Source organism: Silene latifolia, chromosome X, assembly GCF_048544455.1.
Source record: "Silene latifolia isolate original U9 population chromosome X, ASM4854445v1, whole genome shotgun sequence".
Taxonomy (NCBI): Eukaryota; Viridiplantae; Streptophyta; class Magnoliopsida; order Caryophyllales; family Caryophyllaceae; genus Silene; species Silene latifolia.
In genome coordinates, this window is record NC_133537.1 from 303,146,249 (window position 1) to 303,218,337 (window position 72,089).

The 72,089-nt window shown below is 36.6% G+C and overlaps 1 protein-coding gene, 2 long non-coding RNA genes and 1 other non-coding gene across 4 annotated transcripts; 1 reads left to right on the top strand and 3 right to left on the bottom strand.

The window, feature by feature from the left end:
* Window positions 1-4,112: 4,112 nt before the first annotated feature.
* LOC141624931 (small nucleolar RNA R71) lies at window positions 4,113-4,221 on the bottom strand. The gene has a single exon (XR_012534734.1). It is a non-coding gene; the product is annotated as a small nucleolar RNA R71 (small nucleolar RNA).
* Window positions 4,222-31,308: 27,087 nt separating this feature from the next.
* On the bottom strand, window positions 31,309-31,940 carry LOC141621912 (uncharacterized). Its single transcript, XR_012532776.1, has 3 exons — window positions 31,850-31,940; window positions 31,676-31,753; window positions 31,309-31,413 (listed from the first exon to the last, which is right to left on the bottom strand). It is a non-coding gene; the product is annotated as an uncharacterized LOC141621912 (long non-coding RNA).
* A 5,368-nt stretch (window positions 31,941-37,308) lies between these two features.
* On the top strand, window positions 37,309-39,581 carry LOC141617256 (uncharacterized). Its single transcript, XR_012531097.1, has 2 exons — window positions 37,309-37,869; window positions 38,861-39,581. It is a non-coding gene; the product is annotated as an uncharacterized LOC141617256 (long non-coding RNA).
* A 17,028-nt stretch (window positions 39,582-56,609) lies between these two features.
* On the bottom strand, window positions 56,610-57,646 carry LOC141620419 (secreted RxLR effector protein 161-like). Its single transcript, XM_074437294.1, has 2 exons — window positions 57,494-57,646; window positions 56,610-57,146 (listed from the first exon to the last, which is right to left on the bottom strand). The coding sequence occupies exons 1-2, from the start codon at window positions 57,644-57,646 to the stop codon at window positions 56,610-56,612; spliced, it is 690 nt and encodes a 229-aa protein (XP_074293395.1).
* Window positions 57,647-72,089: the final 14,443 nt, after the last annotated feature.

Sequence of the window (72,089 nt, forward strand, 5' to 3'; positions counted from 1 at the left end):
AGAAAGGAGAAATTGGAGTGCACTTGACACGCAACCCCATGCAATAACCCCGTTCGGGGACGTGGTTTTCAAGAAACAAGAAGGGAATTAAATCAATGCGGAAAAAAAGCAAAACTCGAAGAGGAGGTCAACCCCGATCGGGGTTGGGTGGCCCCGATCGGGGTCGTGGTTCTGTGAAATTTTGGCCTTTCTTCCTTATGCGGGTAAAGAGTGAATCGTTTTTATCATTCTTATAGAAACCCGATGGTACCTCCAATCTCTTTCTCTACCATTTTTCTTCGCTATTTTTCACTTTAATCACAAAGAAGCATTCTCCATCCCCCGAATTCATGCTAGCTTGGGGGAGATTAGCTAGTCGAGTATGTTTTTCATTGCTTTGCATATTAGTTTAGATCTTGCATCCCATTAAACATAACCTCTAGTCCTTCTTGTTTTGTGCTTTGAGCCATTTTTATAGTTTGATTGGGTGATTTGGATAGTTGACACATTGAGGACAATGTGATGTTTAGCTTGGGGGAAGATATTGCATTTGCATATAGCATAGTTTGCATGTAGTGTAGAAATTTTGAAAATTTTTGAGAGAAATTTTTGCTTTGTGCTAGCTTGTAACCTACTTTCCTCTTTACTTATCCTATTAATAGCTTGTTGCTAATGATTTATTCTTTAATGAGGGATATTAGCTACATGGGGATGTCTTGACATAGTAGGTGGGAGATGAAGAATGAACCGAATAGGCTTGATCTGACTATTGGCAAGCTACAAAAATGGTAAGGTAGAGCCTCTTTTGACCGATGCATCCATATCCGGTCTCTCTTAGATTGGTGTAGGTCTCCTTATGATGTATGTTTTATCAAAACGCACAAGTATGGTTCTCATGTCTTCTCTTGGTAAGCATGCATTCATTTGTTATAGCATTTTGGAGCCATTCACATGATATATTTGCCTTCTTGACCCCTTCACAAACAAATTTTTCCTAGCTACATTATAACTTGCCTACCTTGTTGAGCTAGTAGCTTGTTTTGGTCTTGTTTGGGTGCTCAATTGGGATTTATTTCAAAGTTTGAATATCATGTGAGCTTGGTCTTAATGCTCAAGAAAGACAAAAAAAAAAGAGAAAAAAGAAATGAGAAAAAAATTGAAAAATTGGAAAATGAAAGAAAATGAAAAAAATGAAGATAGAAAAAAATGAATGAATGAGAAAAAGCATGAAAAAAGAAGTATGCATTGAAAAGAAAGAAAAAAAAAAAAGAGAAGAAGAAGTTGATGTAGGAAGCTCTCATGCATTATTCATATATTTTGGGGAGTTTTCTCATGATTTGAATTGTAAAATTGGTTTAGAATTGGGATTGAGCACCTTTACAATTTGGTAGTTGCTAGCTTGACTTAGCTCCACATTACCATAATTCATTTGTTCCCCCTTCTTACCCATGTTTATTTGCCTTCTTCCTACTCATTTGGCTTCTTTATCATGCTTACATTTGATTGTTTTGGCTTACTAGTTTTGATTGATTACCATACTAGATTGCGGGCACGTTATTATAAGTCGAGGATAGTTAAGTGATTATTCACAAAAATTGTCCTTTCACATAAAAAAGAGTGTGAGTGCCCCGTGAGAGTCCATAAGTCGAAAGATCATGCAAGAGCTCAAAGGTTCATTCAAAGTTTTCTATGCTACGCCGTCATGTAAATCTCAGCCATGCTTTGCTTTATTCCTTGCCCATGTTGTTTCGGGTTTTTAAATCATTATGCTTAGCTTGTTTGGATATTGCAATTGATGGAATTTGGTTTCTTGCTTGAGGACAAGCAAGGGTTTAGCTTGGGGGAGTTTGATAAGTGAATATTTTATATACTTTCATCCCCTATATTAGCTCCATTTTATTTGGTATTTAGCACTTATCATAGTGTCATGAGCTAATATTTGTTGTTCTAGTGTATTTGCTTGTCTTAACATGTTTTTGTAGGAATCTAAGCATTTAGAGGCTTTTTCCTATCATTTTATACACTAAGTTCATTAAGCTAATCAAGACCAAGTGTTGGACTAAACATGGAGCATTGGATTGGGTTTTGCATGAAGAAATTGATGGATTAGTATGAGTAATGCAAATGTTGCCAACAAACAAAGTCAAAGCCCAAATGTTCAAGTCCAAGTCAAGGTGGAAAGCATAAGATTCCAACATGCTTAGGATGCCTTTTGGGAGCTCTAAAGATGTTAGATGGAGCATTTACCCGGGTGCATTAAGGGTCATTAATCACGCACTTAGGATTCCTCAAGCAATTAAGAGAGGAATTAAGAGTAATCATCCGGAAACACCCGACCCCGATCGGGGCCACCTAACCCCGATCGGGGCCGCATGCATCTCAAATGTTTACGTTTCTCCTTCCTCTCCTATAAATAGGAGAGGTGTTCCGAGGTCTTAGTATCCAATCTTTACGTCCCATTTCCACTTTACAATAGCATTAAGCTTCATATTTCTCTCATTAGTTTACTCATTTTAGTTTACAAGTTGTTAAGCTTTCCTTAATTTAATCATTCAACACTTTGTATTCAAGTTATTGTTCAAGCATTTCTTATTCAAGCATTTTGGTTATTATTTGTTCTTCCATACAAGTTCATTTCTTTAAGGTATTTCATTTTATAGTTTATGTTTCTATTTAGTTTATAATCAAGCACTCCATTTAGATTACTTTAGTTTAATTTCTTTTATATGTTAAAAAATTTAGTTCATATAAATCACTCAACCATGTTTGTCATTTCTCTTTATTTAGTTTGCAATTTACACCTTAACATGAGTAGCTAATTTCCTTAGTCTAAGGGTTAGGGGAGCCATGCAATAATCAAATATGTAACATGACAAAATAGATTAATAATAATATTGTTCATATTGCTTCTATCACATGCTTGTGCCACAATGTTTAATCTTTGTTTAGGGCCCTATTCATTTGATTAAGTTTGTTTATTCATTCTATAAGTCGAGAGGCACGGAATTGAATTAGACTAAACATGTATAGTAGGACGACCTAGTCATGGACGAGAGTTTCTCTAGGACCCGGTCTATGGTTGATGCTAATATCGTAAGATGGGTATCTTTAAGCCTAAGCAATTGACAATGTTATTAGTACCAAGTTTATCATGATTATATGTTTACCTTTGCATGCGTGACCCGAACCCCTTAGACTCCCTTTTATTATATAATTTACATCATAATTCTTATTAATCATCAAACAACCAAACCAAACCAAACCAAATCGTAATCGACCTTGATAAAAATCTACCCATAGCAATTCACGAAGTAATTCCCGTTTCCTTGTGTTCGACCCCTATTGCTACATTAACTTGTTGTTTAGGGAATTTATCTTTGCATAGGTACGCGATAAGCCTATCAAATTTTGGCGCCGTTGCCGGGGAAACGGTTTTATTGCTTATTGAATTGTCGATTTTTATCTTGTTTTTTTTGTCTTGGGGAACACTTGTTCCTTAAGACCGTTACTTATCCTTTTCCTAGAAATTGTTGTCTTATGCCCAGGTCCTCTCGTAGTGGAAAATTGCTTTCACCGGATTCCGAGCCCGAGAAAACCTTTAGGAGAAGACGACGATTTTGGAAGGAAGTGAAAGAAGCCACTTCTCCCATACAAGTTGAAAGTGCTAGAAAGTCTTACTTAGACGATCTAGAGGTTCTTGAAGAGGAGGAGGTTTCTTGTTCATCATCTCCACCACCACCACCACCATCTACTACCAAAAAGATGGTGAAGCTTTCCGATCACTCAAAGCCCACCGTGGCCATGTTTCCGGCCGGAATCACAACCACTCAAATCACCACGCCGGAATTCGAGATCAAACCGGCTCTCATTAGCCTTGTGGAGAGGAAGCAATTTGGAGGAAGTCCTTTGGAGGATCCCAATTTGCATGTGCAAAATTTTTGTGACTATTGCTCCATGATCCGTCAAACGGGCGTCACTCAAGCCCAAATAAGGGAGATACATTTCCCTTTCTCTTTGAAAGACAAGGCTAAGCTTTGGATCAATAGCCTTGATCGCACTGCCTTGGCAATCACCAATTGGGAGACTTTGGCTCTAGCCTTCTATCAAAAGTTTTTTCCACCGGAGAAAACTCAAACTTTAAAGGAGCCAAATCACAGGATTCCGTCAACAAGCTCTTGAGAGCTTATATGAAGCTTAGTAGAGGTACAAAGAGCTTCAAAGACAATGTCCACATCATGGGCTAGATGATTGGTTTCTTGCAATAACATTCTACAATGGATGTTGTGCCGAGTCCCGAAGGATTCTTGATTCCGCCAACAATGGGCGGTTTGATCAAATTGACACCGATCTTGCTCATTCCACAATCGAATCTATGGCGATTCATGATGCCCAATATGTCAATTCCCGAGTTGTGCCATCCAAAGGTAAAGAAGAATCCTCTAACAACTCCGTTTTGCTAGCTCAAATTGCTTTGCTCCAACAACAATTGGCGGAAAGAGATGCTAAGGATTCCATTCAACAACTCAATGTTGTGTCTTCAACAAGCCAAATCGTTGTGTGTGACGGTTGTGGAGGTGCGGGTCATTATGTCGCACATTGCCGAGCCCCCATTGAAGAGGTAAATGCTTTTCAAGCTTTTAGACAAAGTTCATATCCACCGGGTACCTTTTCCAACACATATAACCCGAATTCAAAATTCCATCCGAACTTGTCTTACAATAGCAACAATGTGCTTAACCCTCAACCCCCACCACAACAAAATGCCTATGTCCCTCAACAACAAAAATATATCCCTCCACCGGGGTATCAAAATCAACAAAGGCCCCACAAAACAATTACCAACAAAATCCACCACAAAATGCCCAACAAAACAATCAAGGAGTTGGTAAGCTCGAGGGCGTGATAATCCAAATGCAAAGGGAATTGTTGGCTCAAATTCAAAATAATGATCAAGCTCATAGCGCCGCGGTCAAGATATTGGAACAACAAGTGGCTCAACTAGCCGCTTCTAGCTCTCAAAGGAAGAATGGTCAACTACCTCCCCAAGGTGAGCAACCACATGAAACTGCTAATTCTATTTCCTTGAGAAGTGGTTCAAGCTATGATGGGCCATCCATGACTTTGGATGATGAGGTGGTTGTCAAAAAGGCTAAGCTTGGGGGAAATGACAAAAAGAAGGCTAGTGAAGAGCCTGTTGTTAAAGATCGTGTGCCATTTCCTCATCGATTGTTGATGCTAAAGAGGAGGAGCAAGCTTGATGCCAAAGATGTTGGGTCTCCTATGCCAAATGAAAGTGATGAGGTGGTTGTTGAAGAAATCTCTCCTAATGCTAAGGAGAGTGATGCCGTTTCAAAGGAAGTGGATTCTCCTAAGGAGAATGAGAAAGAGATAGTGAAAGATGTGGAGGATGCTTCTCCCAAAGAAGTTGTTCAAATACCATTTCCTCATCGTCTAGCAAAGCACAAGGAGGAAGGTAAGTTTGCTAAATTTTTGGAAGTTTGTAAAAATTTACAAGTCACCGTCCCATTTTTAGAATTGCTTACCCAAGTCCCCTCCTTCGCAAAGTTTATGAAGGAAATTCTCTCAAAGAAGCGATCCTTCAATGAGGTTGAGACCATTGCTTTCATCGGAGAGTGTAGTGCACTCTTACAAAACAAGTCTCCCCCGAAACTTAAGGACCCCGGTAGCTATTCTATTCCTTGCACTATAGGCACATATACCATTGATAAGGCCCTTTGCGACCTAGGTGCTAGTGTAAGTGTCATGCCCTATTCCCTTTGTGAAAAACTTAACATGGGTGCTTTAAAATGCACAAGTACAACATTGCAAATGGCGGACCGTTCTTTAAAGCGACCTTTAGGTGTCTTAGAAGACGTACCCGTCAAAGTTGGCAAGTTTTTTATACCCGTTGACTTCCTCATACTCGATATGGCCGAGGACTCACAAACCCCAATTATATTGGGTAGGCCATTTTTACGCACCGCGGGTGCGCTAATTGATGTGAAAAATGGGAGGTTGACATTGGAAGTGGGTGATGACCTGGTTTCCTTTAGCAAAAACAATACCATTAGAAGCCCAATATTACAAGAGACTTGTTATTTATTTAGCACTGTGGACTCTTCTTATGCCTCTACTACGCTTGGATCCTCACTAATGAATCCGTTGGAGGACGACGTGGGTGTTTTTTGCCTTGTAGGTGATGATGCTAAGGACGCTATTGCTAAAAGTGGAAAAAGGAAGAAAGGGAAATTTTATTTGAAGAATTTCAAATGGTTGCGGAATGCAAAGATAGCTATGAAATGGAGCTTGGTTGGTGGCAAGCTCAAGAACAAAACTTGAATCGAATAGCTTCTTACGTCGTGCGGGACGTTAAACCAGCGCTTCTTGGGAGGCAACCCAAGCTTTTTATTGCTTTTATTTATTTTTCTGCAATTTATTGTTTTTCGTAGATTAGTAATAAAAATACTCGACTTAACGATATTTCATTTGTGATTCCTAGGTAAAAATGAAGAAAGGAGAAATTGGAGTGCACTTGACACGCAACCCCATGCAATAACCCCGTTCGGGGACGTGGTTTTCAAGAAACAAGAAGGGAATTAAATCAATGCGGAAAAAAAGCAAAACTCGAAGAGGAGGTCAACCCCGATCGGGGTTGGGTGGCCCCGATCGGGGTCGTGGTTCTGTGAAATTTTGGCCTTTCTTCCTTATGCGGGTAAAGAGTGAATCGTTTTTATCATTCTTATAGAAACCCGATGGTACCTCCATTCTCTTTCTCTACCATTTTTCTTCGCTATTTTTCACTTTAATCACAAAGAAGCATTCTCCATCCCCCGAATTCATGCTAGCTTGGGGGAGATTAGCTAGTCGAGTATGTTTTTCATTGCTTTGCATATTAGTTTAGATCTTGCATCCCATTAAACATAACCTCTAGTCCTTCTTGTTTTGTGCTTTGAGCCATTTTTATGGTTTGATTGGGTGATTTGGATAGTTGGCACATTGAGGACAATGTGATGTTTAGCTTGGGGGAAGATATTGCATTTGCATATAGCATAGTTTGCATGTAGTGTAGAAATTTTGAAAAATTTTGAGAGAAATTTTTGCTTTGTGCTAGCTTGTAACCTACTTTCCTCTTTACTTATCCTATTAATAGCTTGTTGCTAATGATTTATTCTTTAATGAGGGATATTAGCTACATGGGGATGTCTTGACATAGTAGGTGGGAGATGAAGAATGAACCGAATAGGCTTGATCTTGACTATTGGCAAGCTACAAAAATGGTAAGGTAGAGCCTCTTTTGACCGATGCATCCATATCCGGTCTCTCTTAGATGAGTGTAGGTCTCCTTATGATGTATGTTTTATCAAAACGCACAAGTATGGTTCTCATGTCATCTCTTGGTAAGCATGCATTCATTTGTTATAGCATTTTGGAGCCATTCACATGATATATTTGCCTTCTTGACCCCTTCACAAACAAATTTTTTCTAGCTACATTATAACTTGCCTACCTTGTTGAGCTAGTAGCTTGTTTTGGTCTTGTTTGGGTGCTCAATTGGGATTTATTTCAAAGTTTGAATATCGTGTGAGCTTGGTCTTAATGCTCAAGAAAGACAAAAAAAAGAGAAAAAAGAAATGAGAAAAAAATTGAAAATTTGGAAAATGAAAGAAAATGAAAAAAATGAAGATAGAAAAAAATGAATGAATGAGAAAAAGCATGAAAAAAGAAGTATGCATTGAAAAGAAAGAAAAAAAAAAAAGAGAAGAAGAAGTTGATGTAGGAAGCTCTCATGCATTATTCATATATTTTGGGGAGTTTTCTCATGATTTGAATTGTAAAATTGGTTTAGAATTGGGATTGAGCACCTTTACAATTTGGTAGTTGCTAGCTTGACTTAGCTCCACATTACCATAATTCATTTGTTCCCCCTTCTTACCCATGTTTATTTGCCTTCTTCCTACTCATTTGGCTTCTTTATCATGCTTACATTTGATTGTTTTGGCTTACTAGTTTTGATTGATTACCATACTAGATTGCGGGCACATTATTATAAGTCGAGGATAGTTAAGTGCTTATTCACAAAAATTGTCCTTTCACATAAAAAAGAGTGTGAGTGCCCCGTGAGAGTCCATAAGTCGAAAGATCATGCAAGAGCTCAAAGGTTCATTCAAAGTTTTCTATGCTACGCCGTCATGTAAATCTCAACCATGCTTTGCTTTATTCCTTGCCCATGTTGTTTCGGGTTTTTAAATCATTATGCTTAGCTTGTTTGGATATTGCAATTGATGGAATTTGGTTTCTTGCTTGAGGACAAGCAAGGGTTTAGCTTGGGGGAGTTTGATAAGTGAATATTTTATATACTTTCATCCCCTATATTAGCTCCATTTTATTTGGTATTTAGCACTTATCATAGTGTCATGAGCTAATATTTGTTGTTCTAGTGTATTTGCTTGTCTTAACATGTTTTTGTAGGAATCTAAGCATTTAGAGGCTTTTTCCTATCATTTTATACACTAAGTTCATTAAGCTAATCAAGACCAAGTGTTGGACTAAGCATGGAGCATTGGATTGGGTTTTGCATGAAGAAATTGATGGATTAGTATGAGTAATGCAAATGTTGCCAACAAACAAAGTCAAAGCCCAAATGTTCAAGTCCAAGTCAAGGTGGAAAGCATAAGATTCCAACATGCTTAGGATGCCTTTTGGGAGCTCTAAAGATGTTAGATGGAGCATTTACCCGGGTGCATTAAGGGTCATTAATCACCCACTTAGGATTCCTCAAGCAATTAAGAGAGGAATTAAGAGTAATCATCCGGAAACACACGACCCCGATCGGGGCCGCATGCATCTCAAATGTTTACGTTTCTCCTTCCTCTCCTATAAATAGGAGAGGTGTTCCGAGGTCTTAGTATCCAATCTTTACGTCCCATTTCCACTTTACAATAGCATTAAGCTTCATATTTCTCTCATTAGTTTACTCATTTTAGTTTACAAGTTGTTAAGGTTTCCTTAGTTTAATCATTCAACACTTTGTATTCAAGTTATTGTTCAAGCATTTCTTATTCAAGCATTTTGGTTATTATTTGTTCTTCCATACAAGTTCATTTCTTTAAGGTATTTCATTTTATAGTTTATGTTTCTATTTAGTTTATAATCAAGCACTCCATTTAGATTACTTTAGTTTAATTTCTTTTATATGTTAAAACATTTAGTTCATATAAATCACTCAACCATGTTTGTCATTTCTCTTTATTTAGTTTGCAATTTACACCTTAACATGAGTAGCTAATTTCCTTAGTCTAAGGGTTAGGGGAGCCATGCAATAATCAAATATGTAACATGACAAAATAGATTAATAATAATATTGTTCATATTGCTTCTATCACATGCTTGTGCCACAATGTTTAATCTTTGTTTAGGGCCCTATTCATTTGATTAAGTTTGTTTATTCGTTCTATAAGTCGAGAGACACGGAATTGAATTAGACTAAGCATGTATAGTAGGACGACCTAGTCATGGACGAGAGTTTCTCTAGGACCCGGTCTATGGTTGATTCTAATATCGTAAGATGGGTATCTTTAAGCCTAAGCAATTGACAATGTTATTAGTACCAAGTTTATCATGATTATATGTTTACCTTTGCATGCGTGACCCGAACCCTTTAAACTCCCTTTTATTATATAATTTACATCATAATTCTTATTAATCATCAAACAACCAAACCAAACCAAACCAAATCGTAATCGACCTTGATAAAAATCTACCCATACCAATTCACGAAGTAATTCCCGTTTCCTTGTTTTCGACCCCTATTGCTACATTAACTTGTTGTTTAGGGAATTTATCTTCGCATAGGTACGCGATAAGCCTATCAAATTTTGGCGCCGTTGCCGGGGAGACGGTTTTGTTTGGTAATTAGTTGTTGAATTTTATCTTATTTTATTTTGTCTCGAGGAACACTTGTTCCTTGGGATCTTTCTCATGGTTTTCTTGTAGTTTTAGTGCCTTTTTCAGGTGGTAAAACTATCTCAAGGGGATTCTCATATTCGTGCAATGGGTGTATTTCCTTTCTTGCAACAACAAAACCAACCTTTCCATGATTATTTGTCCCAATTTGACGAATTCATTAATCATATTGCTTCTCTTGGATTCATTTACAATGAATATGAATTGGGTCAGGTTGTACTTAAAGGAATGAATTCCGAGTCCCGTGATTTGGCTCTTTACATGAGTTGGGAGAGTCTTTACTACAAGAGTGCGGAGGAGTTTTGGGTATTCCTAAGGTTCATGGCCGAACAATGTCGGGAAGTAGCTCGCCAAGAAAATTTAAGGCGTGTCGTAAAAGAGTTCACAATGCTTACTCAAGTTTATTGGGAGCAACAAGCTTCTAAAGTCCGTTCCTTAAAAAGGCTCGGAGACATGCTCACAGAAATGTGAGAAGAAAATGAGCGATGTATCGAAACTTCTACCCTTCCACCTTCCCAATGTGAGTCTTTTGCCCCTAATAACTTAGATTTATTGGAAGACGATGATGATGGTCCGGATGTTTCTTTTGAAATTCCCCTTAACATCACTCCAATTGACCATTTAGAGACTCATGTTAATGACATTGACCTTGTAGTAGATGACACCCATGACATGGGTATTGTTGGGCCGGATTCTAATGACACGGATAAGGTTACACCCGAACCTTTGGAAACACTTGAAATTCCTTTCACGGAGGATATAGTCGACCCAATTGTGGTTGATGCGGGACTTCGTGATGAGCCTATCAAGAATAAGTGGGAAGAACCAATCATTTTCAAAGAGACTCGCCCCCTTGATTTTTCATGTCACCAATTTAAGACCATTTATGATGATATGTTATGCACTAACAATTTGTTTCATGGTCTTAAGCATGATGCTCCATCTCTTGCCGACGAGTGGAGTGGTACGGTGGTATTATTTGAAGTCTCTCATGCGCCAATTGATAAGATATCCTATTTCTTACCTTTGATCATTCATGCTAATATCTTATCAATTGCATATATATGCTTCCATGTTGCTCATGCGCAGGTATATGATAAACTTCTAAGGGCTTTGACGAGCTTTTTAAGCAACAAAAGTCCTATGTTCCGAAGCCCCTTCTCAAGCTAGCTTGGGGGAAGCTTCTAAAAATTAGTATACATTTATTTTTCTTTATTTTCCGCATGTGTCATTTCCATTTCTTCTTGTTGGCTTTACTTGTCTTTCTTTGTGGTTTTTTGCGGTTAACCCCGTTTTCACATTGAGGACAATGTGATGTTCTAGCTTGGGGGAGGGATTTAGTGTGTCTAGTTATTTTATTGCTTTCAAATAAATTGAAAAATTGTTTTGGTTTTCATTTAGTTAGTGTAGATTTATTGAGAATTTTCGAAAAAATTGTGTTGTTTTTGCTTCTAATTCTTTGCTTGTCCTACTTATGCCCTCTTATTTGTCCTATTTTTGGCTTGATAGCTCTTGATTCGCTACTTTTGACGGGATATAGCATGCATGGGGATGTCTTGACATAGTAGGTGGAAGTTGAAATTTGAACCAAATAGGCTTGATCTTGACTTTTGGCAAGCCACAAAATGGTAAGGTAGAGCCTCTTTGGACCGATGAATCCATATCCGGTCTCTCTTAGGTGAGTGTAGGTCTCCTTATGGTGTGTGTTACATCAAATATGCACAAGTATGGTTTTTATTTCATCTTTATGAGCATTACTTTCATTTTATGCTTGCATTTGAAGCCATTCACATAGACTTTGTTGCCCATTTTTAGCCCCTTCTCACACAATGTTTTACATCTTATATAGCTACATCATAATTTCCTACCTTGTTAAGCTAGTAGCTATGTCTTTGGTGTTAGGGTGCTCATTTGGGATTTGCTTAATTTTTGGTCTTTGTGAGCTTGGTTATGCTGGATTTGCTAGTTTCCGGAATTGGTTAATGAAAGAAAAGAAGTGAAAAAAAGGGAGTTGTGAAAAAGAAAAAAAGAGAAAAATGAAGAAAGAAAAATGAAAAGAAATCGCATGAATGAAAAAGAAGAAAAAGAAGCATGAATTGAATTGAAAAACAAGAAGAAGTGGAAATTAAGAGAATTCTCATATCTTATTATCATCTTTTGGAGAATGGTCTTATGATTTGTATTGAAATATTGGGTTTAGTTTTGGGATTGAGCATCCTTTCACTTGGTTGTTGCTAGCTTGACTTAGCTCCACAAACCATAATTCATATGTTCCCCTTTCTTACCCATTATATATTGCCTTCTTCTACCCATTGGCTTCTTTTATATGCTTGCATTTTGATTGTTTTTGACTTGTGATTTGAAATGACTACCATATTAGATTGCGGGCACATTCTCATGAGTTGAGGATAGGTGAGTGCTACTCATATAAATATCCTTTCACATATAAAAGAGCTTGTGTGTACCGTGAGAGTCCAAAGTCAAAAGATCATGCAAGGGCCGAAAAGTTCATTTGAAGTCTTCTACGCTACGCCGCCATATAAATCTCATCCATGATTTTGCTTATCCTTATGCCCATGTTGTTTCGGGATTTGAATCAATTGCTTGTTAGCTACTTGGGATTTGCAATGTTGGGATATGGTTTCTTGCTTGGGGACAAGCAAGGACTTAGCTTGGGGGAGTTTGATAAGTGCATATTTTATACATTTCAACCCCTTATATTAGTTTAATTTTACATATCATTTAGCACTTATCAAAGTGTTTTTAAGCTAATATTGTGTTTCTAGTGCAATTGTGTGTTCAAGTGTGTTTTGTAGGAAAATGAGCTAAGATACTACAAATTATGCAAATACTAGAAGCATGGCTACGTGAGAGCAAACAATGGACTTTGTACTTCAAGTTGCATGGGTTTTAGCATGGGAATTTGTTGGATTAATTAGCAAAATGCAATTGTGATCAAATATCCAAGTCAAGCCCAAATTACAAGTCAAAAGTCAAGGGTAAAGCATGGGATTCCAAAGTTCTTAAGATGCCAAATGAAAGCCTTAACCGGGTGATTAATCGCATCATTAAGCACAAACATTGGATGCCATTTGCAATTAAGGGGAGAATTAAGACAAACAAGCAAGAAACACACGACCCCGATCGGGGTTGGCAGCCCTGATCGGGGTTGAACAGTCTACGGGTGTGTTCAATGCTCCGTCAAATGCATTCGTTTCCCTTATGATCTCCTATAAATAGAAGCCTCTAGGGACGACTTGGGGACACCTCTTACACACTCTTACACATATTTTTCGTCCTAAATTCTCCCTAAATATTAGTAGGTAGTTTAGTTTAGTTTAGTTTAGTTTTAGTTTATATTAGTTTGTTACAACATTTCTATTATCAAGTTCAAGTTATATTCAAGCTTCTTTTCAAGTTATTTCCATTTGCATTTGTTCTTCATTTCCATTTTCTACTTCAAGGTAATTCTATTTCTTATTTGCACTATGTTATCTATCATTCTAATTAACATTAGTTTAGTTTACAACTCCAACATGTTAGAGTAATTTCCTTTGTCTAAGGAGTAAGGGAAACCATGCATGACTAAGTAAATTGTAAATGTTAAAACGAGGCTAAGTTAAATTGATAAATTGTTTCTATCACATGTTTGCGCCACAACGTTTAATCTTTGGTTATTGGCCGTAATCGTTGATTAAGTTTGTTAATTCGTTCTATAAGTCGAGAGGCACGGAATCGGATTAGACTAAGCATGTGTAGTAGGACGACCTAGTCATAAACGAGAGTTTCTCTAGGACCCGGTCTATGGTTGACGCTAAGATTGAGAGGTGGGTGTCTTTAAGCCTAAACATTTATCGAGTAATCAACTTCCTAAATTGACATGAGTATTTAGATAGTTTGCGTGTGTGACCCGACCTCCCTAGACATTTTCTTTATTATTGTTTTATCATCACATCAAACCAAACCAATCAATCAACCGTAAACCTACCGAGGTAAAATTCACTCCATAACAACTAAATTATAAACTCCGGTCTCTCTGTGGTTCGACCCCTACGTACTACATTCATTTGTTTTCCTAGGGTATAAATATTATCTTTGCATAGGTACGCGATAAGCCTATCAAACTTTGGCGCCGTTGCCGGGGAGACGGTTTTGTTTGGTAATTAGTTGTTGAATTTTATCTTATTTTATTTTGTCTCGAGGAACACTTGTTCCTTGGGATCTTTCTCACGGTTTTCTTGTAGTTTTAGTGCCTTTTTCAGGTGGTAAAACTATCTCAAGGGGATCCTCATATTCGTGCAATGGGTGTATTTCCTTTCTTGCAACAACAAAACCAACCTTTCCATGACTATTTGTCCTAATTTGACGAATACGTTAATCATATTGCTTCTCTTGGATTCATTTACAATGAATATGAATTGGGTCAGGTTGTACTTGAAGGAATGAATTCCGAGTCCCGTGATTTGGCTCTTTACATGAGTTGGGAGAGTCTTTACTACAAGAGTGCGGAGGAGCTTTGGGTATTCCTAAGGTTCATGGCCGAACAATGTCGGGAAGTAGCTCGCCAAGAAAATTTAAGGCGTGTCGTAGAAGAGTTCACAATGCTTACTCAAGTTTATTGGGAGCAAAAATCTTCTAAAGTCCGTTCCTTAAAAAGGCTCGGAGACATGCTCACAGAAATGCGAGAAGAAAATGAGCGATGTAACGAAACTACTACCCTTCCACCTTCCCAATGTGAGTCTTTTGCCCCTAATAACTTAGATTTATTGGAAGACGATGATGATGGTCCGAATGTTTCTTTTGAAATTCCCCTTAAGATCACTCCAATTGACCATTTAGAGACTCATGTTAATGACATTGACCTTGTAGTAGATGACACCCATGACATGGGTATTGTTGGGCCGGATTCTAATGACACGGATAAGGTTACACCCGAACCTTTGGAAACACTTGAAATTCCTTTCACGGAGGATATAGTCGACCCAATTGTGGTTGATGCGGGACTTCGTGATGAGCCTATCAAGAATAAGTGGGAAGAACCAATCATTTTCAAAGAGACTCGCCCCCTTGATTTTTCATGTCACCAATTTAAGACCATTTATGATGATATGTTATGCACTAACAATTTGTTTCATGGTCTTAAGCATGATGCTCCATCTCTTGTTGACGAGTGGAGTGGTACGGTGGTATTATTTGAAGTCTCTCATGCGCCAATTGATAAGATATCCTATTTCTTACCTTTGATCATTCATGCTAATATCTTATCAATTGCGTATATATGCTTCCATGTTACTCATGCGCAGGTATATGATAGACTTCTAAGGGCTTTGACGAGCTTTTTAAGCAACAAAAGTCCTATGTTCCGAAGCCCCTTCTCAAGCTAGCTTGGGGGAAGCTTCTAAAAATTAGTATGCATTTATTTTTCTTTATTTTCCGCATGTGTCATTTCCATTTCTTCTTGTTGGCTTTACTTGTCTTTCTTTGTGGTTTTTTGCGGTTAACCCCGTTTTCACATTGAGGACAATGTGATGTTCTAGCTTGGGGGAGGGATTTAGTGTGTCTAGTTATTTTATTGCTTTCAAATAAATTGAAAAATTGTTTTGGTTTTCATTTAGTTACTGTAGATTTATTGAGAATTTTCGAAAAAATTGTGTTGTTTTTGCTTCTAATTCTTTGCTTGTCCTACTTATGCCCTCTTGTTTGTCCTATTTTTGGCTTGATAGCTCTTGATTCGCTACTTTTGACGGGATATAGCATGCATGGGGATGTCTTGACATAGTAGGTGGAAGTTGAAATTTGAACCAAATAGGCTTGATCTTGACTTTTGGCAAGCCACAAAATGGTAAGGTAGAGCCTCTTTGGACCGATGAATCCATATCCGGTCTCTCTTAGGTGAGTGTAGGTCTCCTTATGGTGTGTGTTACATCAAATATGCACAAGTATGGTTTTTATTTCATCTTTATGAGCATTACTTTCATTTTATGCTTGCATTTGAAGCCATTCACATAGACTTTGTTGCCCATTTTTAGCCCCTTCTCACACAATGTTTTACATCTTATATAGCTACATCATACTTGCCTACCTTGTTAAGCTAGTAGCTATGTCTTTGGTGTTAGGGTGCTCATTTGGGATTTGCTTAATTTTTGGTCTTTGTGAGCTTGGTTATGCTGGATTTGCTAGTTTCCGGAATTGGTTAATGAAAGAAAAGAAGTGAAAAAAAGGGAGTTGTGAAAAAGAAAAAAAGAGAAAAATGAAGAAAGAAAAATGAAAAGAAATCGCATGAATGAAAAAGAAGAAAAAGAAGCATGAATTGAATTGAAAAACAAGAAGAAGTGGAAATTAAGAGAATTCTCATATCTTATTATCATCTTTTGGAGAATGGTCTTATGATTTTTATTGAAATATTGGGTTTAGTTTTGGGATTGAGCATCCTTTCACTTGGTTGTTGCTAGCTTGACTTAGCTCCACAAACCATAATTCATATGTTCCCCTTTCTTACCCATTATATATTGTCTTCTTCTACCCATTGGCTTCTTTTATATGCTTGCATTTTGATTGTTTTTGACTTGTGATTTGAAATGACTACCATATTAGATTGCGGGCACATTCTCATGAGTTGAGGATAGGTGAGTGCTACTCATATAAATATCCTTTCATATATAAAAGAGCTTGTGTGTACCGTGAGAGTACAAAGTCAAAAGATCATGCAAGGGCCGAAAGGTTCATTTGAAGTCTTCTATGCTACGCCGCCATGTAAATCTCATCCATGATTTTGCTTATCCTTATGCCCATGTTGTTTTGGGATTTGAATAAATTGCTTGTTAGCTACTTGGGATTTGCAATGTTGGGATATGGTTTCTTGCTTGGGGACAAGCAAGGACTTAGCTTGGTGGAGTTTGATAAGTGCATATTTTATACATTTCAACCCCTTATATTAGTTTGATTTTACATATCATTTAGCACTTATCTAAGTGTTTTTAAGCTAATATTGTGTTTCTAGTGCAATTGTGTGTTCAAGTGTGTTTTGTAGGAAAATGAGCTAAGATACTACAAATTATGCAAATACTAGAAGCATGGCTACGTGAGAGCAAACAATGGACTTTGTACTTCAAGTTGCATGGGTTTTAGCATGTGAATTTGTTGGATTAATTAGCAAAATGCAATTGTGATCAAATATCCAAGTCAAGCCCAAATTACAAGTCAAAAGTCAAGGGTAAAGCATGGGATTCCAAAGTTCTTAAGATGCCAAATGAAAGCCTTAACCGGGTGATTAATCGCATCATTAATCACAAACATTGGATGCCATTTGCAATTAAGTGGAGAATTAAGACAAACAAGCAAGAAACACACGACCCCGATCGGGGTTGAACAGTCTACGGGTGTGTTCAATGCTCCGTCAAATGCATATGTTTCCCTTATGATCTCCTATAAATAGAAGCCTCTAGGGACGACTTGGGGACATCTCTTACACACTCTTACACATATTTTTCTTCCTAAATTCTCCCTAAGTATTAGTAGGTAGTTTAGTTTAGTTTAGTTTAGTTTTAGTTTATATTAGTTTGTTACAACATGTCTATTATCAAGTTCAAGTTATATTCAAGCTTCTTTTCAAGTTATTTCCATTTGCATTTGTTCTTCATTTCCATTTCCTACTTCAAGGTAATTCTACTTCTTATTTGCACTATGTTATCTATCATTCTAATTAACATTAGTTTAGTTTACAACTGCAACATGTTAGAGTAATTTCCTTTGTTTAAAGAGTAAGAGAAACCATGCATGACTAAGTAAATTGTAAATGTTAAAACGAGGCTAAGTTAAATTGATAAATTGTTTCTATCACATGTTTGCGCCACAACGTTTAATCTTTGGTTATTGGCCGTAATCGTTGATTAAGTTTGTTAATTCGTTCTATAAGTCGAGAGGCACGGAATCGGATTAGACTAAGCATGTGTAGTAGGACGACCTAGTCATAAACGAGAGTTTCTCTAGGACCCAGTCTATGGTTGACGCTAAGATCGAGAGGCGGGTGTCTTTAAGCCTAAACATTTATCGAGTAATTAACTTCCTAAATTGACATGAGTATTTAGATAGTTTGCGTGTGTGACCCGACCTCCCTAGACATTTTCTTTATTATTGATTCAAATATGCACTACATGCAAACTACGCTACTTGAAGTCTTCTACGCTACGCCGCCATGTAAATCTCATCCATGATTTTGCATATCCTTATGCCCATGTTGTTTCGGGATTTGAATCAATTGCTTGTTAGCTACTTGGGATTTGCAATGTTGAGATGATCTTGCTTGAGGACAAGCAAGGGTTTAGCTTGGGGGAGTTTGATAGGTCCATTTTATATACATTTTAACCCCTTATTTTAGCTCTATTTTACATGTCATTTGCACTAATGTTAGTGTTTGTGAGCTAATTCTGTGTTCTAGTTGTGCTTGCTTGTTTTCTATTGTGTTTTGTAGGAAATTAAGCTTTTAGTAGCTTTTTCCCGTCAAAGTAGCAAGTACAAGAGTTCACGAGGCTAATGAGAGCAAGTCTTGATCATGCAAAGGAGTTTCGGGAAGCATAGGGGCATTTTGGGAAGAAATTGGAAAACCCGAGCAAGAGGAAACCAATCTTAGTTGGTGGATATGTAAAGAAATTAAATCCAAATTAAAGCCCATGATAAGAGTTTGCATTGGATGCCAAAGGATGCTTAAGATACCTTAGACGGACGCATTAAGACATAAGCATCGGATTCCGCATCAACATTAAGTGCAAAGTTAAGACGGAATTAAGAGAAATTTGAGAAATACCACGACCCCGATCGGGGTTGGGTGGCCCCGATCGGGGTTAGCCCCCTGTAGCTTATTTCCGTTACTCCCTTCACTCCTATAAATAGAAGCTTTGGTCGACACATCTTGGACACCTCTTACACCATCTTTCTACATATTTTTCCATCTAAATTCTCTCTAAATTTTTGTAGTTAGTTTAGGTTAGCTTAGTTTAGTTTAGTTTGTTTACATTTCATTTTAGCAATTACATTACAATTCCATTTCAAGTTTGATTCCAAGTTATATTTCAAGTTTGTTCTAGTTTCATTGTTCTTCTATTTCTATTTCCATTCCCATTTCAAGGTAATTCTAACTTGTTGTTTAGGGAATTTACACTTTATTATAAAATGTATAAGACATTTTCTTTATTGTTGTTTAGGGACTTTATCTTTGCAACGGCGCCAAAATTTGATAGGCTTATCGCGTACCTATGCAAAGATAAAATTCCCTAAACACAAATTAATGTAGTAATAGGGGTCGAACCACAAGGAAACGGGAATTACTTCATGAATTGCTATTGGTAGATTCTTATCAAGGTCGAATACGATTTGGTATTGGTTTGGTTGTTTCATGATTAATAGCAATAATGGTGTAAATTATATAATAAAAGAGAGTCTAAGGGGTTCGGGTCACACATGCAAAAGTAAACATATGATTATGATAAATTCAGTACTAATAACATTGTCAATTGTTTAGGCTTAGAGACACCCACGTTACGATATTAGTGTCAACCATAGACCGGGTCCTAGAGAAACTCTCGTCCATGACTAGGTCGTCCTACTATACATGCTTAGTCTAATTCAATTCCGTGCCTCTCGACTTATAGAACGAATGAACAAACTTAATCATTTGAATAAGGCCTTCAACAAAGATTAAACAATATGGCACAAGCATGTGATAGAAGCAATTTAGACAATATTATTTTTAACCTATCTTATCATGTTATATATTTGATTTATGTATGGCTCCCATAGCCCTTAGACTAAGAGATTTAGCTACTCATGTTAAAGTGTAAATTGTAAGTTATATTAAGAGAAATGATAAACATGATTAAATGATTTATAACAACTAGATGATATAACATGTATAAGAAATAATGCTAATGTAATCTAAATTAAGTACTTTAATTATAAACTATGTGTAAGCTAAGATAGAAATGTAAATTTGCAAACTAGAAATAAGAATATCTCAATAAGGAAGAACTTGTAAAGGAGAAATGTATAATAACCAAATGCTTGAATAACAAAATGCTTGAACAATAACTTGAGTACCAAATGTTGAAAGATTAAACTAAAGAAAGCTTAACAACTTGTAAACTAAAATGAGAAGACTAATGTGATAAATATAAAGCTTAAGGCTATTGTAAAGTGAAAATGAGACGTAAAGATTGGATGCCAAAAGCTTTGGAACACCTCTTCTATTTATAGGAGAGGAGAGCATAACGTAAAAGCCAAGAGGCATGCAACCCCGATCGGGGCCACCCCACCCCGATCGGGGTCGTGTGTTTCCAGCTCCTTTGCCTTAATTCTCCTCTTAATTGCTTGGAGAATCCTATGTTGGTGATTAATTGTGCGATTAATCACCCGGTTAAGACCTTAATTCTTGGCATCCTAGGTAGCTTGGAATCCTATCTTTTCCACCTTGACTTGGACTTTAAAGTTGGGCTTGACTTTGATTGTTGGCAACATTTGCAATTCTCACTTCAATCCAACAAATCTTCATGCAAACACCCAATCCAATGCTCTATGCTTAGTCCAACACTTGGTCTTGTTTAGCTTAATAAACTTAGTGTATGGAATGATAGGAAAAAGCCTCTAAATGCTTAGATTCCTACAAAAACATGTTAAGACAAGCAAATACACTAGAACAACAAATATTAGCTTAAGACACTATGATAAGTGCTAAATAACTATTAAAATGAAGCTAACATAGGGGATGAAAGTATATAAAATATGCACTTATCAAACTCCCCTAAGCTAAACCCTTGCTTGTCCCCAAGCAAGAAACCAAATCCCATCAATTGCAATATCCAAACAAGCTAAGCATAATGATTTAAAAACCCGAAACAACATGGGCAAGGAATAAAGCAAAGCATGGTTGAGATTTACATGACGGCGTAGCATAGAAAACTTTGAATGAACCTTTAAGCTCTTGCATGATCTTTTGACTTATGGACTCTCACGGGGCACTCGAATTCTTTTTATGTGAAAGGACAATTTTATGAATAAACACTCAACTATCCTCAACTTATAACAATGTGCCCGCAATCTAATATGGTAAATATGTCAAAACTAGCAAGCAAAGGTAATCACATGTAAGCATGATAGAGAAGCCAAATGGGTAGGAAGAAGGCAAATAAACATGGGTAAGAAGGGGGAACAAATGAATTATGGATTGTGGAGCTAATGTCGAGCTAGCAACTACCAAATTCTAAGGATGCTCAATCCCAATTCTAACCCAATTTTGCAATTCAAACCATGAGAAAATCCTCAAAAATATATGAATAATGCTTGAGAATTTCTCGCATCTTTACTTCTTCTCTTTTCTTTCTTTTCCAAATCATATTTCTTTTTTCCATGCTTTTTTCATTACTTTTTTTCATTTTTCTTTTCATTCTCATTTTTTCATCATTTTTCATTTTCATTTTTCTTTTCTTTCATTTTTTCCTTGTTTTCTCATTTCTTCTTCAAGAGCATTAAGACCAAGCTCACATGATATTCAAACTTTGAAACAAATCTCAATTGAGCACCCAAACAAAACAAAACAAAGCTACCAGCTCAAGAAGGTAGGCAAGTTATAATGTAGCTAGGCAAAATTGTTTGTGAAGGGGTCAAGAAGGCAATTATATTCATGTGAATGGCTCCAAAATGCTATAACAAGTGAATGCATGCTTACCAAGAGATGACATGAGAACCACACTTGTGCGTTTTGATGAAACACACATTATAAGGAGACACCTACACTCACCTAAGAGAGACCGGATATGGATGCATCGGTCAAAGAGAGGCTCTACCTTATCAATTTTGTAGCTTGCCACAAGTCAAGATCAAGCCCATTCGGTTCATTCTTCATCTCCCACCTACTATGTCAAGACATCCCCATGTAGCTAATATCCCAACATGAAAGAATAAATCATTAGCAATAAGCCAATATTAGGATAAGCAAAGAGGAAAGTAGGTAACAAGCAAGCACAAAGCAAAAAATTCTCTCAAAAATTTTCAAAATTTCTACACTACATGCAAACTACGCTATATGCAAATGCAATATCTCCCCCCAAGCTAAACATCACATTGTCCTCAATGTGCCAACTATCCAAATCACCCAATCAAACCATAATAATGGCTCAAAGCACAAAACAGGAAGGACTAGAGGTTATGTTTAATGGGTTGCAAGATCTAAACTAATATGCAAAGCAATGAAAAACTTACTCAACTTGCTAATCTCCCCCAAGCTAGCATGAATCCGGGGGATGAAAATGTTTCTTTGTGATTAAGGTAAAGAACTTGCAGAAATATGGAAAAGAAAAGAAGAGAAAATACCATCGGGTGTGAAAATAATCGAAAGAATTTGATCACTATTTTTTTCACCCGTATAAAAAGAAGGTCGGGAAATCACAGAACCACGACCCCGATCGGGGCCACCAACCCCGATCGGGGTTGACCTCCTCTTCATGCTTTGACCCTTTTCCGCAATTGATTCAATTTCCTTCTCTTTTTCGTAAACCACATCCCCGAACGGGGTTGTTGCATGGGGAAGCGTGTCAAATTTACTTCTAATTCTTCTTCCTTCATTTTCACCTAAAAATCACAAAAAGAAACATCATCAAGTCGAACATTTTATTACTAATCTACAAAAACAATAAATTTGATAGGCTAATTGAATCAATTTGATAGGCTTATCGCGTACCTATGCAAAGATAAATTCCCTAAACAACAAGTTAATGTAGCAATAGGGGTCGAACACAAGGAAACGGGAATTACTTCGTGAATTGCTATGGGTAGATTTTTATCAAGGTCGATTACGATTTGGTTTGGTTTGGTTTGGTTGTTTGATGATTAATAAGAATTATGATGTAAATTATATAATAAAAGGGAGTCTAAGGGGTTCGGGTCACGCATGCAAAGGTAAACATATAATCATGATAAACTTGGTACTAATAACATTGTCAATTGCTTAGGCTTAAAGATACCCATCTTACGATATTAGCATCAACCATAGACCGGGTCCTAGAGAAACTCTCGTCCATGACTAGGTCGTCCTACTATACATGCTTAGTCTAATTCAATTCCGTGTCTCTCGACTTATAGAACGAATAAACAAACTTAATCAAATGAATAGGGCCCTAAACAAAGATTAAACATTGTGGCACAAGCATGTGATAGAAGCAATATGAACAATATTATTATTAATCTATTTTGTCATGTTACATATTTGATTATTGCATGGCTCCCCTAACCCTTAGACTAAGGAAATTAGCTACTCATGTTAAGGTGTAAATTGCAAACTAAATAAAGAGAAATGACAAACATGGTTGAGTGATTTATATGAACTAAATGTTTTAACATATAAAAGAAATTAAACTAAAGTAATCTAAATGGAGTGCTTGATTATAAACTAAATAGAAACTAAATAGAAACATAAACTATAAAATGAAATACCTTAAAGAAATGAACTTGTATGGAAGAACAAATAATAACCAAAATGCTTGAATAAGAAATGCTTGAACAATAACTTGAATACAAAGTGTTGAATGATTAAACTAAGGAAACCTTAACAACTTGTAAACTAAAATGAGTAAACTAATGAGAGAAATATGAAGCTTAATGCTATTGTAAAGTGGAAATGGGACGTAAAGATTGGATACTAAGACCTCGGAACACCTCTCCTATTTATAGGAGAGGAAGGAGAAACGTAAACATTTGAGATGCATGCGGCCCCGATCGGGGTCGTGTGTTTCCGGATGATTACTCTTAATTCCTCTCTTAATTGCTTGAGGAATCCTAAGTGCGTGATTAATGACCCTTAATGCACCCGGGTAAATGCTCCATCTAACATCTTTAGAGCTCCCAAAAGGCATCCTAAGCATGTTGGAATCTTATGCTTTCCACCTTGACTTGGACTTGAACATTTGGGCTTTGACTTTGTTTGTTGGCAACATTTGCATTACTCATACTAATCCATCAATTTCTTCATGCAAAACCCAATCCAATGCTCCATGCTTAGTCCAACACTTGGTCTTGATTAGCTTAATGAACTTAGTGTATAAAATGATAGGAAAAAGCCTCTAAATGCTTAGATTCCTACAAAAACATGTTAAGACAAGCAAATACACTAGAACAACAAATATTAGCTCATGACACTATGATAAGTGCTAAATACCAAATAAAATGGAGCTAATATAGGGGATGAAAGTATATAAAATATGCACTTATCAAACTCCCCCAAGCTAAACCCTTGCTTGTCCTCAAGCAAGAAACCAAATTCCATCAATTGCAATATCCAAACAAGCTAAGCATAATGATTTAAAAACCCGAAACAACATGGGCAAGGAATAAAGCAACGCATGGTTGAGATTTACATGACGGCGTAGCATAGAAAACTTTGAATGAACCTTTGAGCTCTGGCATGATCTTTCGACTTATGGACTCTCACGGGGCACTCACACTCTTTTTTATGTGAAAGGACAATTTTTGTGAATAAACACTTAACTATCCTCGACTTATAATAATGTGCCCGCAATCTAATATGGTAAATATGTCAAAACTAGCAAGCAAAGGTAATCACATGTAAGCATGATAAAGAAGCCAAATGGGTAGGAAGAAGGCAAATAAACATGGGTAAGAAGGAGGAACAAATGAATTATGGTAATGTGAAGCTAAGTCAAGTTAGCAACTACCAAATTGTAAAGGTGCTCAATCCCAATTCTAAACCAATTTTACAATTCAAATCATGAGAAAAATCCCCAAAATATATGAATAATGCATGAGAGCTTTCTACATCAACTTCTTCTTCTCTTTTTTTTTTTCTTTCTTTTCAATGCATACTTCTTTTTTCATGCTTTTTCTCATTCATTCATTTTTTTCTATCTTCATTTTTTTCATTTGCTTTGCTTTATTCCTTGCCCATGTTGTTTCGGGTTTTTAAATCATTATGCTTAGCTTGTTTGGATATTGCAATTGATGGAATTTGGTTTCTTGCTTTAGGACAAGCAAGGGTTAAGCTTGGGGGAGTTTGATAAGTGCATATTTTATATACTTTCATCCCCTATATTAGCTCCATTTTATTTGGTATTTAGCACTTATCATAGTGTCATGAGCTAATATTTGTTGTTCTAGTGTATTTGCTTGTCTTAACATGTTTTTGTAGGAATCTAAGCATTTAGAGGCTTTTTCCTATCATTTTATACACTAAGTTCATTAAGCTAATCAAGACCAAGTGTTGGACTAAGCATGGAGCATTGGATTGGGTTTTGCATGAAGAAATTGATGGATTAGTATGAGTAATGCAAATGTTGCCAACAAACAAAGTCAAAGCCCAAATGTTCAAGTCCAAGTCAAGGTGGAAAGCATAAGATTCCAACATGCTTAGGATGCCTTTTGGGAGCTCTAAAGATGTTAGATGGAGCATTTACCCGGGTGCATTAAGGGTCATTAATCACGCGCTTAGGATTCCTCAAGCAATTAAGAGAGGAATTAAGAGTAATCATCCGGAAACACACGACCCCGATCGGGGCCACCTAACCCCGATCGGGGCCGCATGCATCTCAAATGTTTACGTTTCTTCTTCCTCTCCTATAAATAGGAGAGGTGTTCTGAGGTCTTAGTATCCAATCTTTACGTCCCATTTCCACTTTACAATAGCATTAAGCTTCATATTTCTCTTATTAGTTTACTCATTTTAGTTTACAAGTTGTTAAGGTTTCCTTAGTTTAATCATTCAACACTTTGTATTCAAGTTATTGTTCAAGCATTTCTTATTCAAGCATTTTGGTTATTATTTGTTCTTCCATACAAGTTCATTTCTTTAAGGTATTTCATTTTATAGTTTATGTTTCTATTTAGTTTCTATTTAGTTTATAATCAAGCACTCCATTTAGATTACTTTAGTTTAATTTCTTTTATATGTTAAAACATTTAGTTCATATAAATCACTCAACCATGTTTGTCATTTCTCTTTATTTAGTTTGCAATTTACACCTTAACATGAGTAGCTAATTTCCTTAGTCTAAGGGTTAGGGGAGCCATGCAATAATCAAATATGTAACATGACAAAATAGATTAATAATAATATTGTTCATATTGCTTCTATCACATGCTTGTGCCACAATGTTTAATCTTTGTTTAGGGCCCTATTCATTTGATTAAGTTTGTTTATTCGTTCTATAAGTCGAGAGGCACGGAATTGAATTAGACTAAGCATGTATAATAGGACGACCTAGTCATGGACGAGAGTTTCTCTAGGACCCGGTCTATGGTTGATGCTAATATCGTAAGATGGGTATCTTTAAGCCTAAGCAATTGACAATGTTATTAGTACCAAGTTTATCATGATTATATGTTTACCTTTGCATGCGTGACCCGAACCCCTTAGACTCCCTTTTATTATATAATTTACATCATAATTCTTATTAATCATCAAACAACCAAACCAAACCAAACCAAATCGTAATCGACCTTGATAAAAATCTACCCATAGCAATTCACGAAGTAATTCCCGTTTCCTTGTGTTCGACCCCTATTGCTACATTAACTTGTTGTTTAGGGAATTTATCTTTGCATAGGTACGCGATAAGCCTATCATAAATGGTTAAAATAAATGGTTGAAATTATCTATTTTGCTCTTGTTCTTATTTTGTGAAGCCTAGACCTTGTTTTGTGAATCTTAGATCTTATATTGTGAAACTAAAAGACAATATAGTGAAACGTGGTCATAAATGGTTGAAATTATCTATTTTGCTCTTGTTCTTATTTTGTGAAGCCTAGACCTTGTTTTGTGAATCTTACGGCTTGTTTTGTGAAATTAGAAGGTAATATTGTGAAACTTGGTCATAATTGGTTGAAATCACCTATTTTGCTCTTGTTCTTATTTTGTGAATCCTAGAGCCTGTTTTGTGAATCGTAGACCTTGTTTTGGGAATCTTAGAGCTTATATTGTGAAACTAAAAGGTAATATTGTGAAACGTGGTCATAAATGGTTGAAATTATCTATTTTGCTCTTGTTCTTATTTTGTGAAGCCTAGACCTTGTTTTGTGAATCTTAGAGCTTATATTGTGAAACTAAAAGACAATATTATGAAACGTGGTCATAAATGGTTGAAATTATCTATTTTGCTCTTGTTCTTATTTTGTGAAGCCTAGACCTTGTTTTGTGAATCCTACGGCTTGTTTTGTGAAATTAGAAGGTAATATTGTGAAACTTGGTCATAATTGGTTTAAATTACCTATTTTGCTCTTGTTCTTATTTTGTGAATCCTAGAGCATGTTTTGTGAATCTTAGACCTTGTTTTGTGAATCTTAGAGCTTATATTGTGAAATTAAAAGGTAATATTGTGAAACGTGGTCATAAATGTTTGAAATTATCGATTTTGCTCTCGTTCTTATTTTGTGAATCCTACGGCTTGTTTTGTGAAATTAGAAGGTAATATTGTGAAACTTGGTCATAATTGGTTGAAATCACCTATCCTAGAGCCTGTTTTGTGAAGCCTAGACCTTTTTTTGTGAATCTTAGAGCTTATATTGTGAAACTAAAAGACAATATTGTGAAATGTGGTCATAAATGGTTGAAATTATCTATTTTGCTCTTGTTCTTATTTTGTGAAGCCTAGATCTTGTTTTGTGAATCATAGGGCTTGTTTTGTGAAATTAGAAGGTAATATTGTGAAACTTGGTAATAATTGGTTGAAATCACCTATTTTGCTCTTGTTCTTATTTTGTGAATCATAGAGCCTGTTTTGTGAATCTTAGACCTTGTTTTGTGAATCTTAGAGCTTATATTGTGAAACTAAAAGGTAATATTGTGAAACTAAAAGACAATATTGTGAAATGTGGTCATAAATGGTTGAAATTATCTATTTTGCTCTTGTTCTTATTTTGTGAAGCCTAGATCTTGTTTTGTGAATCCTAGGGCTTGTTTTGTGAAATTAGAAGGTAATATTGTGAAACTTGGTAATAATTGGTTGAAATCACCTATTTTGCTCTTGTTCTTATTTTGTGAATCATAGAGCCTGTTTTGTGAATCTTAGACCTTGTTTTGTGAATCTTAGAGCTTATATTGTGAAACTAAAAGGTAATATTGTGAAATGTGGTCATAAATGTTTGAAATTATCTATTTTGCTCTTGTTATTATTTTGTGAATCCTACGGCTTGTTTTGTGAAATTAGAAGGTAATTTTGTGAAACTTGGTCGTTTTGCTCTTGTTCTTATTTTGTGAATCCTAGAGCCTGTTTTGTGAAGCCTAGACCTTGTTTTGTGTATCTTAGAGCTTATATTTTGAAACTAAAAGACAATATTGTGAAACGTGGTCATAAAATGGTTGAAATTATGTTCTTATTTTGTGAAGCCTAGACATTGTTTTGTGAATCCTACGGCTTGTTTTGTTAAATTAGAAGGTAATATTGTGAAACTTGGTCATAATTGGTTGAAATCACCTATTTTGCTTTTGTTTATATTTTGTGAATCCTAGAGCCTGTTTTGTGAATATTAGACCTTGTTTTGTGAATCTTAGAGCTTATATTGTGAAACTAAAAGGTAATTTTGTGAAATGTGGTCATAAATGTTTGAAATTATCTATTTTGCTCTTGTTCTTATTTTGTGAATCCTACGGCTTGTTTTGTGAAATTAGATGGTAATATTGTGAAACTTGGTCATAATTGGTTGAAATCGCCTATTTTGCTCTTGTTCTTATTTTGTGAATCCTATAGCCTGTTTTCTGAAGCCTGGACCTTGTTTTGTGAATCTTAGAGCTTATATTGTAAAACTAAAAGACAATATTGTAAAACGTGGTCATAAATGGTTGAAATTATCTATTTTGCTCTTGTTCTTATTTTGTGAAGCCTAGACCTTTGTGAATCCTACGGCTTGTTTTATGAAATTAGAAGGTAATATTGTGAAACTTGGTCATAAAGTGGTTGAAATCACCTATTTTGCTCTTGTTCTCATTTTGTGAATCCTAGAGTCTGTTTTGTGAATCCTAAAGCTTGTTTTGTGAAACTTGGTCATAAGTGGGTGGCATGAAGCTTATTTTTCCTATTTTGTGAAACTTGGCCCTTATTGTGTGAAACTTGAACCTCAATTTGTTCGAGGTGTTCACCCTCATTGAGTCTATACCTGATTTAGTGAAACACTAAATCAATGACGGAGATATCAAACTGAAATCATTCAGGGACCAGGTTGAGTAATGAGGATTAGTAATGAATCTGTAAGTGCTTAATACTTGGTTTGAAAAGAATGTTCAGAGTAGCGAGTAGCGGCATCTCGTATTTCTTATTTTGTGAATCCTAGATCTTGTTTTGTGAATCCTTGAGCTTATATTGTAAAACTAGAAGTTGATTTTGTGAAACTTGTTTATAAATGGTTGAAGTCAGGTAGGGCGTTGTTAATTATGGCGAAGAGTCCTCCTCACCTGAGTTTAGACCTGATTTGTGAAACTTGGACCTTATTTTGTGAAACTTAGACCTTATTTTGTGAACCTTAACTTTATTTTGTAAATCTAAGAACTTATTGAGTGGCTGTTGACGTATATTAGCATTAACAAAGTAAATAAAAATCCTATATTTATATTTGTTCATCTATATGAGACTCGAACTCACATCTTGTGCTATAGCACAATGCTCTACCTTTTGAGCTAATAGATGATATTAGTCAAAAAATTATTTATGTATTAACAAATAACAAACCTATCAAAACACTAGTGATTTGATGTACATTTGAAAACATCTTTGTAAACATTTACAATAACACAAGAAACAAAAATAATCACAAATAAAGTTGAACCTGCCAATCAGGAAATTTAAGTTCGAGTATGTTTAATTGCTCACGTAGTTGCTCATATCGTGTGAATGTGTGATCAACCTCTCTTTCTTTTCTTCATACTTGGAAAAGGTATCTGTAAAAAACAAGCAGGTCTATAGATCAGTACACTTTATCCACATAACATATAGAGCTTTTTAGGTAGAACTTAATTGGTGCCGTTAACATCAGAACAACAACCAATGTTCTCTATATCCTGCGAGGTTTCTGAAATCTTATTTAGAACCTTATGAAGATACATTACAAGGAGTTACATTGCCTATAAAAAAGAATCGGCTAAAGATTAACGAAGAACAACACATTATGCTCAATTGCTCGTACCAGTAGTTTATAAACAAAATCGACTTCGAGATTCACTCGTATTAGAGAGGCTCTTTTGTTATAAACTACTGGTACGAGCCTCTTATTATAATTCCTAACTTCACAAAATCTTAACCTATGGTCGATACAACTATTTCTTACTATGAAACTAACCCATTTAATTCCTAACTTCACAAAATTAGGTCCGGGTTTCATAAAAACAAGTTTCACAAAATTAGGTTTAGAGTTCACATAATCATGTCAAGTTTTCCAAAATCAGATCTAGGTTTCACAAAATGAAATCCAGGTTTCACAAAATCAAGCTTCACAAATCAAGTAGATATTTCACATAAGCAAGTACAACGTTCACAAAACTAGCTCCAAGGTTCACAATATTAGCTCCAACATTCACAAAATCTTACACCACCCAATCTCACTTTTGACAATTATAATTCGAAAAATGACAAAAAATAGAATGATTAAAAATAGGCCTAAGGTGACAGAAAATATACCTAAAGTGACTGAAATTGATACTAAAATAACAAAATATCGTGACTAATCACTGCAGAAATGTGAACTAATCAACTTGTCTGAACACAAGTTGATCAGAATCTAACATGAGACTTTTTGTGCAGGTGATGATTGTATTTCATACAAACTGGATGGTAATACAAACAAGAGACATTTTATTTACAATTTACATATGTGAGGTTCATGTTAAGAGATCTCAATTCAAACCTAACTCTTAACATATTGAAGTCGGGTTCTTTGTTGACCCAGTCATTTAAATGATTTAAAGCCGTAAAGCTAACCGGGGAACTTCATATCAAGTAAGTCTAAATGTCTCATGTTTCCATATTGGATGAATATTTGACGACTCATCTTAAATTTGACCTCTTATACTGCAATACGTAGGAACTGTTGAGGCACTTATCACTGGATTAATGTTGTAAGATTCCAAAAGAGTGTTTTAGACGGAAACCTGAATTAGGATTAGGTAATTCAGTTGGCTCTGCATGACTCCAGGTATGTCCCTGGTCTAGAGATTCTGACATACAGACTCGTCCGATAACTGATCGCAGTAAAACTCGTAGATTCCCATTCTCTGTTTTTTTTTTTTGGTTCAACGAAGCGCGCACTTAGTCGCATTACAATAGAGGGGAGGGGGAATCGAACCTGAGACCTATTGTCCAGGATACCTCAATCTTAACCACTAGACCCATTCTCTGTCTTGTAAGGTACCGGCTGAATCACACTCATATCCTCATTAGGAATGTATATTGGACCATATTTTCTCCAAGTTTCACCTAAATTTGAGGTTACCTGAACAAAGGTTCAAGAAAAAAGTTGACAAAAAACAAAAAAAGGCAGAACGATTTTTATTATTTATGACAACTAGCAAGAGTCTCAAAAATCAAAGAGCTCAAGTTCCAATCCTCGGAAATGCTGCAGTGTAAAAAACTCTGAAGGAAGTGCCTTGTGGTCTTAAGTTTTACCAAATGTCCTGACTAGAACTAGGTTTAAACAGATGGTGAAAATAAAAGTTTCTGTAAAAATGCAAGTGGTTTCAGAATGTTGGACTGACCTCAACCCAAGCACCCCACGCGTTCCAGCTTTCTACAGAAAAGCCACAAATGATGCGGTCGTCATCCAACAAAATAGGCTGATATGATGACAGATTAAAAATTCAAGTTACCTTCTGGATGGAAGATGAATACTCACAAATTTATGCAATATTAGGGTAGGAATATATCTAAACCTTATTTTTAATAGGTCCTAATATACCAGCTGGAAGTTGTTCTCTCTCTGTCCAAGTTCGACCTCCATAAAATGAACGCCTTAGACACCCAGTCTAACTGCAAAGAACATACTGTATTATTAGGCAGAATTGTAAATAGATGAACAAAATATCAAGCAGAAGAATATTAGGCAGTCAAAGATAGGGTACGACAAGTTGGCTAATAAGCAACACAGGTCATTATGCAAGGAACATTCAGCTTGACACCAACAACATTACCCTATTACCTTGAGAGCTCCTACAATTGGCGTGGTATTATTGGATCGGGTGCACGCAACCGTATCCTTGCCACAGATGATGACCCATAATGAAAATAGTGTCGCAAATTGCATAGAATGATTGCTATTATCTCAGAAAAAGAAGAGCAGTAAGAATATGTTCAAATGTGTATGTCCACAATGTGAAATGTGGACCCGGACATGGCAGCAGCATTGGCTGTCTAGGGAGGTTCAGCACTAAAGCATGTGTCTCTAATGTCACCGTCAGAGACATTAGTATGCAAGGCACGATGATAAGAGTCCACATAAAGACATGGCAGGTAGCAAATGCACGACAAATATTACTTATAAAAAGTTGAGTAATATCATCAGTGCATAAGAAATAAGTAACAACACCTCAAGCAGTACAACTGTGTAATAAACTTTATATCATAGGAAAATTACTTGTATGTTATATCGTTTTTAAATTATATGCCTCCAACTGTTCTGTTCTCCAGGGTGATTCGGGATTTGTGCAAGGAATAATATTCTCAAACATTCAAATGACTAAGGTTCAACTATCCATTGTGATTGTCCAATATTATTGTGACAAAAGCAAATGCAAGAATGAAACAACGGTTGTTGCTGTGTCAGGCGTCACATATCAAAACATTAAAGGAATATACACATTAATGCCATTACATTTGGCGTGCAGTGATGACCTTCCATGCACAGACATAACCTTAAATACCATACAACTAAAGCGACTGCAAGGACTCTATCGTCTGATCCATACTGCTGGGAGCTATTTTGAGAATTATCCACACCGATAATACCTCCAATCTGTTGTTTACAGATAGGAAAGCCGTTGAAGAACAAGTTTCAGATTGACTATGATATATGTTGAAGACATCAGAACTCTATTTTTATGTACTTCATTTAATTATTGTGGTCAGTGTAATATTAAACTAATAAAAGGTCACGATCTTTTTTCGGCAAGAAATCGACTGAACACTCGAGCAACATCGTGTTTAAAAAGACGCAGTAGCTACTGAAATTTTCCCAAACCTCTGAAAATGAAACACACATCCAAAGAACGATAAGGTAATCACAAAAATTTGTACTCAAGCATCCAAAAAACTCGCAAAATAGAGGTGAAGCTACTAAAATTAACTATGAAACAATAGCATAGACTAATTTATACTAACAAACTTAGGTATCATTCAACATTTCGTAATGAGTGTTTCATCACAAACCTATAGGTTACATGAAATCGATCATAACTAACACTGAAGAATAACAACGAAGCTTCAATTGCGAGCATAATGAAGCACAATAGAAACGCATAGAAATCAATTGAAATCGAGTGAAGGAAAATAGTAAAACAAGAGCGAAACAAAGTAATTAAACTAATAAAATAAGTTTTTTATCAAAAGTTAACAAATTAAGTAACAAAAATCGAAATCTAGGTAGTAAATAGTAAAGAAAGGGAAAGGTACATACGAAGAAGCGGAGAAATCGATCAAAACCTGCAAAAGAAGAACGGAAATAAGTAATTAAACTAGTTGATCGAAAGTTTAACAGATTAATTAAGTTGATCGAAAATTAGTGTTATGGAAGCGGAATGAAATCGGATGAATCGAAGTGAAAATTAGTTTATCAAAATTACCTAATTCCGAGAAGAAATTAGATTGCTAATGGCGATCAAAGGTTGAGTGATAAAATGGCGATCGAAATGTAGGTGAATGGCGAAGAGAGAGCTGTAGACGAAGACGAGATGAAGAGAGAGAAAGTGAAGAGCTTGGAGTCAGAGGAATAAATGATGGAGTATTAGGCGTGTTTTTTAGATTGGGTTATGTACGGGACACGTGGAATTATCTGGTGCTTCATTAGTTTTTAATTCCGTTGGTTTAGAATGAGTCTAGCCGCCTCACCCTAAGAAGGGTGCCTCACATGATTCAATTTCTATATATATATATATATATATATATATATATATATATATATATATATTGTTGCGAAAAGTTATAGAATAAAAGCGTGCGGGTAGTACATGATTGGTAAGTTGAATACTATATGATCATGATGGCCTAGATGTTATTGTTTGGCTTTTGTAGATAGTAACATGAGGTTAGGGATACTGGTTTTACAAGTATCGAGTTGGTTTTGTTTACTTTGTTGTTGTTTGAGTTGTTTAGAAGTAAGAATCAAGTAGTTATGTTGTCCGATTACTGAGAAGTTATCTTTAAACTGTTATAACCTGAGATGCATATATGATTTTGACGTGATTCAACTTGGAGGTGATATCTTGTTCTTTTACGATTCTAACGATAGGTCACACGCCCAAAATGACCATGAAACGAGTGAGATATGACCGTTTTACGAAAATTGGACATTGTTGAGAAATGCGTAGAGTACTCGATCGAGCAGCCCTTACACGATCGAGTTCACCTCTTGGTAATCGATCGAGTGCACCCCTTACTACTCGATCGAGTAGCCCTGGTAATTTTTTGTGCGTGCTTCTGACCTTCACCTACTCGATCGAGTAGGCTGTAATCAATCTAGTAACCCCTGTTTTGGGTCATATGCTTATCTTTTGACTTCGTCGCATATCATGTTTAATTCAAAGGTGTTCCTTTGCTTCTTTATGCATTCTTTTACGTATGTGTTGGTTCTGATGCGTAAGTTACCCAATCTTATGATGAGGGGAGTGGCATCTTATGATGGGTATGAGTTTGGTGGGGAGGATATGAGTATATGTGGTTGTGAGGGATGGTGTCAAAGGAAAGGGAAAATTGATTAGTTTATCGAAGCGAGGAGCATGTTTTGTGAGATATGGTGAGTGATATAATCGCGAGTTTGAGTAATGCAAAGGTAAGTGAATGTGGGCAAGAGATGATGTAAGTCTAAGGAACGTGAGGATGGAAAGATTGAAATGAGGGATGCGAATAGTGGCAAATTAAGGGTGTGTAAGGATTTGTGGAGGGAGATGGTTAGGGTTGTTTTGGGTAAGGATATATGTGATGGTAGGTCGTTATAAAGGAATAGAAATGAATGGTGTATATTGAGATCGAGTTATGCCGCGACGTGCAGGTAGCGGCCGAGTTTGGGAATTTTTATCATCAAAGGGTGAAACTGGTGTGTGATTTCCTTGGGCAATTAACGGTATGAAATGAAATTTGGTTTCTAGAGGCAATATATATATATATATATATATATATATATATATATATATATATGGGCGGGTTCAGGTACGAACTGAGTTACGGTGCGAACTGTACGAACTCACTTAAAAACACCCCTGATCGCACAAAACCAAACTCAACCCTGACTTCCTTCTTGCTCATTCTTATACACGACTACCACCACACCTAACTTCATCCAGTACCACCACCACTACCACCACCACCACACATAGGAAGCGGTGTTATCCGCCGCCGCCGACTGATAGAGCCTTCATCAGCGCTACAAACTTATTACGTAAGTCCTCTCAACTATTTTCCCCAATTCCCCTAAACCCTAATTTGCTAATTTTTTCCCCAATTGCTGATATGCTTATGTTATTTTCACTTGATAAGTCCATTATGCTAATCATAAATACATGGATGAAAACTACCAGATACACATATCGATGTGTGTATCTAGAGTATTAATTTGTGAATCTGGGACAGTAATATGTGTATCTACTCCTATATAGGTAATTTCTCTTTTCTTGAATTGACAGTATGGAGAAGCTATGTGCTTGAGCTTCTAAAATATGGTTGTATTATGTTATTACAAACAATGTGAAGGGACTTTTATCTATTTTGCTCTGGTTGTTATCTGCTAAATATTATATCGCTGCGTTTTTTGACAAGAACAACTGTTCAACCAATATGACATTGATTGGAAGATAAATTAGATAACAGTGGCACACTGCTTATCTGAAGATGTTGAATGTAGATTTAAATTTGATATTTCTGCCTGTACCTGAACGTATATCACATAGATCGAATACCCGCTAATTTTAACATTGTTCATTGACCATTTTGACGAACCATTCTAACCAGTAGATACCTACGGATACAATTCGGTCTCTATCAAACTGTATTTGGATACACAAATTTTTTTGACCAGCTTTACAATTATTCCCTCTCTTTAAATCTCTAAAACTCATGGTGTGGTGTTAGTGAGGGGGTGGGGGTAGTACTTTGTATTTTCGTGTATGTACTGTATTTGGATACACAAAATACGTTACCAGATACATGGATGAATACTACCAGATACACATGTCGATGTGTGTATCTAGAGTATTAATTTATGAATCTGGGACAGTAATATCTGCACCTACTCCTATATAGGTAATTTGTGAAGCGACCACTGTAAGCTTGATAAAGACAGCCTATGTACAATGACAACGCCAAAGCCTTATTTTTAAAACGGCCGAGGGGCAGTTATACCATGAAAAATGATCTGGATTTGTCTGGTCTAAGAATTAAGTTCGTACATCAATTATTAAAATTATTTTGATAGTATAGGTGCAGCTAAAAATTCAGCTTTTTACTTTTTGCTGTTTAGAAGGCCATGACCATGATGGTGCCGTAATTTCTCATGAAATTTCACTTTTTAAGTACAAAAGTTTCGCTTCATTCTGTCTGAGAAGTTTATTTCACCCTTTTCACTGGTTTCTTGATGAGAAACAAGGATTTGTGCTCGGAAATGATGGAGTTCTACTTCGATACCTCGGATAAAGATGTTGTATACTAATGATAATTGGTAGGCCACTTAATATGCACGTCTCTAGAGTCTGGGCGCAATGATGATATTTTGTCATTATTTCTTAAATTTAGTTAGACTCAAAGAACGACAGTATAAGTAGAATGGAAGGAGTATCTTGGATTGTCCCTTTCAGAGTTCAATTGCTCACTGTTATTAGGATTCACTTGGTCATAGCAAGGAATTATATCAATTTTACCCTAGTGCCACAAATGTCGCCTCCTACAATCATGCATTGACATGAGGCTTAAGGAATTGAATTCCTCTAGGTTTGACTAATTTTGGGTGTATAGATAGTGGCATATTACTTGTCAGTCGTATATTCCTTTATCATTAAATTGGAAATAAAATGAAAGTTATTAATTTCACTTTGATATATACTCTTTCATTTAAAGTAGTGTATCTAGCTAGCTAAAGCTATATATCTAGAAACTAAAAAGAGTGTATCTAGCTAGCTAGATGTAGCTAGATGTATGCATCTAGCAACTTAAAGTAGTGTATCTAGCTATCCAGAGGTATGTATCTAGTAACTTAAATGAGTGTATCTAGCTAGCTAAACGTATATATCTACTTTTGACTATTAAGTTTTTGTGTCTTGATGTGTTTTTGTGTCTTGATGTTGAGCTAACACGAGAACAAGTTGATATAAAGCCTGGCTATACTGGTTGAAGTGGTGATGAAGGTGCCAATGGAGGTACGGGTGGGGGCGGGGGTGGGAGCGGTGATGACAATGATTGCGACAAAAGTGATAAAGGGTCAGATGATGCTAATGCCAAAAGGAACAAGGCTCTTTTAATGTCCCGGAAATTCACTTTGGGCTTTGCTGCCCTAGTTGGCCTTGGAGGTTTGATGGGCTACTTAAAGAGTGGTAGCCACAAGTCTCTAGCATCTGGCGGACTCTCGGCTCTGCTCCTATACTATGTCTATACTGAGCTTCCTAAATGACCCATGTTCGCCTCATCAGTAGGCCTGGGGCTATCTGCTGCTCTCCTTGTAGTGATGGGCTCAAGGTTCAAGAAGTCAGGAAAGGTATTTCTTGCTGGAATTGTCTCACTTGTTTCTCTAATAATGACAGGCAGTTACATGCATGAAATTATGAAAGTTCACTGAAATTCCATGACTCGGGTTGATTCGAATTGTCTCAATTGTTTCTCTAATAGCTAAACGCAATTTAATTAGCAAGGTGTGCACAAATGCGCGTGTATTGACTGTTAATTTTTTGTGTCTGGAAAGCAATGTGTGTAGTTGACATATGTATGGAAATACCTAGATTAGTCGAAAACAACAAAATCACGTCTTGTAAACTTGTCTTAATCCATTCACAGCTATCTTCTTTTGTCTCTAGAATATGATAATACTCAAGGTTATAATCCATTCATCATCGGTGTTAAAACTTTCTAAATTAAACCCTTGATCATTCTAACCATGATTCTGCTCTTGCTGACAACTTTCTTGAGCAGGGTAACAAGCTTGCTGAGGTATCTTTCTTCTTTAACTCCCCTTTTTCTTTCAATTATCAATTTCAATTGGAAATTATAGTTACTCTTATCAATTAGTATTCGTGGCGTAACCAGGATTTGCAATAACAACGGTACCAACTATAAATAGAATGTTTTAACTAAAAGTTTCTAATTCTCCGTTGGTTGGGCGACCGTCCCTGTTAGCCCCTTTGTTCTACCACTGATTATTCCTCATTTGTCAAGTGGGTTTTGGGATTTTATCTTGTTTTGTTAATTTCTTGGGAAAGTTGAGTTCTTGTACAGTTCTTATTGAATAGGGAAAATGGTTAGTTTTACAGTTTGGTGCTGAGCTTACAGTGCTTAATTTGTTTCTGTTAATTAGTTCAAGGATTAGGATGTAGGAACGACATTTAAGTGTGGTCTTTGAACTGTTATGATTTAATTTAACCGTTTTAATCAAGGTGCTAGGTTAGAGATTTTTCATTTAGATTCTCTTGAGATTAGCATCGAAAGTTGAGAAAGTGTTGTTCAAAATGATTCAACTCTAGTTTACTTTGAAGGACATATGAGGCATGTGGGCAATTGCTTATGGCAACGATTTCAACTTGTCGCACTTGTAGATCATGAGTGTTTGCTGGGATATGAGGCAGATGATCCATTTCGGTAGGGCTTCCAAATTTTTACAGTTGAATATCGACAAGAATCGAAGGGAAGTCAAGTACATAAATTCCCGTAGCAGATACACTAACTTCGGAAGATCATGTAATCTCAAGTAAGAGAGCAAGTGAAGGGATTTCCATGAGGTCATGGTCGCTTGTTCTTCATTGTTTTCCAACTTCAAATCTTCACAATTGCCAATGGTCAGGTCCTAAAGGCTAGCAAATTGCCTAAGGACTAGTAATGTATATGTGTAGACAAGGAACCGGTGTATTTGTGTAGACAAGGAACTCAAGGTGACGGGCGAGGAGACATTGATGGCAGCCAAAGTTATCGGGTCTAGAGCAGTCGCACCAGCCACTACGAAGTTAGCTCCATAACGAAGGTGACTCGATCATTTTCTTGATAATTATAACGGCGGAGCTTCGAGATATTATTTTTAGCAACACTGGTCTTCACCTGAGGCTGTTATGGAGGCTGTTATATTTAGACGTTATTGATTTGCCATTGAAGGTTTGAGGTGTTCGTGGATATGGAATTGAATTACTGATAAAAGTATTGGAAATGTTACAAGATGACATTGGAAAGGAGAAAGAGTATTTAAATTCAATATTGCTTTACTTACATATTTTAGCCGATTTTGTTTTGTTTTACTATCTTGTTTTCCCTTCTCCTAGCTTCTTCATCATTTTCTCATCTCATGGTGCCGGATCCATAAGAAGCTTCTGATTCGGGCGATCCCTAATAACACTGAATGAGCATGCCAGATATTGTAAATCAGAACGGCGAACACATATGTGAGACTTTGACCACAGTTGCTTGTAGTTTGTACCTTCAGAGCTTCCTGCTTTTTCCTTTTCACTCATCATACAAATCATAACTAAAGAGATTTGCAGCCACTTGTGTTCCGGATGCTGTACTTTGATGTATTCCAATTACATAGAGAAACTGATGTTTTTTCGTAAGTTGACCAAATCGCGAGTCTTACTCCTTACAACATAAGTTCATCCACCTTGCTATTAAAATTGCCAAAATGTCATGGTGAGCCTAGGTTACAAGAAAATGACCTGTTGTTTTCGATAGATGGAGTATGTCAACGAGATTTTCATATTAGTGTCTCTCAAACTTTTCATTTGAACTCCTAATTTTGCTGTGGAACTTTTTCCATGTAAATGTAAAAATAATTTGCTAGAGATGTGTATATAACAAGGTAAATGAATGTATCTAGTAAGGTGAAGAGGTGTATCAAGCACGATAAAAAAGTGTATTTAGCAAGGTAAATGAATGTATCTAACAAGGTAACAGATGTTTCTACCTTGTAAAAGATGTGTATGTAGTAAAGTAGAGGTATGTATCTAGCAAGGTAAAAGGGTGTATCTAGCTTCCAAGATAAAGGTCGGGCAACAATTGTGTTTGGAATCCTTCAAGACAAGGTTGTGTGACATGTTGGTGTTGCTCAGGTAGTCCGGTATACAAAACAACATACTAGATACATTTACAACGTACTGTAAAGTCATAACCCTAGATTCCTAGCTACCGGCTACAACCTACTACATGACGGCTTGTACTACCACAACCACCATTAGATGCCGCACACCACCACCATCATAGACGCCTCGCCTCCAGCATCTTTAATGTCTTTGATAGGTTGATGTCGAAAGAATGTTGTCACTCTCACCAACAATAAGGTGACGGCACGCCGAGCACCATCGCATTGTTGGAATCAGACCCTTATTGCAGACACTATAACATTCTCCCCACGATGATTAAGAATGCCCCAAATGTACCAAATGAAAGCTACATGAGTTAGATACCATCTCCAAAAATAATTACCCTAAGAGGTTGCCTGGTTTGAGAGAGATGATCATTTTACTACTGACAGGTCAGGCTGAACTTGTGCTGTACAATTCAGCACGCAGTGGCAATTTGCAGATGGCATAACTCTTGACTCAAGTTGAACCACGAGGTGAACCATATACCAAATCAAATCTAGATGAGTTTTATATCATCTCCAATTGGAATCACGCAAGAACATGGCTTGGATATTGAGTTATTAAACCGTTAGTAAGTTCAGGTCAGAAATGTGCGTCATAGCATTCTTCTGCAGGGTCTACTTGCAGCTGCCATAAGTCGAGCTACACGTAAGCTATGAGAATAATTCCACCTCTCAGTTTTAGCTAACATTCGAAGCTTTCCAACCATATAAAGATCACCAAATATTATTGAGTTTAGCTCAAGATATGATGCCAATAACATGCTCTCCTATTCTGATCTGCTGTCAAAATGTTCTTTCGAGTATGCATTTGTTACTTCAATGCAACCAAGAGCTTGACTACTTGTAATGCTTACTATGATCATCAAATTTATAGTCACTTGATTACTCTTGTTGCAGGACGGCAATTCTTAAGTAGGACGGAAAAGGCTCTTATTTAGCAAAAACTAGTACCATAGTGGCATAGTGTCCATAGATACATACATGTATCTATGGCTCATCAGTCAGATTAAGACTGAATTTACAGTTCGTTTTCAACTATTATGCAAAGGGGATGATTGGATTAGGGTGAAAGAGTGGCTACATTAATGTAAATGACTGCTTTTTTTTTTATATATATATACATACATGATCACCACTCCCAGATACATGAATTAGCACTCTCATACATGTGTCACATATGCATCTCGCAATACCAAAATGTGTATCTAGAGGCAATAGTGTGTGTATCTTCAACCCACGACCCATAACTACCAACGACTGCCTCCACATTAGTACCACTACTAACACCACATTAACAACACCGTGCGACCACCACCAACACATCTGCACTTATATCATAAACCACCATCAGTGGTCACCACATAAACCTCGGTGGTCACCCTAACAGTGAATTTTCGGTCACCCGCATATTTTCAGTACTAAACATCCCCTCTTTTTTTTTTCTAATTAATTTTAGATTTATAAAAATAAAATGAATTTCTAAAATTGTGCTGGCAAAGTTGTCGAGATGCATAGCACAGGGAAATTGGCTTAAATGGCGTTGTCTTCTTGTCGCCGGCGTACGAGAACGGAGGAGAAGGCTGTTTCCGGTGCTACAAGTGTGCTTGCGAATGTGAGCAGTGTCACCAACAGTCGTAAGTACGGCTGTCTTCACAGTAGTCGTATTCAAGGCCGCGGTTGTGACATGTGGTGGGTGGTCGGCGGTTGTGACTGGTGGTGGTGGTTGATTAGGTAAGTTGAGGTTAACTGGTTAAGGTTGAGTTTAGTGAGAGATGCGAATGATTTTTGGCTTATTGCGAGTCTTTGATCTTATCTTGATCTAAGGGCTGGGAGTGAGTTCGTAAGTTCGTACCGTAATATAGTTCCCACGAGATCCCGATTCTATATATATATATATATATATATATATATATATATATATATATATATATATATATATATATATATATATATATATATATAGTAAATTAACAATTACTCCCTTTTATAAACCACTTTTCTAAAATAACTCCCTTATGAAAACTTTTTAATAATTTACTCCCATAAAATCTACTCAAGTCAAATATTGCACCCAAATTGACACTCCGGTGACAAATTCCGTCAGTTTTTGAATTTTCTGATTTTAAGTCTATTTTTATGACCAAATTGCCCCTCTCCTCTCTTATATGCCTCTTATACTCTTGTCTCTCCTTTATACCCTTCACCTCACTTCATTCATTCACCATCTTCATATAATTTCCCCATTTTCCCCAATTAAGGTATGTTCATCTTCTTCCTCTTTCAAACCCAGAATTTTGCGTTTTAAACCCATAAATTTCGATTCCAAACCCAGAAATTAGGGTTAAAATCACATAATTTAGGGTTAGAACCCAGAAATTTGAATTAAAACCGCATCAATTAAGGCTATGAACAAATTAATTTGTCAAAATAAATCCAGAAACTAGGGTTTACAACACGCAAATATGGCTATGAACAAATAAATGGATTCACAATTAAACCCAAAAATTAGGGTTTAAAACAAACAAACTAATACTATAAACATGAGTTAGTTAGGGGAGGAAACTTACGATTATCAATCTGGAAACATCACAAATTGGGGGAGGATTCACCAAGGCGCAAATTTGGGGGAGATTTTTAGGGTAAAAATTTGAATTTTAATGTCGATGAAAATGAATAGCCTAATAGCAACTGAAAGTTGGCTTAACAATAACACAGGGGCATAATGGTCCTAAAACAGGACTTTTCACCTGAAAATCCATTTGGGTGTAATTTTTGACCCGGGAACATTTTATGGGAGTAAATTATTAAAAAGTTTTCATAAGGGAGTTATTTTAGAAAAATGGTTTATAAAGGGAGTAATTATTAATTTACTCATATATATATATATATATATATATATATATATATATGTGTATATGTATAGATATATATATGTCTATATATATATATATATATATATGTATATATACATATATGTATATATATATATATGTATATATATGTGTATATATATATATATATATATATATATATATATATATCTATACATATACATATATATATATATATATACATATACATATATATACATATACATATACATATATATATATATACATATATATATATATATGTGTGTATATATATATATATATATATATATATAGAAATTGAATCTTGTGAGGCACCCTTCTTAGGGTGAGGCAGCTGAACCTTTTCTAAACCATTAGATCTAATTATTATAGCCTCATCAGATTATGACACATGTTTCCATACAAAACTCAACTAACTGACATTTCGCCCTCAAATTCCCTCATTTCGCACTCTTTTACTTTCTCTCTCTTCAGCTCATCATCACTCACTCTTATTTCGATCGACAATTTATCGCTCAAATTTTGATCGCCATCGCCATCGTCAATCTAATTTATTTTTTGATCTAGGCAATTTCGATTCATCCTAATTTCAATCATCCTAATTTTGTGATCTAGGAAATTTCGATTCATCCTAATTTCGATGAATTCAACCTCGATGTTGCTCAATACGGTACACAATTTCACTTATCAATTTCTTCTTTTTTGCACTATCAACATAGTTTTTGATGTCGTAGTTAATTTACATATTCTTGATTTTCCAAAAGTCGACTAGGATGATGCATTGACATTGCTGATTGATAGTTTATGCGATTAGATTTCGATTACGTTTAGTTCATTTCTTTTCTTTGATGTTCAGTTAGTTCTGTATTTATTGTTGATTTAATTTGATTCTAATTAAGTTTTTAGGTTATGACGTCTTGAAAATTACAATCGTTTGATTTTAATGACATATGTTATTCATAGTTTTTTATTGCGAAGAAAATGAATTATGAATACAAAAGTAGGCGAAAGAGTGAATGTGTGTTAAATTAATTTATGATATTCTTGAGAATTCCCGGATTACGAGTAATTGAGAAGCGGTTCTTGAGTGTTTACAAATCATGGGTTGAGAAGCTCAAGGAAGAGTTTATCCATACATTGAATGAAGAAGAAGAGTTGTCCATGCTGCATATTGTTGACATCATATCAAAATTAGGATTGTCTGGTGTTTTCACAAAATTTATCAAGGATGACCTTCACTTCATTGCGTCAAATATGAACATGACCACTGCTGCTTCCAAGGACCATATCCTGAAAACTGCACTAAGTTTTCGACTCCTTCGACAGCATGGATATCATGTTTCACAAGGTAGTAATCTTCTACAAACTTTGTAATTTTTGCTCTTCCGTTGGTTATATTTTTCACTTGTATGCTTTTTTTATATCCAGAGGTTCTTGTTCATTTTATTGATGAAAAGTATGGATTAGGATTCTAATTACTGAAATTCTGAACCACTAGTGCCTTGAGAGGTCGAATTAGCTAACTTGGCAGTTCTTCTAATGGAATCCTAAGCTTGGGAACTTAAACTGTTTGAGCTTTCTTTAGGGGTGGCTGGGAGGTTTGGGAATGCAGTTTGAGTTGCAGTTTCAGATGTTAAACATGGATATCACATGTTTATTAGAATTCTGTGCAACAGGTTTCCTATCATGCATATGTGAGCAAGTGGCGAGCTTCACGAAGCAATGTCAAAGGTTTCTTTAGCTTATAGTAGCTTATAGGAAATTGCTAAGTAGGAGTCTGTTCTTATGTACAGAAGTTGGATGGTGAGGAAATTTTGATACATAAGCTGTTATACTTCAAACTCCTGCACAACTGCGCCCGTTCCTTAAGGATTGGCTATTAGTTATTCCTAATTGTATCTCCTCTTGAACTTGATTGAGAAAACGTTATATATACTGATCGTTCTTTGAAGTGTTACGGTGATACTGATTGACATATGGTCATTACTCATAAATATTTTCGGAAGCTAAAACCTTTGTATTTTCATGGCTGTCAAAATTCCATTGTAGCTTGGTTTGAGCCGTTGAGGCATCCGCCAAAGAAGGTTGTCATGCAGTCAGTGAAATGGCTTCTGTATGAAATTATATTTTAGAATTACTTTAACTCCATATAAACCTTTCATGAGTCCTTGTGGGTGTGAGATGCCTTCAAATTTTAATGAACTGCTATATGATGCAAGCCTGCAACTTGATTATTTCAACATTAGCACAAGTGTTTGAGGTTAGAACACTTGGTCGAATGCTTGATTCTTTGGTGCCAAGATGGTTAGAGGAAATTTAATATCATACAGTGGTTTTAAGGGTTACCTTTCTTTTAGTCTTTGATCTCAGACATTGCTCTCTTGTTAGCACTTAGTGCCTTATTGAACGTTCACCGGGCATTATTATAATTTATTACTCCTTTTGTCCTGAGATGATTTTTCTTCATTGTACGGTGTACTTTTTCCGGTATTAATTCTTGATGTCCCAGGAGAAAAATTTTATGTATTTGGGGTGCTTTTCTGTATTTAGGCTTGTATAACTTAACTGTAATGATATTGATTAATAACTCATCTCTGTTCGATAGAATTTTCAGTTTGATATTTTGTTCATTTCATCCGAGTACGGCTGTATGTGGATTTTTCTGTTGAAGATATACGCTGCCTTATTGCAAAAATTGGTATTCCTCTCACTTTGCTTGAGAATTACACATTTTGTTAATATATGCGAACTCATTGGTTAAACTGAATCAATGGATTGGCAAATTTTCAGCTATTTAGATAAAGGACCAACAAGAAAAGATTTCAGTTTGACCGAATGAGCACAAGTTATGTTACAGATATTAGCTATCTTCACGTTTCAGCTATTTAGATAAAGGCCTTAAGGGTAAGTGTTATCCAACCCTAACTCTGCTTAATTTGTTATTCTGGATTTTGTTTTTCGAACCACGAATAAAGTTTACGTTTTTGGCTAAAAAAGTACGTCGTACTGGATTTTCAAGTCCGGTAAGATTTTATCGGGTCTAAATGAAATCAGAAGTTTGTTTTTCGTTTGTGTAGATACAAAATCAGAAGATGGTCTACAGTTTACTACTAATAGAAAACGGTCGAGAATGACTGAAGAATCGATCGTTACTTATCAAAATGTGACCGAGTTAAGGAGTGCGTACACCCGGGAATCATCCCAATCATCTCCTTTGTTTACTGTGAAAGACGGTGCAAATCTATACTTGATGTAAGCTCTTTTTATCAGTAATCTTCGTTTTACATCTATTTTATGTTGAATATAAACGTAGTACAATTTTAATCAATTCTATAAATTTGATTAAAGTATTATTGGATAAGGTGCATAAGCTACTTCAGAAGACCAAATGCATGCTTGTAAATTAATCCAGTGATTTCCTGTGTTTTTTTTACCTGCAGAAGTATACTGATTTCAATGAACATCGCGGTGTTTCTATTCGAGATAGCAAGCCCTATAAAGAATTCTGACAATAACCTCTGGTCACTGCCTTTGATGTATGGCGCCAAGGTTAATGATTTGATCATGCTCGGATAATGGTGGAGACTTTTGACACCCATGTTTCTGGTACATCCTCTGTTCATTTGACAATTTCACCTCTGAAAATGTGTTTGTGAAGCGTTTACTACAAATGGGTTATTTCGGCCAAGTATTCATCAATTGTAACCTTGTTATATGGTTGATGAAGTGATGCCTAAACTAAAATATGTGGTTTAATTTGTGAAGCAAGATGGATTTCTGCACGTCGGACTTAGTTCATGTATGCCTGTTATTATGAAAGTAACAAGAATCTCACTTCAGGCAGCTGTGAGAGAGACTTTCAGAAGTTCGTTCCTGATACCCGTTCTACAATCACGGAGTCATATGGTAATGAATCTAGGGCTGTTCATCATATTGACAATCAATCGCAGGTTAGGCTTTTCATTGTTGCATATCTAAAGGCTATTAGCTTAAAGTTCCCCTTATTTAATCTTTGTTATGTACTCGTATATCTTAACGACTATTAGCTCAAATGGGAGAGCAATGTGCAAATCTTGCACAAAGGTATGAGTTCGAATCTCATATAGCCTAGTTAATTTAAGAATTTAGTGTATTAAACTTAAATACAATAACATTGAGGATGAGTTAGCCAAATCCGTACTCAGATGTGCAAAATTGGGGATGAGTAGAAGAAGCTCAAACTTAGATGTGCACAAACTAGTAAGCCAAAACGTCGTGCAGAGCCACTAAAGGAGCAAAGGATTACAATTTTGAGTCCTTTGTAAAGTCAATGTTAGAAATTATCTAAATTGGGTGCAATTGGACATGACAGAAAAGGCCAAAACCCAAAAGTCCACTAGAGAAATACCAATTAGGCTTTGAAGTAACAAAGATGGCAAATCAATAACCAACATGGGAGTCGAACCCACACCTTGTACATTGCACAACGCTCTGCCATTGGAGCTAATTGGTTTTAAAATAATTAAATCATTCCACTAGTTTTCATCATGCGAGTTGTTCCCTTATCTCTACTCCCCCTGCCATTAGAGGAACGACTGAAGAAATTGATTCTCGAGGTGTGCTCTAGTCCTTACCTTGGAACTTTCCATTTTTTGGTTAACTGCTACGCTGAAAAGAAATAGTTGTCACTTTTGTATTTTGCTCTGTACTAGCATAGTTGTGTATATAGCTTCTGATCTTTTTCCACGTTCATGTTGAGGAACAAAATTAATTGCGGTTTTTTTTAATATGTGCTGCTTTAGTTCATTCCATCTTGAAAGAATGTGAAAGAAAATCATACCCCCATTTATATTAACCACTTATGATGACCAAGTTTAACAAAATAAGGTTTGAGATTCACCAAATAAGGAAAAGAGTAAAAAACGTGATTTTAACCACTTATGATGACCAAGTTTCACAAAATAAGCCCTAAGATTCACTGAACAAGGTCTGAGATTCACAAAACAAAGTCTGAGATTCACCTAATAAAGAAAAAAGCAAAATAGGTGATTTTAACCACTTATGATGATCAAGTTTCACAAAATTAAACAAGCCTTAAGATTGACTGAATAAGGTATGAGATTCACAAAATAAGGTTTGAGATTCACCAAATAAGGAAAAGAGCAAAAAACGTGATTTTAAACACTTATGATGACCAAGTTTCACAAAACAAGCTCTAATATTCACTGAACAAGGTCTGAGATTCACAAAACAAAGTCTGAGATTCACCTAATAAAGAAAAGAGAAAAATAGGTGATTTTAACCACTTATGATGATCAAGTTTCACAAAACAAGCTTTAAGATTCACAGAATAAGGTATGAGATTCACAAAATAAGGTTTGAGATTCACCAAATAAGGAAAAGAGCAAAAAAACGTGATTTTAAACACTTATGATGACCAAGTTTCACAAAACAAACTCTAAGATTCACTGAACAAGGTCTGAGATTCACAAAACAAAGTCTGAGATTCACCTAATAAAGAAAAGAGCAAAATAGGTGATTTTAACCACTTATGATGATCAAGTTTCACAAAACAAGTTTTAAGATTCACTGAATGAGGTATGAGATTCACAAAATAAGGTCTGAGATTCACCAAATAAGGAAAAGAGCAAAAAAAAAGGTTATTTTAACCACTTATGATGACCAAGTTTCACAAAACAAGCTCTCAGATTCTCTGAACAAGGTATGAGATTCACAAAACAAGCTCTAGGATTCACAAAACAAGGTGTAGGATTCACAAAATAAGAATAAGAGCAAAATAGATGATTTCAACCATTTATGACCACGTTTCACAATATTACCTTTTAGTTTCACAATATAAGCTCTAAGATTCACAAAACAAGGTCTAAGATTCACAAAATAAGAAAAGAGGAATATAGGTGATTTCAACAACCACTTATGACCAAGTTTCACAATATTACCTTCTAGTTTCACAAAACAAGCTCTAAGATTCACAAAACAAGCTGTGAAATTCACAAAACAAGGCCTAAAATTCACAAAATTAGAGAAATAGCAAAATAGGTTATTTCAAAACTTATAACCATCCTAAAACCTCCAACCTGAGCTCTCTCTCTCTCTCTCTCTCTCTAAAAAAACCCTCTCTAAAAACCTAGCCTCCATTATTATTCGGGGGCTTCCATCGATCATCCATCGATGGTAAGCCCCACAAAAGCTTTCTTAAACAACTAATATTATGCAGATCTATCTTATTTTCAATAATAGTCTCCCTTTTGGTGAGATCTGTTGTTCCGTCCCTTCTTTCGGGGTTTTTCCATTTTTTCGTGGGATTGTTATCAATATAATAAGTTTTAATCGACGGGGAGATTATCAGATTTGTTTTGTGGATGAATACATCAAGACGGCTACACTGTTTTCCTCCATCAAGAAGGATGCAAAGACATCGATTATTCACAGATTGAAGAAATTTATGATTTTGGAGCGGCGGTATCATTACGATATTTAGATAGTTATTTTGAATGTATTTTTTACGTTAGCAATCTTGATTTTCCTTTGTCTATTTGTTATCTTCATTGTAACCTACGCTTAGTTGATTATTAATGAGATGACAATTTCAAAAAAAAAAGAACTTATAACCAACACTACTACAGATACAGGCTATAACAACGGTTAAAAACCATTGTTATATAAAAAAGCGGACGTTGTTAAAGCGTCCGTTGTAAAAGGTTTTAAAAACGGTTGGTTTTCTTAAGGAACCCGTTGTTAAAACTATTAACAACGGTTTTAAGTATAAAAACCCGTTGTGGAAAATGTGACTCAAGTTTGGGGGGAAAGTTATAACAACGGGTTGTAATATACAAAACCGTTGTTATAACTAAAGACAACGGGTTGTTTATAAATAACCGTTGTTGTTTGTTCTTAAAGAATAAAAAAAATTAAATAGAATATTACTAGATGCATGCATAATTACGGCCCGTTATAATTCCGATGCATGCATTATTACTGCCATCCCTGTGTATATGAACGGACAATATGGAATGAGAAGGTTAGTAATAAGATTTGAAGCAGCAGAGAGAGATATGATGATGATTATGGCACAAGTTCCTAACATATATATTAATTAAAAAACAACTCAAACCACACATTGCTTAGAATAAATACATGCATTATCTCAACTAACATTCCATTATCTCACTATACATCTCCAAACCCTAACTGCTAAAACAAACCCAAATAAACCCTACTTAATCTTTCAAACAAACTCCAAACTCCATCAACAAAATGAATGATATCATCCTTAAGACTCTTACTATGATCGAGAACAACAACAGTTTCATCCGCCGGTTACTCCACATTGAGGAAAGTTTCAGGAGCTACCTTGCGGATGCTCGATCCATACTGAAGGACGCTAAAGAAGATGGCTTGACAGAGCAGCAGCAGTTGCACCTATATGACGATATAGCAACTGCTGAACTGAACCTCCAAATAGCCAAGAACGAGAGGACGAATATCATAGAGGAGAATAAGACTCTCTATGAAAATATAAGAATTGCATTTTTATTAATGTAATTTTTTTTAAATTTATGTATTTATATATATATATATATATATATATATATATATATATATATATATATATATATATATATATATATATATATATATATATATATATATATATATATATATATATATATATATATATATATATATATATATATATATAGAATTAGGATCAAATGAGTCCACCTCCCTTAGGTGAGTCCATAAGTCCTAATTCTGACCATTAGATTTTAAAACAATCAAGGGTCAAGATTAAATCTCAAAATAAGGCCCTATATAAAAACAAACTAAACCCTAAATATTTCATTTGTCTGCCTCACAACAAAATTTCTCACTTCTCTCTCTTCCTCCCCCACCTTCTCTCTACAACTCCGCATCCCACCACCGAGCACACACGCCCCCGCTCACCACCAAACACGATTGCCAATTACCAACACCGCCTCCCTCTGCCTCTCGCCCACCGTGCCTCCTTCAGCCACATTCCCGACACCCCCACCGCGCGCCTCCTTCTGCCGCTCCTTCCCGTTTCTCATTTCTCTGTTTTCATTTTTTTTTTTTCAAATCTGGGTGTATGGTGTTGGTGTTTGTATTGGTGTCGTTGTCGGCCTTGTCTTTTTTTTCCAAATCTGATGGTCTTGTGGTGGTGGTGCTTGCGCGTGGTTGTGGTGGTGGCCATGGGGTGTGGCGGATCTGAATGGTGTTGTGGAGGCGGGGAAGTCGTGTGGGGTGGTGGGTGGTGGCTGTTGTTTCTGGCGGGTTATATGTGGGGCTGATGCGGTTGGTATCAGTGGCTTTGACGGTGGTGCTGTGGTGGTTGGGGATGGGTCAGTCGTGGGGCAGTTTGTGTTGGTGGTTGGGGATGGTCGGTCTTGGGCCTGATCTACTTCCCCTTTTTTTTTCTCTTTTTTTTTTTATTTGGTGAAGTTAGGTTGTTGTTGGTGGGGGTGGCAACAAAGGAGGTTGTTGTCGGCTGTTGGTGGTGGGTCTGTGATGGTTGGGATGGATGTTGGTGGGGGTCGTGGTAGATGGTGGTGGTGGTGGGTGGTTATTGCCTATATAAGATGACTCGCATTAAAGTTTCGACTCCAAGCATTAAAGTTTTACTTCGGACCATTAAAGTTTCACTCATAGACAATTAAAGTTCCGTATAATTTTATATATAAAAAATGACTCGTTAAGAATTAAAGTTCCACTCGTGTACAATTAAAGTTCCACGCATATACAATTAAAGTTTCACTCATAAATCGGTAAATTGGCCTAAAGAAAATAAAAGTTACACTTTAAAGTTACACTCGTATATGATTAAAGTTTCATTCGTAAAACATTAAAGTTTCAGTCAAAAATTGGTGAAATTTCATAAATTTAATTAAAATTACATTGTTACATAAATTCAATTTTTCATATTTAAAAATGACGTAAAAAAATTAAAGTTTCAATTCTAAGCATTAAAGTTTCACTCGTAAAACATTAAAGTTATATTTATAAATATGTAAAAATAAATAAATTCAAAGTTTAATATTAAAAATTAGCTAAAAAAACTTAAAGTTTTAATTTTTAGCATTAAAGTTTTATTCGTAAAACATTAAAGTTATATTTATAAATATGTAAAAATAAATAAATTCTAAGTTTAATATTAAAAATTAGTTTAAAAAATTAAAGTTTCAATTTTTAGCATTAAAGTTTCATTCGTAAAACATTAAAGTTATATTTATAAATCTGTAAAATTAAATAAATTCAAATTTTAATATTATAAATTGGCCAAAAAAATTAAAGTTTTAATTTTTAGCATTAAAATTTCATTCATAAAAGTTAAACTTATAATTATAATGAATTAAAGTTAAACTAATAAATTAAAGTTTCAGTTTTAAAACATTAAAGTTTTCATCTTAAAATTGTAAAATCTCAACCATCAATTTTGGAGATCAATGGCTAGGATTAGGACTTAGTGGACTCACCATTTTAGGTGGACTCATTAGAACTTGCCTCTATATATATATATATATATATATATATATATATATATTATGTTTATCATGCATTCCTCTCTATCATCTTGCTTCTTCTTTGTTTTAGTTTATTTAATTTGTTTTACTAGCTAATTAAGCGAATAATACTTAAAGAAATAACATAATGGTCGATAAAAAAACATACACATGCAAATGAAATAATTAGAAAAAGAAAATAATGACGATGAAAGACGATGAAACCAACAGTGACGGCGAGATTTACCTGATAATTAGAGAAAGTAAGAGACGATGAAATCAACAGTGACGGCGAGAAGATAAAGCGACGATGAGAAAGAGAGAAAGAGACGATGAGAAAGTGTGTGTTTTGTGTTTGTGTTTGTGTTTGTGTTTGTCTGCTGTGTTTGTGTTTGTGTATTAAGGTTTGTGTTTTGTGGCTGTAGCAGATTTTTGTTTGTGTGGTTTATAGTATGGAAGGTATTGACAACGGTTATTAAACAATAACCGTTGTTAAATAAGTTTTAGCAACGGTTGTAAAACAACAACCGTTGTCAAATAAGTTTTAACAACGGTAAAACAACAACTGTTGTCAAATAAGTTTTAACAACGGGTTTCAAAAGTAACCGTTGTGATTACTTTTCACTAACTTTGCGTCAATTTTCCGCCAAATTATTAACAACGGTTGTGCATGTGTTACCCGTTGTTAAAACTTATAACAACGGTTGTTATAACCATACCCGTTGTAATTCATTTTAGTAAAATTCGCGCCATACATTCTACAACGTCTATTGTGATTTTCGTGAATAATCGTTGTTAAAGGGGCGTTGTAGTTGCCTGGATTTGTAGTAGTGCAAGTTTAAGAATATTAGCTTTGCGTTTCACATAACAAGCTCTAAGTTTCACAAAACAAGGTCTATGATTCACAAAATAAGGAAAAGAGTAAAGTACGTGATCTCATCCAATTATGATCAAGTTTCAGAGTATTATCTTCTGTGTTCACAAATCAAGCTTTAAGATTCACTAAACAAGGTCTCAGATTCACAAGATAAGAGAAATAGCAAAACAGGCGATTTGAACAACTTATGACCAAGTTTAAGAATATTAACTTTGTGTTTCACAAATCAAGCTCTAAGTTTCACAAAAAAAGGTCTGTGATTCACAAAATAAGGAAAAGAGCAAAGTACATGATTTCAACCACTTATGATCAAGTTTCACAAAATTACCATATAAATTCACAAAACAAGCTCTAGGATTCACAAAATCAACTTCAATGTTATAGACATCGTCCTAATCTCCGTCCTAACTAAACGATTTCACAAATTGAGGGTCAAGTTTCACACAATGAGGGCCAAGTTTCACAAAATCAGAAAAATAAACTTCATGTCGCCCACTTATGACTAAGTTTCACAAAACAAGGTCTAGGATTCACAAAACAAGGTCTAGGATTCACAAAATAAGAACAAGAGCAAAATAGGTGATTTCAACCATTTATGACCACGTTTCACAATATTACCTTTTAGTTTCACAATAAGAACAAGAGCAAAATAAGTGTTTTTTTCTATATTCCGAGGTTGTCTCAAGGGTTGAGAACGTTAGTTTATTTACCGGTGTGGATACACTAGAGAGTCCGTACTTTCGGGGTTGAACCAATTTACTATCTACACATAAAGTATGTGTCCCTTTACCCAGATTTTACAAGTTTTAAAATACAATAGGTCTCGCAAGGACCGCATTTCTGTCTTCCGCTTCTACATGTGATGTACCGCGGTCCTTTCATCTATATTTTGACACAATGATCTCTCTCTTAATACAGAGCATTCCCCTTGCGATTGTGGGCATACAAGTGTTATACTGTTATTGACCGACTTTTCTTTTTATTAGTCATATTAGTTGTACCAGCTTAGAGAATGAAAGACCATCTGTTCTACTGAAAGTACTAATTTTTCAAATCTTCAATGTGATACGCTTTTAGTTTCATCATTTCAAGGATTTAACACCACCGTTAAGCATAATCACGTGATTGGACCATTCGCGGACTGTTCAGGGGAAATGATGTAATACTACAATGCTGTAAAATCTTCAATGCTAGAATGCTGTAAAATCTTCAATGCTAGAATGCTGCAAGTACTAATTTTTCAAATTTTCAATGCTAGAATGCTGTAAAATTGTGCATTGTTGGAGACAGATGATATAATATAGGTTATGCAAAATCTCAGGGATTTCCTTTGGTCTGTTATTTATGCATTCAACTAAGATGATCAACAGTTTACACATTGAAGATTTGAAAAATTCTTACCAATCTGATTATCCGAACACCTCCGTCTCAAATTCTTAACAATCTCAAACTCCAATTCTTAACAATCTCAAACTCCATCACTGGTGTACCATATCAGTTGTAATGGTTATCATAAAATTTGAACCTTATATTTTGGAAATCACTCAATTTTGATCAATCGAGCCTTAAATCATCAATTTATGACTGAATTAACAGAATTATATGAATATGCTCAATTTTGATCAATATTTTGAAATTACCTGGAAATTAATCAAAATCTTCTTCGAAAATTGCTGAAATCGCGTTACTGTATGTCGTTCTGATTAAATCTACGAACAATTTTGCCCGAAATCGCTGCAATTGATGTTGCTGATTGGATTTTTGGAGATATTGAAAATCGTTGCAACGTTGTGTGTTATATTTTTTAGAGAGAGAGAGTAAAGTATTTGTGCTCTTAATTGTTTATTTTAGATAGAGAAAATATTTGGGCCAAATGAAAAGTTAAGAATGACCCCAAATATCTAGCCCAATGAACATTGATAATCAGTCCATGTTAATCAGTCCGCCCAAGTTTAAGGAATTTGGTGAGGCCGTCCGCCTCGCCATAATTAACGGCCTCACCGGATCCGGCCTATATATATATATATATATATATATATATATATATATATATATATATATATATATATATTTTGATGCAATTAGTTGAAGAGTAAACGTTGATTGTGTTGACTGATTGGTGACAAGTGTGAGTGATAGCATGATGAGAAAAGATCCATGGTAAGAAAGAGTGAGATAGTACTGATATGAAATAATAGAATTTGAGTTTTGGAGGAATGAGAAGGTATCCGGAGCAATAAAGAGTTAGGTAGAAGAAATAAGGAGTTGAATTGCTAATTGATTTTGTCGAGTGTAAAGGGAAAAGAATGAATGGAGTGAACTAAGAGAATGTTGAACGAAATTAAGGAGCATGAAAGTAAGGAATCATGGAGATGTATGATAGCATCATGAGAGGGTGTGAGTTAATGGTTATATAGGAGTTTTGGGACAACGTGTTAGCCATGAGTTTTATAGAAATCGATATGGGGAAGAATTGTATATTGAATGAATGACAATGGTGTACATGACTCGGGTTTATATAATTGACTAACCCTACAATATTTACCCTAACTCATTCCACAAGTTAGGTATCTAAAAGATACACCTAATATCTAAATATATTATACAATAATCATATGACGATATAAGGAAAATATCGTCCAATACTCCCCCTCAAGTTGGAGCTTCGGGTACTCCGATGCCCAACTTGAATTGTAGAAAATCAAACGCTTCTCCGCCAAGGGCTTTGGTAAATAAATCAGCTATTTGCTCTTTGCTTCGTACATGGGAGGTGGTGATGTTTTTGTTCATCAAATGATGTCGGATAAAATGACAATCAATCTCTATGTGCTTAGTACGATTATGGAACACATGATTTTTAGCGATATGAAGGACAGCTTGATTATCTTAATAAAGGTCCATGGGTTTCGTGTGATTTACTCCCACAGAACGAAGAAATGCCTTAAGCCAAAGTAACTCGCTAGTCACTCCTGCCATTGCACGGTACTCGGCTTCTGCACTCGATTTGGCGACTGTGGCTTGCTTTTTAGCCTTCCACGAAATGGGTGTGTCTCCCAAGGCCACAAAATAACCTGTCAACGAGCGCCTTGTCATCGGACAAGTTCCCCAATCCGAGTCTGAAAAACCGTATAAATGCAATTCCGAACTTTTACTAATTATGATTCCTTTGCTAGGAGTTCCTTTGATGTATCGTACTACACGTATCAATGCATCCAAATGTTCTTTCCGAGGCTCATTAACAAATTGCGATAGAATGTGCACCGAATATACCAAATCTGGACGTGTAATCGTGAGATAAATTAGCCGTCCAACAATCCGCCTATACTTCATTAGGTCTTTAAGTATATATCCTTTAGCTAGAGCAAGCTTATGATTCGGTATAATAGGAGTATTGACGGGTTTTGCTCCGTCCAAACCAGCCTCCTTAAGGATTTCCAATGCATGTTTTCATTGGCTAAGAAACAAACCCTTCGGACCCGTCGCTACTTCTATACCCAAGAAATATTTGAGGCGACCAAGATCTTTAATTCGAACTTTGAATCGAGAAAAGCTTTAAGCCGTGTACTAGCCCCATCGTTATTGCTAAATATGATCATATCATCTACATAAACTAGTACACCAAGGAATATGCCATCTTTGTTATATGTAAATAAGGAATAATCGGCCAAAGACTGCTCAAAACCGTACCTTTGAAGTGAATCGGTCAATTTTGCAAACCAGTTTCTCGAAGCTTGTTTTAGCCCGTATAAGGATTTTAAGAGCTTACATACCTTGCGCTTTCCCTTAGCCTCGAAACCTGGTGGCAATCGTATATAGACTTCTTCATCCAAGTCTCCATAAAGAAATGTGTTATTCACGTCGAGCTGAGCAACCGACCACCCCTTAATTACAGCCACAGCTAACAAACATCGCACACTCGTCATTTTGGCCACCGGAGCAAAGGTCTCATGATAATCGATTCCCTCCACTTGAGTAAAATCTTGAGCTACTAACCTCGCTTTATATCATTCTATAGTTCCGTCTGCATTGTACTTTACCTTATAAACCCATTTACAACCAATGGGTCGTTTGCCTTTGGGTAAATCAACAACTTTCAAGGTTTTATTTGCCTCAAGCGCGTCTATCTCCTTGGCCATGGCTAATCGCCATTCAAAGTGCTTCGATGCTTCTAAGTAACTTCTGGGCTCCGTAATAGCATCGACTTTAGCTAAAAAATTCCTGTAATTAGAAGAAAAACAATTGTTTGTGATATAATCAGTTATTGGGTAGCAAATACCTTTCTTCGAGGAATTCGATTGTCCGGAGTGAGTGTGTTTCATGGGGTTTACAATACGAGTCGATTTGCAGTAGTAGTGTTTCTTCCAATAAGGCTCAAATTTTTGTCGAGCCCCTCTACCAACTGCCTTGTCTTCTTCGACTGGTTCATCAACAACCTGCTCTTCCTCCTCGCCTTCCGGACTGGTAGACCCATCATTACCGACATTTAATTCCTCACTATTCTCGCCATTGTCATTACTCCCCTTTTCTTCGACAGGTTCTTCAAAATGCCCGATGGCAGTCACTTTTGGTTGTGTCTCGGGTGGTCTGGGTATCACGTTTTCATGGGCATTTGCATCGAGTTCGAGAGTATCCTTTTGCACAGCGGAATCAACATACGGAAAGACATGCTCATAAAAGACTACATCTCGTGACTCGAAGATTATTTGTCTTTTTAAATCGTATAATTTCCATCCTTTCTTAACTAAGTGGATACCCGGCAAAAAAACAACGTTTTCCCTTCTCACCAAATTTGTCTTTCGGCTTGTCCTTATTATGGGCATAAGTCAAGCAACCGAAAACCCGCATATTGTCGAAGGTAGGGGGTGTACCATGTAACACTTCGTAGGGCGTTTTCCCATTCAAAATCCGGGTAGGTGTTTTTATGATTAGATAAGCGGCAGTGAGTACACTCTCTCCCCAAAAACGAACGCGTAGGTTGGCTTGGAAAAGAATAGCTCTAGCCTTCTCAAGAATATGTCTATGTTTCCGCTCTACCCTACCGTTTTGTTGTGGGGTGTCGACATTACTTGTTTGGAACAACATACCGTGTTCTTTATAATATTCTTTCAATGATCTCGAGAGAAATTCGGTGCCATTGTCACTTTGGACGGTTTTCACATGTTTTCCAAATTGGGTTATAGTCATTTGAAAGAAATTCCTCATTAATTTATTGACTTCCCCTTTATCTCTCATTAGGTGCACCCATACTCCCCTACTTCGGTCATCCACAATGGTCAAAAAATAATGTGCACCCGATATGCTACTAGTCTTATATGGTCCCTAAATATCATAATGTATTAAGGCAAACAATTCATCACTTCTTTTATTATTAATGAAAAAGGGCAACCGTGTTTGTTTAGCACGACAGCAAGAATTACACACATCATCATTGTTCCAATTTAAATTACTACCAACTAATGTAGAAAAGGAAGGTAAAATACTATTGGAAGGATGCCCGAGTCTCCTATGCCAAAGACGAACATTCCCACTATCACTTGCTTTAGTCCTTGACACAATCTCTCGGTTGCTCTTCATGATTTAAACCCCATCCTTGTGCTCACCCCGTCCAATCTGAATCCTCGTAGTTTGGTCCTATATGACACAATAATCAGGATGAAATATCACAATACAATTATTCTCCCTAATTAATTGTTGAACAGAAATTAAATCGCTAGTAAGGGATGGCACGTATAAAATATCTTTCAATACAAATTTTTCATTGATTTGGACCACTCCATGGTCTTGAGCCATTATATGCGAGCCGTTTGGTAGCCCAACGGTGGAAGGCGCGCTCTTCCAAGCTTTTTCCAGTAAATCTCGTCTACCTGTCATATGATGAGAAGCACCACTATCTAGTAACCATTCAATTGTATAATCGATTTCCTTACCAGACAGTTTATTACTACTTTCTGCTTTGTTGCTTAACAAGCTTCTTAGAGCAACAAGCTCGTCATTGGACAAGGCTTGCGCTGTCTTTTGCGAATCAGAATCGTTTGTTGATACGGCATTAGCAACCTGGAAAGTGTTACCTCTGACTCGTCCACCTCGTCCACGGCCTCCTCGGCCACGGCCTCGTCCTCGTCCACGAGGTGGGTATCCATGCTTCTCGAAACAATTTTCTTCGGTGTGATAATCCTTGTTGCAAAATGAGCAATGAACAGGATCGTCTTCCCCTCGCTCCTTATTAGGGTTGCTGCTACTTCCACGGCCAACGACATTAGTTGCCTTGACTGCCATTGTGGCTTCATGAACGTCTTCTCTCACCTTTGTCACGGCCCTATATCGTTCTTCCCGCAACATGAGCGCGTAGGCTCGGCTCAATGAAGTGATATCGTCTTCCATCAATAAATTCGAGCGTATATTGCCAAAAAGATTTGTGTCGAGGCCCATGAGGAATTGATGAACCTTTTCTTCCTCGCGTTCTTTAAGCAATGCCGCTGCCGCTCCGCAGGTACACTGTGGGACTCGACTATAGTTGGACAATTCATCCCATATGGCTTTTAATTGAGTATAGTACTCAACGACCGACTGATCTTTGCCTGGTTTACATTCATTTAACTGACTTTTTAATTGATGTACCCGCGGTGCGTTCCCGATTGCAAAACGCTCCTTCAATTCCTTCCAAATTTCGGCTACGGTTCCAGTAAAAGCGATACTTAGGTGAAGTCTGACCTCAATGACGTTTCTCAACCATGCTTTAATCATCGCGTTGCATTGCAACCAAGCCACACTTTCCATGGTTTCTTTACCTTCAATGGTCGATACTGGTTTTGGAATGGCTCCTTCAACGAATGCTAATTTATTCTTAGCATCGAGTCCATTGCAAACTGCGTCCGCCCATAGCTCGTAATTTTCTCCATCAAATTTAATTTGGGTTAAAGACAAATTGGGACTGTTGGAAGGATGAAGAAATAAAGGGGAGGATGGCGAAATTTGCTCGGGTTTCTTGCTACTGCCTTCTCCTTTTCCATCGCTGCCATTTACCACAACTCCGTTTGTCATGATTTATAATTGTGAAAAAAAAATATTGTTTTGTGTTTTTTTTTTTTGGTGTTGTTTGAAATTTTTAGGATCAAAAGGCTCTTGATGCCATATAGAAATCGATATGGGGAAGAATTGTATATTGAATGAATGACAATGGTGTACATGACTCGGGTTTATATAATTGACTAACCCTACAATATTTACCCTAACTCATTCCACAAGTTAGGTATCTAAAAGATACACCTAATATCTAAATATATTATACAATAATCATATGACGATATAAGGAAAATATCGTCCAATAAGTTTCGAGGAATTAAGGAGAGTAAAAAGTTGGTAAAGTATTGACACGATATGAGATTTTCGTGGTGAGTTGGTGACGATACAATTAAGGATAGAATGAGAATGAATGTTCAGGTAAATTTTGTTGATGGATTTGATGTTCGATATTTGGGATGTTAACCGAAGATAGGAAAGAAGCCGTGATATTTAGAGGTGAGTGTAAGAGATTGTTATACAAACAGTGGTGGTGTTGTGGTGTTGTCACTAATGGTTAAGGGTGATAATTAGTAGGAAGGATAGCCATTCTAAAGAGGTTGATTTTGTAGAGGCCGGATTGATATGTATGGTTGTGAGAGAGTATAATATGTGGTTATAGGAGGCGGTTGCTAATAGTTGAGTATTAATGGCATGGTTACATTTGTCAAGAGATGATGGTTACGCGAATGGGAGAATGTGTTATGAGGGGCATACTGTAACACCCCCATACTCCAAGTGTCTTATCAGGACCACTTAAAGCACGATAATGCTACCATCTCGGTTACCCGAGCCAATATATATCAAATAGACAATAAAGAAACATACTTAAATAAATAAGTTTAAAGTGATACGAGTCTAAAACTCAAAACTGATAAAACAAATACAACTGTATCTCAAAACTATCAAACCAACTGAAATAAACTAAGTTCATGACACAGCGGAAGACTCTAGTGACTCATGTGATGACTCCATCCCAGCTATCCCTCACGCAAGCCGTCTCATACCTACTCAATAACTGCTCACCATCCCCGAATGGATCACCACAGTTTTTAAAACAATTAAACGGGGTCAGTACTGATTACACAAACGTTACAACCAAAGCAATACAACAATACAATCCAACCAAACCAATCTTCATCCAATCACCACACACTTGACTACACACTAAAGTGTGTAGTCCTGCCAGAATACTCATCGCAACAAGTATTCCACACCGCCAGTGGGGGACCGCAGCCAATCCCACCTAAGCCCCACTCATCTCATCCGAGCGATAAACCCAAGTTCCTGAATGTTCACATCCCTTCTGTGGCAGGTTCCACAGAAGGCGAATCAAGGGCGTGAAGCCACTCCCGCAAGTGACTCTACTCAGCCGAGGACGCACCTCACAAACCACAGACAGTTATACAACCAACTATACAATCAACCATTACCAAATCCAATACATATATGATATACAACAACAATAACAATCAATTACCAACAATGCCATGTAAACAATACTGAGTAGGGAAACCCTACCTGGTATAACAATTACACGACCGTCACAGCAGCTAATCAATACCGTTCCTCTATGAATCCTCCTCCTATAACACATATACATACAATTACCACCAAATCCACACAATAAACCCAAATCCCCCAAATCTACCCAATTAGGGTTTTAAACAAACTTATCAAAACATTATAAAAATTATACAAAAAGCTTACCCTCAACACAACGATCACAACGGCGTAAAGAACAAGATAATCCGTCGATCCTAGCCTTGGGATTTGCTAATAACGCGATGAATGCGAACTACGTAACTCCTTTTCTTTTCTCTTGAAAGGTTTTAGAAGGTAAAAGTGATTAAGAATAATGACGGAAGCCTTTTATATTAATCTCGCGTTATTAACAAAACCTGGCTAAATCAACCCGTAAGACTCATTTATTCCATCGAGTAAGTGACTTACTCGATCGAGTGCCCCTTACTCGATCGAGTGTCACACGTACTCAATCGAGTACCCATCAGGTCAGCTACTGTTTTGCGTAAAAACATACTTACTTGACAGAGTAAGTCCCACTCGATAGAGTACCCACAGACATAGAAAACCGTAGTATTATAGTCTTCCTCCTTAAAAAGAACTTAACCTGTTCTATCATCTTTTGTCGATCTTGGGCCGCTTTCATCTTTTGTCTGATCAGCTTAACCTGTTCTATCATCTCCTGTACCATCTGTGGTCCTAAAACCAGTGCCTCAGCTCTATCATCCCAACAAATCGGACTCCTACACCTCCTCCCATACAAAGCTTCAAATGGTGCCATCCCAATACTCGTGTGATAGCTGTTGTTATAAGAAAACTCAATAAGGTCCAATCTATCCTCCCAGCTACCACCAAAATCCACCACACAAGCTCGCAGCATATCCTCCAAAGTCTTGATGGTCCTCTCTGTCTGTCCATCTATCGCAGGATGAAATGCAGTACTCATCTTTAATGTAGTTCCTATCAACTCCTGCAACTCTTTCCAAAACCGTGATATGAACCTCGCATCTATATTTGACACTCTATCCTTAGGCACCCCATGCAAACGAACCACATGCTTCCTATAAGCCAAAGCTAACTGTATCTTGGTCCAAGTATCTTTCATCGGCACAAAGTGAGCTGACTTGGTCAAATAATCAACTATTACCCATATCATGTTATTACCATGTTGACTCCTCGGCAAACCCACTATAAAATCCATAGAGATAGACTCCCATTTCCACTCAGGTACCTCAAGAGACTCAATCTTACCTTCTGGTCGTCGTTGTTCTCCCTTAACCCTCTAACATGTCAAACATCGAGCCACAAACTCAGCTGTTACATTCTTCATCCCAGGCCACCAGAAAGTCTTCTTCAAATCTTAATATAACTTGTCACCGCCTGGATGTACCAAATACGGTGTGCAATGAGCCTCTGTCATGATCACCTTTTTCAACTCCTCATCACTAGAAAGACACCATCTCCCATCGAATCTCACACTGCCATCTGTATTGAATAGTGAACCGAGACACTGTCCCTTTCTCTACTCCAGCTCTCTACTCATCGATCTTAGGATCCAAAACCTGCTTCCTGCGAATATCATCATAAAGTTCTGGCTCCACTGTCAAGTCCCCTCTAGCATCCCCTTTCTGTATCATATGTATCCCTATCTTCCCCACCTCATCTCTCAACCTCATCAAAGACATAACTGTGCATAGAGAATGCACACTCTTCCTGCTCAACGCATCTGCAACCACATTCGCCTTCCCTTCATGGTATATAATATCCATGTCATAATCCCCAATCAGCTACATCCACCTCTTCTCTCTCATGTTCAGCTCCTTTTGAGTGAAGATGTAATTGAAACTCTTGTGATCTGAAAACACCTTAAAGGTCGCCCCATAAAGATAGTGCCTCCAAATCTTAAGAGCAAACATAGCTGCACCCAACTCCAGATCATGTGTCGGGTAGTTCTCCTCATAAGGCTTCAATTGCCTAGAAGCATAGGCAATCACTTTCCCGTTTGCATCAACACACATCCCAAACCATTCTTTGAGGCATCTGTATATACCTCAAAGTTCTCACATCCTTCAGGCAATGCTAAGACTGGAGCTGTGGTCAAACGCTCCTTTAATGTTTGGAACGCCGTCTCACAACTTTCATCCCAACGAAACCTGTTCTCTTTCCTCATCAACGCCGTCATAGGTCTGACTATCTTGGAAAAGTCTTTCATAAACCGACGATAATACCCTGCCAAACCCAAGACACTCCTGATCTCCGCCACATTCTTCGGTGCTTCCCACCGAGTAACTGCCTCTATCTTTGTCGGATCCACGGCTACACCCTTCTTTGAAATCACATGCCCCAGAAAGGCAACCTCCTCGAGCCAAAACTCACACTTAGATAACTTTGCATATAGCTGCTTGTCATGCAAAGTCTGCAACACCAACCTCAAGTGCTCTTCATGCTCCTCCTTATTCTTAGAATAGACTAAGATATCATCGGTAAAGACCACCACAAACCGATCCAAAAACTGACTGAAGACCCAGTTCATCAAATCCATAAACACTGCAGGAGCATTAGATAACCCAAACGGCATCACAACATACTCATAGTGACCATACCTCGATGTAAAACTTGTCTTCGGTATGTCCTCATCCCGAATCTTTACCTGATGATAACCCGACCTCAAATCGATCTTAGAAAAGACCCATGCTCCGTTCAACTTATCAAACAAATAATCTATCCTTGGCAAAGGATACTTGTTCTTCACTGTAACCCTGTTCAGCTCTCTATAATCAATGCACAGCCTCAAACTCCCATCTTTCTTTTTCACGAACAGAACCGGTGCTCCCCACGGTGATACACTAGGTCTAATGTATCCCTTATCAATCAAATCATCCAGTTGTTTCTTCAGCTTCTCCAACTCCTTAGGACCCATGCGGTACATGGCCATAGAGATTGGTCCCGTCCCTGGTTTCAACTCCACACTGAAATCTATCTCCCTCTTTGGTGGTAACCCTGGTATCTCCTCCGGAAAGACATCTGGAAACTCTTCCACCACCGGTATCTGATCAATTGTCGAACTCACCATACTATGGTCTCTCACATGGCATAAGATCAATGGATACTCCTTCCTTAGATAAGACTTCAAGGTAACTGCTGCAATCAACTTGACTTTGGGTTTGACAACAAACCCACGATAAGACACACTAACCCCTTAGGACCTATCAATGAGACTCTCTTTTGATGACAGTCTATTCTAGCCTTGTACTTACCCAACCAGTCTATACCAACTATCATCTCAAAACCATCCAAAGGAAACTCTAACAAGTCCACTGAAGGTCAACCTGCCCAACTATCATAAATACACCCTTATACAACCTCCTACAAGATACAGACTTGCCCGACGCTATAAAGACTTCCTCTTTTACAGACTAATACTCTCTTAAACCCAAAAGCTTAGCATGACTCGATGATACAAACGACTGTGATGCCTCTGAATCAAACAAAACAAAGGTAAAGACACCATTAACAAGAAAAAGTACCCGTGATTACGTGAGCATCATCCTCAGCTGCTTTCTTCTCCATCATAAACAGCTTACCACTGGTCTTCTGTCCACCTCCTTGGACAGTACTAGTAGAAGTAGACGGCGTAGCAGCCGACCCCTGGTTGTTATTCATCGCTGGTCTCTGATATAAATTACCGCCATTGAGGTTAGCCCCACCGTTGTTGTTCTGACCACCCTGATTGTTCCATGACCCAGCCGGCCTATTACTAGCATAACTCTGAGATGGACCCTGAGAGAAACTCCCATGTGATGATCTTTGGAAACCCCTGCCCACAACACTGGTACACTCATGTCTCTTGTGGCCCACACCGCCACAGTTAAAGCAAGATAAACCCCGGCTGCTACTACCACCACCACAACGACGCCCATAAGAAGCTCCACCAAAGAACCCCGACCTCGAACAGTAAGCTCTCACCTGGTTATGGCCGCCCCTCTTGTAACTAGACTGACCACCACCCTCACTCTCAGCCTTCCTCTTCTCAGAAGCTCTCTCTCTGTTCTCCTTAGCCATCTCTACCAACCTCTCAGCTCTCCCGGCACGCTCATAGACTTCCTTAACATCAGTAAGGACTCCTACCGACAGCTTCTCCATAATCTTGGGTGTTAAACCTTTCTCAAACCTCAATGCCAAGATTTCCTGATTCAGCCCCATATCTTCTGCATACCTAGACTTCTCGTTGAACTTGTGATAATACTCTGCCACTGTCATATCAGAAGTTATCTTGAAGGTATAAACTCCTTCCTCAACTTACTACGCACATGTTCCGGCACAAACTCGCGTCGCATAGCCCTCTTAACCTCACCCCAAGGTATAGCAGACATCCCACCACTCTCCAGCCGCTTCCCTCAAGTAGAACGCAGCTTGTTCCACTCTAAAATCTTCAGGGCAATGAACCATATTAAGTATATTTTCCATCTCTCTGTGCCAATTATCAAGCAATATTGGCGCACCTGTGCCCATGTACTCTTTTGGGTTAAACCTTGCAATGTTTATACTCATCTTGGCGAAATCCACACCCGCCTCTTTGTCTTTCCCGAACTTCTTTAGAGCATCAGTGAGAGCATCTTGGTGCTCTAACATCTTAACTATCTCATCGATACTCATGTTCTCAGCCCTAGCATACAACGCATTTCTCTTTGGCGGCATCTTGAAACTATATAAGAGAAAGGTAAACATAAACACACATCCCATATCTCAAAAACGTATATGACCTATGCAGAACTTACTCGATCGAGTAACACAACCCACTCGATCGTGTTTAGGCCACTCGATCGAGTTGCGCACTTACTCGATCGAGTGCCTCGACTCCAGAACCTGACCAGAATGCATCCAAAACGTCACTCGATCGAGCCACATACTTACTCGATCGAGTACCCCTATCTACTCGATCGAGTGCCCAAAAATAGTACACTGTCCAGAAACGAAAAACACCCCACTCGATCGAGTCACTCACCTACTCGATCTAGTGCCCCCACTCGACCGAGTCATGGTGAATCGTATACTACCCGCATGCCTTTTTCAACACTTTCCCAACCAACAACCATACGTATATATATAAAAACAATAAACATACGAATATACGTAACAAACAACACCCTATTTCACATGTTTCTAATAAGCCACATTAGAAGTCATCGATCATGCAGATTTCGTTATTCATTCAACATATATACTCATATTGCTTATCACCTTTCACAACAACATCCTCCATCCTCCACATGCATTCATCCACCAATTCACACAACACCTTTTCTACATAAACATGCAACATACTTAAATAAACACATAACGATCCCAAGACACACCCCATAGTGACCGGTTCAAAGTTATAGGGCGAGATCGCGACTTTAGGACGTCTCCCAAGTCTTTGCATTAGTTCTAACAACTCCTACCCAAGTTCATTTTATTTTGACTCCCTAAGTTCATTGGGTTCATTAGTTACAGGTTCCAAAATCGTCGCTCTGATACCACTTTGTAACACCAACATACTCCAAGTGCCTTACCAGGACCACTTAAAGCACGAGAATGCTACCATCTCGGTTACCCGAGCAAATATATATCAAATAGACAATAAAGAAACGTACTTAAATAAATAATTTTAAAGTGATACAAGTCCAAAACTCAAAACTGATAAAACAATTACAACTGTATATCAAAACTATCAAACCAACTGAAATAAACTAAGTTCATGACACAGCGGAAGACTCTAGTAACTCATGTGATGACTCCATCCCAGCTATCCTTCGTGCAAGCCGTCTCATACCTGCTCAATAACTGCTCACCATCCCCGAATGGATCACCACAGTTTTTAAAATAATTAAACGGGGTCAGTACTGATTACACAAACGTTACAACCAAAGCAATACAACAATCCAATCCAACCAAACCAATCTCCATCCAATCACCACACACCTGACTACACACTTTCCACACACCTGACTACACACTAAAGTGTGTAGTCCTGCCAAAATACTCATCGCAACAAGTATTCCACACCGCCAGTGGGGGACCGCAACCGTTCCCACCTAAGCCTCACTCATCTCATCCGAGCGATAAACCAATGTTCCTGAATGTGCACATCTCTTATGTGGCGGGTTCCACAGAAGGCAAATCAAGGGCATGAAGCCAATCCCGTAAGTGACTCCACTCAGCCGAGGACGCACCTCGCAAACCACAAACAGTTATACAACCAACTATACAATCAACCATTACCAAATCCAATACCGATATGATATACAACAATAACAACAATCAATCAATTACAAACAATGTCATGTAAACAATACTGAGTAGGGAAACCCTACCTGGAATAGCAATCACACGACCATCACAGCAGCTAATCAATACCGTTCCTCTACGAATCCTCCTCCTATAACACATATACATACAATTACCACCAAATCCATACACCCAAATCCCCCAAATCTACCCCACTATGGTTTTAAATAAACTTATCAAAACATTAAAAAAATTATACAAAAGGCTTACCCTCGACACAACGATCACAACGGCGTAAAGAACAAGATAATCCGACGATCCTAGCCTTTGTATTTGCTAATAACGCGATGAATGCGAACTACGTAACTCCTTTTCTTTTCTCTTGAAAGGTTTTAGAAGGTAAATGTGATTAAGAATAACGACGGAAGCCTTTTATATTAATCTCGCGTTATTAACAAAACCCGGCTAAATCAACCCGTAAGACTCACTTACTCGATAGAGTAAGTGACTTACTCGATCGAGTGACACTTACTCGATTGAGTGTCATACGTCCCCCATCAGGTCAGCTACTGTTTTGCGTAAAAACATACTTACTCGACAGAGTAAGTCCCACTCGATAAAGTACCCACAGACATAGAAAACCGTAGTATTACATATACGAGTTAAGCTCGGATGAGAGGTGACCGTTATAAGGTGGCAACTTACGTGATCAGAATTGGTTAGTTCGATTCGATTATGGGTCTATGATTTGTGTAAGTGTTTATGTGAGGTTCTGACCTCACGCGTGGTGGTATAATGTGATAGTCATAAAGTTGTTATCTGAATGTTCCGTAATATATGTTGGGTACGGTAACCTAATGGGATGATATTCAAAAGTGATAATTTGGGTGATCTGGCGTAGCTAGTTATACTTGTATGTGTATTCATGATATATGTAAGTGATAATGTGATGTTCCGACCCAATGAGTAATAGTATGGATGACATTCTTAAGGTTATTATATGTTTATTCCGTATGATTTGTTGCGTTGTAATCTAGTAGAGCGGTTTTAAGGAAGTTATACTGAGTCAGTATTTATGGGATTGTGTAAGTTGCGAGGACTATCGATGTGGTTGTTGTGCCTCGAGTAGTGATCCGGGCACGGTACTTCGTGTTGTGATGCGGGTATTTTCGTGCTGCGATGCGACTGTTGATGGCGGTGTTGCGATGCCGTCATCGGTTGTAATGGAGTAGGCTGGATGATCACGAGACGAGTTTTCGAAAGTGTATACCAGATATATAGATTGTTGTTTTGTTTACTACTGTTTCCTGTGAGTTTCAGTTTGGACATATAGACTGTTGTTTTGTTTATTGATGCTTCTTACCAGTTTCGGCTTGGGAGTGAGGGTAGAGTATGATATGAAAGAGGGTTGGTTATGTTTCAGCTATTGTCATGATATAGTAATATTCTGTTAATGGGACACAGTTGTGAGAGGTTGTTGGAGTACTTTTGCTCTTGTTTTAGAGGAGGCATTGATTGACATAATAGTGCCAAGTGATTTGTGGAACATGTGTGGTACTGAACAGGAAACTACAGGTGGGTTATAACCTTTTATTGGGACAGTGAGTATGGAGTGTTGGGACTTAGTATCATGTTAAGTTTGTTGGGAAATGTGTCCTCAACAATAGTGCGCTCACATGATTTAAATATCATTATTAAATCTCATTTTAAGAATACATATGGGATGTAATATTTTACAGTCAACTGGACCACACATATCGGTAATGATTGGCTGACTAGAGTTTGACATTACTGTCGTGCGACGGTGGTGATCAGTTGATCCCCTTAGGTCATACCTATAGGGAAATACTCTTAATTGATTATTTAATTGATCGTATACCGATACGAGTTAATTAAATTACTTAAAATTGACGGATGATTTTGTGAGTATAATTTACGTATCTTATTGTAAATATGATTAAATGAGACACGGTCTAAGTAATCGAATTATTTTATTACTTAGATGAAATTATTGTTTAAAGAAACAATTGAAACGGAATGAATAAATTATTATAAATACAGAATGTTGTAGTTTATAATTTGGAAACATTTTTGGTACAAGTAATTACGAATTACTAGTCGATTTTGTAAATGACATATTTTATGAGTATCTTGATTTTTAATATGTTAAAAATACATTACATTGTGACATGTCATGTAACATGTTACATGTGACAAATTTGACAAATTACAAAATAAAATGGATTCTCCATTTTATGCTTAAAAACCGAAAATGAGGAGGTAGTGTATGATATGTATTGTGTTTTTTTTATCTTGAGTGGAAAACACAATCATGATATCTAAGTACTAGCCTTGCAAGCATAAGCTTTTGAGAAGAGCAAAAACAAAAGGCATTGGGCATACTACCCAATGCTCTCTTTTTCGGCCTCCCACAAGAAAGAGAGGAGAGCTCTTCTCTTTAATTTGATTATTCATTCTTCCCATCTTATTTTCTAGTGTAAGAAAATCCTCCAAAAAAACTCTCTACAATTTATGAAATTCTAGAGAAATAAAATCTCACAAAAACATCACCTCTTGACCGAAATTTTCAAGAGCCAAAATACAATTTATTTTGTGTCATTTTTATGGTAAAACTAATATTATTACTAGATCTAAATAGTATTGGTTTATTAAGATGTATTCCTTGGGTATATGCTTTTGGGAGGGATTCTACCTTTGAGTCCTTGTTCTTCCATTTGGAGAGCTCAAGAACAAGTGAGTAGGTGAACTCACTTGTGCCCATAAATCCAATTTTTATGGTGAGAAAATTATTTTTCTTCCTTATATTGTTTATTAGTTTGCATGCATAAGACCATTATTAATTTTATGACGAATTAATTTAAAAACATATATGAGTATGTTGAGTATATAGATCTACTTTTCTTTCAATCGGTATCATGAGCCACGGTTGTTTGCATGCAAATCGGTTAAAAGTTTTTCCGAGTTATAAGAATAACAAATAAAACTTGTAAAATTTGTGTTATTATGATATATCACGAAATTAATCCATGCATGTTAATATTTCTGGTCCTAAAATGTTTTAGGATATTTTGGTTAGTTTTACGGATTTTTATTGTTCATATTTTACAATAATGGCATTTAAATATGATTTTATGAGTAAAAATGTGTGTTATGCTCGAAAAATGGATTTTTCATTATTAAATTCGGATTTAAGTGAAAAATAGGTTAATATGAGTTAAATTTCGAATCTGGTCATAGAAAATTAATATGTTGTCACATGCAATTTTACAAGATATGTGTAAAATAATTGGCTATAAAGAAGTCTTTTTGCATGATTTATGGATTTTTGAAGAAAAATAGTATAAATAGTGACATTATTAGTGTAAAATTAATAAAAACATAATCTATGACTTAGGAAAAACGTCTAATGTTTCTTTTTATTATCATTTTCAGATCTAAAATTGAAAAGTTTATGAATATAATTTTTCCATGTTTTTATGATTTTTTTTGTTA

What these genes read in the sequence shown, in the direction of transcription:
- LOC141620419 (XM_074437294.1), bottom strand. Translation starts at nt 57,646, where the DNA reads ATGACGAGTGTGCGATGTTTGTTAGCTGTGGCTGTAATTAAGGGGTGG. An exon ending in AGGCTAAGGGAAAGCGCAAG is followed by an intron (nt 57,147 to 57,493) that starts GTATGTAAGCTC and finishes GAAATCCTTAAG; the next exon opens with GAGGCTGGTTTGGACGGAGC.